Below are 72,089 nucleotides of genomic sequence, written 5' to 3' on the forward strand. Positions count from 1 at the left end.
ATTGCAAATAAAAAGAAAACAAAATCAACTTTATCAATCAATCGACAGATAAATGACACATTCGAAACTGATGAACCAATAGAAAAAATCAATAAGAAATAACATGTTTGTTAATAGCGGTGTAATTAATTTGTACTTGTTTGCAGTGTTTACATCATTGTTTTTTATTACACATGCAGTTTAGGAATCAACCGTTTGGAATCAATTATAAATCATTTCATCGCAAACCCTCAAATACTGTCTTGATTGATCTCACTATACTATAGGATAGTGAGCAAAAGGAAACATTTTGTTATTCAAAAAGATTAAGCTATATTCCTCACCTGTGTAACTTCTGCTAAATTAATATGAACATATAAAATGCATTTGTTGTTAAAACAATTTTCCCTTTATGCACAATCTAAATTAGAAAGGGTCTAAACATATGCATTTATCCATGTATCATGAAATTACCATCTGGGCGAATTCACTTATCACAGATAATGTGCGTTAACTGTTTAAAAAACAGACTTGTAAAATTAAGAAAAAAAAATGGGGAACAAATTTTTTTAATTTTTTTTATTTGTCAATTTATAGGCGTAATGATTTTATGTATTTTAATAAATTTATTGATTTTTTCTGGAAATATAGGCCTGCTTTTTTTTTCATGTCCTCAAAATATTTGGGGGATGATTGTACATGCAGGCCATTCCCCCACCTTAAATTGTTTTTATCCCCCCCATCCCCAAGCATGCAGGGATCGACATCCATGCTCAAGGGAAGTCCCGTTAAACCTTCCCTTAATTTCTCCAAGTTTTTTTTCTTTTAAACATTTTCATCCCAGTCTCCATTGGCTTTTAGTGCTGGCCTCGCCTCCCCTCTCTCTTCATTCATTTATTTCGCCTCTCCCTTTCTTTTGTTTTTTTCAAATTCTGTTTTTACAAAAATAAATCAAAGTCAATTACGAAAATTTACAAATGATTATAAAGTGATTTCAAATCACCTAAACGCAAAATGGTTACATATATAAAATAAACAAAAACAATAATAAACTTATCTTGATCCAACCCCCCCCCCCCAACAACAACTAAAGGGAGATGCGGCAAAGTGATGACCTACTAATATCAGTTATATCTAAACCGAGTTAGGCGATTTGGTAAGTACAATACACATAAGACAAGTCTATACAAGCTAGAATTTTGAAATAATTATCAAACAAATCTCCCATTCTATTCTTTTCCTTCGATCTATAATCTTTCTTCCCTTCCTTTAATTCTCTCCCCCTCACTCACTCTCCCTCTTCTCATGCTCTCCTTTTTCTTTATAATTATGTCTCTCTTTTCCCTAGCTTTCTTTTTCTCTAACTTTTTCCTCTCCTCTCAAATGCATGATCTGCTGAACGGCACCCCATCAGTGATGCCCCCCCCCCCCAAAAAAAAAAAATACAAAATATCGGAGCCCTTATCGGAGCCCCAGCTGGCTGGATATCCCCGCCCTATCGCTAGATAGCTCACTGCGCTGCAGGCCAGGCGCAGGGCGCCGCGACAGCATGCACCGGCCGTACATGCACGCACCGGCGGCGCGGCCGTCAGATCGGAGGACTGACTCACTCTCAGTGTCGCCGCACGCCGTTGACTAAAAAGTAAATGTGCGGGGTATTCTGCAGTTTTAAAGCCCATGTAAGTTATGAAATTTTTGCTTATTATTTTACAAACATGTAAAACATGGTGATAATATGCAATTGAGAGAGTTGAAGATGTCAGTAGACACGTTTTAATCATGTTAGAAGAAGGTCGAGTTTTAAAAAGAGAATTAAAGAGTGTGAACTCACACAAAAAGGCATATGTGGGACTGTATAAATAAATACAACAGTATGATGGTGGGCCCTAAGTCTGCGCACCTAACAATTTGAGTTAAGATTTAACATGCATTTCTTCTTATTTCACAAAATCTTTTGGATAATAATGTTCCTTATATTATTGAGAGTAAGTATACCAAATTTCTCATTAAAAAATGAAAGAGAATATAGGATTTTCTTGAAAAAACCTTGGGCAGTCATTTTCAGATTGAAAAAAAAAATGGTACACCATGTCTGCGCACCCATTCACTTTGCACACGATTCGGAGATTTTGATGAGAAAGGCTGCATTTTGAGGCAGTCACATGAAATGCCCAAATTTCGTTATTTTCCCACCATTTTGAGTCGGATTTTTTAATGAATACCTGTCTATGTATTGCATGTGTAAAGTTCGTGCTCGTTGCGTATCTTCTTTTACTAGAATCGCGCAGATACGCGGGTGCGCAGACTTGGGAGACCGCGCAGACATGGGGGAACTGACCATATGATGGTGGGCCCCACTCACACAACACAACCTAACAATTTGAGTTAAGATTCAACATGAATTTCTTCTTATTTCGCAGAATCTTTCAGTTAATAATGTTCCTTATATTATTAAGAGTAAGTGTACCAAATTTCTCATTAAAAAATGAAAGAAAATATAAGATTTTCTTGAAAAAACCTTGGCCTTGGGCGGTCATTTTCGGATTGAAAAAAAATGATACCCAATGTCTGCGCACTCATTCACTTCGCGTTCGCACACGATTTGGGGATTTTGATGAGAAAGGCTGCATTTTGAGGCCGTCGATTTTGATGAGAAAGGCTGCATTTTGAGGCCGTCACATGAAATGCCCTAAAAGGCCTAAATTCATTATTTTTCCACTATTTTGAGTCAGATTTTTTTATGGATACCTGTCTATGTATTGTATGTGAAAAGTTCGTGCTCATTGCGTATCTTTTAGTTTTACTACAAAGTACAGCAGATACGCATGTGCGCAGACAAGGGGGACTGCGCAGACTTGGGGGAACTCGCCATACATAGCATAGTCTGTCTCCCCTTTCAATAACCCAGTGAATGCTCCCTAGGGATTTTATCCGACATGTCCTGTTTTATCCGACAATTACCATAGTAACAGTACCTCTCAGCCAATCAGGATCAAGGAAAGATGTCAGATCTGACAACTTGTTGGACAAAAATGTTGATGAAACGGTCCCCAGACATTGCTGAATGAGGTATGACGGGCAGCCAAGAACCTGTCTAAAATGTAAAAAGGCTGGCCACGAGGCAAAGGACTGCACCGTCACCAGGTGTTACAGGTGCGATAGAGAAGGGCACATTGCTCAAAACTGCAAGGAGGAAATGAAGTGTACCATATGTGGCGAGGAGGGGCACAACTTGTCGGACAAAAATGTTGATGAAACGCTCCCCAGGACTCGTCCGTGTAATACGAGGCCACTCACACATGCATGTGAGGTTAGACATGGGTATTCTCCAAAATGGGGTAGCAATAGCACTCCAAATAAATAAGGTAAAAATAAATTATGCACTTACCTCGATTATATGGATGAAGGTCTATTGTGACACAGTCACAGAATCCTGACATCAAGGCACAAACTGAACCCTCAAAAAAGGAAAAGTTAGACCCCCATGTCGTGTTCGTTCTCGGTATTGATCGGCCATTTTTTTTTTAATTTTGGAAGAAGGAGAATGAACGTGACTGAAATTTTCCTTTTTTTGAGGGTTCAGTTTGTGCCTCGATGTCAGGATTCTGTGTCACGATAGACATTCATCCATATAATCGAGGTAAGTGCATTATTCATTTTTCCCCAATTTATTTGGAGTGCTATTGCGACCCCATTTTACCCCATTTTGGAGAGTACCCACTGCCTAATATAACACGGACGAGTCCTGGGCTCTGGCCGGCAAAGCGGGCTGGAGCTCCCTGGGTTACCCTTTCCATTGATGTGAGGGTCATCCAAAGAGTTCCTCTTGGGACAGCCACCTAAAATAACAAAAGATTGTCGTGACTCAAGGTTCATTCACTTCCTGTTTCTCTATTGTTTTGTCATATCACTGATGTGCTTAATCTCCACTGAGCCAAGGACGGATGCCAATTCTCTACGCGCACCAAGTGTTTTGGCAACAATGATGTTGCTCCAAAATACTCGTTTTCATTAGGGTTTCAAGCCCAAACTTATGTAATAGGGCTACAATATGATTTGGACCCTTTTAAAACTAGAGGGGTATTAAATAGTTTTGAATAATAATTATAAAATTGGAAATAGAGGAGAGTTTACTCACAGTCTGTTATTGTCGCCATCTAGCCGTCTTTGTTATTGTAGCCTAGCTACAAGACGCGTATAGAGGGCGACAATATCATGAGCAGTGCTAACTTAGATTTAAAAAATTCTTGCATTGGCCGATAAATATCATGAATCATACCTTAAAATTTCGGAGTATATTTCATTTCATGTCATTTCGATCAATAAAATACCGATTTTTTTTTTTTCTGATTGTTGGAATCTATACATATGTTACTATAGTATAGAATCTATGGCTTAAAATACAAAGTTGGGTAGAAATTTATGTAAATTGTTTGACTGGGTGATCTCTTTTTTTCATTTCATGTTATTTCATATTCATGATTTTGTTAATTTTGGTAATCTCTCTACATAAATTGTATTTTTAGATTCTTTATCTTTCTTTATTTTACAGGTAAGACTTGTAGATATGTTGCAGTATGGCTGAAGTAAAACAAGGTTTGTACATTTCTCAGATATTTCTGTGAATAGCACATGGCTCATGAGCAGTTTATGTCTAAAACCTGGCATATTGACAACAAGACCTGTTAAATATTTACTATTTGATAGTTTCTTCACAACTTCTTTTTTGATGCCTGTCTCCTTTTTTATTATGCATGGTATGTGAAATGCTTTAAGTATTTTTTTCCAAATTTATCCTGCATTTACGAGATTGTCCAATAAACTGTTCTTAGCAAAGTTTGATCAGGCCCCGTCTTCCAAAGAGTTGCGAATGATCCGATCAATCAAAACTATGGACTGCCAGCAACATCCATATCTATTATGCATGTTTGTTCAAAATATTTTCTACCTGTGATTTAAATTCATGCATTAATTGTTTTCTTGAAAATTCACTGTGCTTCTCTTTGTTTACAAAGGACATTGTGCAAATATCCTGTAGAAAAAGTTATGACACTGATGGATTTCCAAAGAGTCAACTTGATTGGATCAATCGTAACTCTTTTATTTTATAAGATGGGGCCCAGCTCTTTTATACAAGAGAAAGACAAAATATAAAAACATCAAACATGTCAAAATTGGAACAAATTCTTCGCAGTACAATTTAGGTCATAAGATAAGATGACACACAGTAACCAAAATGATAAAACTGATGATAATAAACAGCATTTATTTAGTGCTATCTATCTAGTAAACTTTTCTGAGATGCAGCTAGGGATTTAAATAAAAAGTTTAAAAGAGTGTAAGGATTTACAGATAATTTAAAGGTGTGCTAATGCATGGGTTCATGTGTAGCATTCAATGCTAAAAATACTGTTGTATTAATACTTGCCGTGAGCGCAATTTGTTTTAAAATTGTATTGGAATTGACATGTTTTGCAATTGTTTTGTAGTCTGATGCAAAACAGTGCAAGTACACAATATTTCAGAATCATATACTAATATACATGTACATCCCTTAATTTGGTCATAAAAGATACAAAAGAAATATTCATAGAATGTCAAATCAAATCATTTATTTCCACAATAGTATAAAAAAAAACATTACAAGTATGTACAAGATAGGAAACACACACCATTGAAAAGGGAAATGAACCAAGTAAGGAATTCAAACATATTATAAAGAAATGAACAAAAATTAAGTCTTAAAAATCAGACACCCAACATAATATGGACAGTTAGTGCAATCAAAATAGACATTTCTTAATAATATAAAGCATATAAAGTCATAGATTCACCTTCGTGTATTGCATATATACATGTATTTCATAAAACACCTTGGGTATTTTTATTGTAGAGCTTAGAGAATTCCGATAAATAATATACTTTTTTCTATAGCACCCAACACTTAATCAAGTAAGTGTTAAGTAAGCAGGTGCTAAAGATATTAAGGTGTTACTATATAAGCAAGTATTATATCATTATGGCAAGTTTTATATGAATCTTAGTAGACCAAATATTTGTCATTTCAGTCTTGAAATTTGATTTTTACCAGATATGTTACCCGACTCTACACAAGGGGAAACCCCTGAGCAGAAGAAAGGAACAAAACGGAAAGGGACCAAGGATGGAAAAAAGAGAAAGAAAGTCGCCAAGAAAAAGGTAAAATTCTAGGTCCTGGATATGATTCGTATTTACCTGCTCTTGCCTCTTTACACCTGCAATCTTTGGAAGATAGAAGAAATCAATTATGTCGTGTTTTGCACTATCCTTAGTAAAAAAATATTAATACCAATGATTGGTTCAAGAAAAGAAAACAAAGTAGATACATGCGGAGGAAAGAACTGAAATATGAACAAGTTAGGTGCAAAACAAAGAGATTTCAAAATTGTGCAATACCTTTTATGATTAATCTTTTAAATTCACAATAATGTATTTATTTCATTCTCAATATGTCTGTGCAATATCTTTTACCAGTCTTTCACCTTTACTCTTACTTTGCCTCATTATTTTAATGTTATCTATGCTTTTTCCTTAGGATGTTTTTTTAATGTGTTAAATTTTAGGATTGGTAATTTTTTTTTTTTTTTAATTAAATGCAATTTTGATTAGTGAATTAATTTGATGTTTAGAATTTATAATGAAATTTATTTTCCCCATAATGTTTGTATGTATATAATGGTATCATGCTATAATTATTATCTGTATACTGTCTTTTAACTTGAAATGTAATATGTTGGACAATTATTGTATTTGTAAGCATGCTAAAATTTCAGCCATTTGGCTGCCATGTATGCAATTGAACTTGTCAAATAAATACCATTATTGAACTGAATTGAATTGAATGAAAAAGTTCTTTACTACTACATAGATTTATGAAAGGTGTACATAGATATTCCATTCCAGTTTATTGATTCAGGTCTGGGCCCCGTCTTACAAAGAGTTGCGATTGATTGATTTACTTGCGTCTGACTTTTATCATCCAGTCCAAGGCTTCAGGTAGAAGCAAGGCAAAGAGTAACCAGGGAAGTGATGCCGATTCTGACCTGGATCTGAGCAAGGAGAAACAACCTCTTGAGTTCTATCTTCACGATAGAGAACAGTTGATCAACGAAGCGTTCAAAGCAGTCAAAGGTCTTCAACTTACGAGCATGGTTCCTGATATACTCAAGGTAATGATAAAAGAAGAAGAAAAAGAAGAAGAAGAAGGAGGAGAAGAAGAATGATAATAATAATGATAATGATAATAATAATAATAATAATGATAATAATGAGAGTAATGATAATAATAATAATAATGATCATAATGATAATAATAATGATAATAATTTTAATAATAATGATAATAATAATGATAATAATAATGATAATAATGATAATAATTATAATGATCATAATGATAATAATTTTAATAATAATGATAATAATAATCATAATCATAATAATAATAATAATGATAATGATAATGATAATGATAACGATAATGATAATGATAATAATAATAATGATAATGATAATGATAATGATAATAATAATAATAATAATAATAATCATAATAATAATAAACAGGCAGTTCTTGTGTAGTGCATATCACATTAAGATATAACCACCCAATGTGTTTTCAAAGGACTTGGGTATTATTACCCTGGCTTTAGCCCCGCAACGTTTTACAGCGCAGAAGCATTTCAAGGAATAAATGAACTCCTTCCAGGTACCCATTTAGCTCACCTGAGTTGAGTGCAGCACAATACCGATGGAAATTACAGCATGGCTGGGATTTGAACCCACCACTGTCTGTTTCAAAGTCCGCAGACTTATCCACTGGACCACAACACTCCGTATTTACACGCTCAAATCTGCTTTATGCCCCATTTACATTTAGTATACAATCATTGTAGGGTGCCCTCAGGATGACCGTATCCTACTAATTGTACAGTCATACAATATTTCTACAGATTAAATCATGGAAGGGTCTACGATTTGTTGAGCGCAAAGTTATACAAACGTTACAAAATTTTAGGCCCTTTAATGTACACTGTACATAGGGTCATTGTACGATATACATGAAAGAAGCATATTGATATTACCGAATTGCAGTGAGCATAAATGACATTAAAGTCTTTATTTTCTTTATTTGTTTTTGCAGTATGTTCCACTTGATGAGCTGAAGCAACTATGTCTGAACCAATTAGAAGGAATGTCAAGAAAGAGGATTGAGCATGTCATCCAAGGTGAGTATAATAATACTTGGTTCCTTTATAGACCTTACATGTATGCATATGATGTCATAATCTCATAGCGCCCTCCCTCAGAGGATATAGGAATATGTGTAAATGGAGTTGTCAGAGATCTTGCCAGCTGCAGATCACCAATGCATGCAAGGCAATGGCTTCAGCCTTTAACATGGCGACAGGAAGACTTCAATGCTTAAGGTCTATTGCTAATTACACATAGGGGTGTTGCAAGAAAATATTTGCAATCAATTGCAAATATTCTGTTGCAATTTTACAATTGATTGATCACTTTTACCTATAACAAATCAGATTACACTCCTTTTTCATGGAGTAGATTAGCGATCAATCGCAAATTTGCAATCAATTGCCCGGCTTATGCTTGATTTCGGGAACGAAAATAGACTTGCAGTTGATCGCAAGTTTCTTGCAACACCCCAATAGTAAGCTTGCAAAATACTGCTCCAATATATTCGAAGGCATTTCAGTCCTGTGAATTCAGACAAAACGTTGACAAGATTTGACAGTTTTAGCTTCGTAAAATTCTAACACAGAGTTAGACCATGTGGTAATTTAAACTGGACTTCAGAATATGGGCCAATGAGTCAAAGATTTTTTTCCAAGGGTATGAAAATTAATAGAAAAATAATGACTAGCAACTTTGAGAATCAATAACAGACTAAACTTAACATTTGAAAGCTGTTTACCTCAGTCTGTCTGTGGGAATCGTCTGTTTGATCCCCTTCTATAGGAACAGAGATGCTATCGTCATCAGATTCCGATGAATCGGCTCCAGAAGATGAAAAAGAAGAAGAAACTGTTACCGTGGCGACATCATCAGTGCAAGCCGAGATGAATGCCGAGGAGGAGAAGAAAGAAGAAGCCGAGATGGAGACATCCATTGATAGTACCGTCAAACCTGTCACAGAGCCTCAGGTAGGAAACGATGATTTGCCATTTAAAGTCAAAGGCCCATATTCTGAAGTCGGGTTTAATCTAAACTCTGGTCGACAGTTGTGGTTTAACTATGGATAGCCAGTTGTGACATAAATCTCTAACAGTAGAGGTTCATAGTATAAGCTCATTTGACTCACAAATCATTGATTTGATAGCATTTATTCCATTTCCATTAACATACATTACATGGGAAAATTGTAAATAATGCAATGATAAAATCTGGGAAACAGTTGAATAAAAAAGAATGTACATGATTTATAAATGAATGAGGAGGCAACTAGAAACTGTTTGGAAAAGATGAAAAAGATAATTGTCGTCACCATTAAAGAATTAGGAAAGAGCAGCGAAGTAAACATAAGAAACATAGCATTTGAACAAATTTTGACACGTTTGGCTTCCCATCATTTTAGCACAGAGCTTGAGCATGGTCTATGTTAAACCAGAGTTCAGAATTCGGGCCATTAGGTCCTCAATAAGTCCTGGGGAAGTTCTCCCTGATCTTAAGCTGGTTTAACAAAAGCAAAAAAATATATATATATATTGATAAAAGTTTAAGAAAATCTGTCAAAGGATAATATAGTTATAGCTTTCTAAAGTTGTGATTTTGTGACATCACAGATGAGCAGTTCCTCTATTTGTTGTGTGATAAAAAAAAGTTCCCTAAAATGCGATTTTCTCAAAAATTTGAAAGTAATTATATGTGTGTGGGGGATATATCACCAGACATCATTCCATACACTTTTCTATAAGGAAAAGATTTGTATTCATCATATTCCATTAAAAACTGAAATTTATGGATTCATATAATCACCCAAGCTCTGATTAAAGGTAAAAGACAGTAGTTGCAGCAAACAATTATTTCATGAGCAAGCCTTTGAAACCAAGGTTAATTTTCAAATATTATCATACATCTAGATCTGGGGCCCGTTGCAGAAAGGGTTGCAATCAATTGCAACTCTAAAAATCATGCGCAACTTGATTTTCAACCAATCAACAGCGCGCATTTGGGACTTGCGTTTGATTTTTTGACTTGCGTTTAAACGCAACTCTTTCTGCAACGGACCCCTGGTACATTAATGTAAACTTATCTTTGTAAAATCATGAAATCTTAGCTCAAAATCAATAATTCTGATGATCACCAACACAGGAAAGCATATGTGGGACTTTGTATTAATATGGGTCCGAAAAATACCTGACATTTGATGGAATTCCGTGCTTATTTTGCTCATTTCTCAGTAATTACGCATTTCTTTCAGAGCTTTTTGGCACATATTTTTTATGTTTACATTCAAACACTTTGATGGTAATTTCATTGGATTCTGTTTGAACTCATTTTGAGATCGTTACCACAACTGGTATTTATCTCTAAACATAAAGAATGTTTAAACAAAAGCTTAGTTCATTTCAAGGAATAATTTTCCTGGTATCACATCACAGTTTGCTCCACATTTTTCAAAGACTGCTGCACAAGGGATTCATAACTACGGGTGAAGTATAGACATAACTCATCATCCTTTTGATCAAATATTAATCCTAGAAAGCTGATGAGGAGAGCAAAGCAGAGGATATCGATGGCGTTCCCGTGGAGATTGATGTAAACATCGAGGAACTAGCCTTTGGTAAACCTAAAACTCAACCAGGATCCAGCGCAGCCCCTGGAGGTGGTGTATCAAAGTCTGGAACTAAGACTACAGTTGATAAGAGTAAAACAAAGAATAAAGGTGAGCAAAGTCTACAAGTCATGCGTGCTCATGAATTTATTATATGAACTTTCTACACTGGAATTGAGGTATGTATCTTTGGTATTAATTAAACAATGAGGTTAGATACTGAAGAAGGAAATCACTAAGCAAATTGCTATATATAAAAAATAGTGAATAGGCATGAGTGTGATGCTAATAAGGTGAAAGAGATGCTCTACTCAACGAGACGTTGCTCTTTGCTCATTGTTTCAGCTTGTTGTTGCATGTTGTTGCACGTCCTTGCTCACATTTGCTCATTGCCCCTCGTCTTTGCTGAAATGTATTTTGGTTACATTATAGTTGCAGATTTTAGAAAAAATTCACATTAACGAGCTAGAACGAAAGGCCTCTGTTTAGTCAGCGTATTGACCGTGTATTAGCTTGTTTCATTGTGTTAGGCTTTGCAGCTGATCGCAAGCTTAAAATGCATAGATGTGAGCCAGGCCTTAGCAAGAATGTATTGTTTCTTGTGTTTCAATAGATTTGATATGTAAGGAAGAAAAATAGGTTTAATCACCAAGAACACATCTTTTTATTATCCTAGATTCTACAGAGAAGAATTCAGAAGTATCATCTAGCCGTCAAAGGTCAAGATCGCCAAGGAGAAGAAGAAGAAGGTAGCTTGTTTTATGTTATCTTGACAAATTTATGACATTGACATTTATTTTGAACTCAGGTTTGATTTAAACTTGTGTCTTAAGTTGTGGTTTAACTATGGAAAGCCAATTCGGACAGGTATCTCTAACTGAACAAATTCAATTTGTCGGCTCATTTGGAACTCAAATAATTCATAACTGACTTGGAATAATTCCCTTCATCATTAACCCTAACTAGGCCGGGCTTTTTTTGCTGTTCTGTGGCCGGGGGGGGGGGGGGGGGGTTGATTCAACCCCCCCCTGAGATCTCGGCCGCCGATCGCGCGATCGCTGCAAAAATTTGCACGCTGGTAGTGTGCGATGTAATCTACAAGGCTGTATGGTAGAATTTTCCAAAATAATGAGATTTTATTTTATATGAATTAGTTATGCTAATTTATGCATAAATCATACTTTTTGCTCTAATTCACTAAATAAAGCTCCTAGAATGCTAATTTTTGGTAAAAATATTCTTTGTAGCATTCTTAACAATACCAATTGAAAAAAACTTCGGTTTGGAAATCAATTTCTTATGTATTTTATTGTTTTATGAATTTCTTATGTATTTCTTTGTTTTTCAACCTTTTGTTTTTCTTTGTTTTTTTCACCAGATTTATTGCACAACCTTTTTGAAGCATAATTATGCTAAAATCAATTGATTTCAGCTGTTTAAAGCAAAAATAATCATATCTTTATGAATAAGATGAGAAAACTCAATTTGCATTGACTTTGTACACAAAATCACGTTTTGGAACAATTTTTGGTCTGACATGCACTTACGAAATGTTGCGTAATTTCGGAACAGCGTACCCGGACGTCGCATATTTGGTCTCAAAAGATGCGCGAGACTTGAAAGTATAAACTCTGAGAGTGGCGCGGTAAAAAAATACTGCACGGCGAAATGATCGCAGAAAATGTTGAGGGGGGGTTGATTCAACCCCCCCCCCCGGTCAGTTTAGGGTTAAAACACAAAGAAAGAACCAAGTGAAATAGGAAATATATTAATGTAAGCACAATTTTAAAATCTTTGGCTTACCATAGTCTATCTCAAGATTAGCGGGACTTAAGAATGTGGCTAATTTGTCCAACTTGCAATCTCACACATTATACTAGTTGCAGTAAAGAGCACTTGATATCATTTTAAACCAATATTGTTTCAATATTGATAGACTGTATGGATGAAGTGGTTTGTGGATACACCTTGTAATAGCATTTGAAAGGATTGTCTGTTCTCTTACAGTATAGTTTTGAAAATAAATGTCTTAACTGAACAAGTCTTGGGGGTTGTTGAAAGAAAATATTTGCAGTCAATTGCAAATCTCTGTTACTAATTTGCAATTGATGTACCAATTGTAACTGAAGAAAATTGATTTTGCTTCTTGTTGGAAGAGTAGACCAGCTGTGAAATATGAATTTGCAATTAATTGTCAGAGTTGTGATTGATATTTGGGACCTGTTATTGACTTGCAATCGATCGCAATATTGTAAGGCCCTATTAAATTCAGGTTTATTCTGTTTATTTTATTTATGGGGGATAAAAAAGAATAAACAGACTTTTGAAGGATATGATTATAGAACCAAAGATTATTCATGTCATGTTTGGAATGCATGTTGTGATAGCTATCAACACGTTTTCCTTTACAAATAGTGGCGGCTGGTCTTCAAGGAGTCGCTCAAGAGATCGTCGCTCGAGGAGTCGATCTAGAGGGCGCTATTCGAGGAGTCGCTCCCGATCCAGGAGAAGATCATGGAGCCGATCGTGGAGCCGGAGCTGGTCTCGAAGCTGGTCCAGAAGTAGATCCAGGTCCAGGTCAAGGAGCAGGTCTCCGAGGAAGAAGGATCCTGTGGATCTTCCAAAGTCTCCATCTCCCCCTCCACCACCACCTCATGTTGGTAAGTAGGATTCCTTCCATTAAAGAACTAGGGCCCATAACACAAAACTTAGTGGTGGATCATTCCGGGAAAAAAAATTGATGGTTTAAAAATCTGAGATTTTTAAAACCGATTGGTCATTTAATTGCTGTGATAATGATAACTACAATCATCATTAAAAGTTAATTTGAATCAATAGAGAGAGGTAAAAGAAATATAATGCTGAAAATGTCATCAAAATCGGCAAAGGTTATATATTGCAGTTCTACGGAAGCAACATAAGAGTCCATAGGAAAACCTATGTTAACACTAGGCTATGGAGGGTAAATAATCACCTTTTTTCTTATGTAATGATCTAATTATGCTTATGAAATAAAATTTTCAGGGTTTCCTCTTGAAACATTATTTCATGTACCAAAGGCATGGAGGGCCCACAGATCAGATGTTTGCAAACCTCCATAAAGTTGCTCAATCCTGTTACACTACAGTACATAGCATGTTGATCTTCCTTTTCATTCCTACCAACAGATGCGATCCAGATGAGATACCCCACACCACCCACCCCCTCTGGGAGCCTGTCATCCGGAGAGATTAGAGAGATCCTGGAGCTCGAGAGTGAAGAGGATGAGGAGGAAGAAGGAGAAAAAGAAACCGAGGAGGACAGGAGATTAAGGGAAGAAGAGATTAGGAGAAAATTAGAGGGATTAGTAGGTGGTAGAAAGGGTTTAGAAGGCAAAGTGTCAGGTAAGGTGTTGGGTGATCCTAAGGTGTTTGGTGTTTCAAAGTTGTCGGGTGTTCCCAGTGTGGATGAAGATGAGACGGTGGTCCGACATCAGAGTGGTCTTGCGGATAGCATCACTTCCGTTTCTCAGAGCTGCGATGATGGAGCAGTAGGGAATACAATTGTCATGGATACCGATGATACAAAAGAGATAATTTGTGAAGAAGATGATGATGGTGATGATGCTGAAGACAGTGATGATAGTGAGGATGAAAGTGATGATGACAGCGATGATGATAGTGATGAGGATGATGATGACGATGATATCAATTTAGATTCCCTAGATTTAGGTGTTGATGTAGATAAGGCTGCTGGCCAGCCTTCTCAGCTAACCCTCGCCCGTGCCTCGATGAAATCACCCTCAACCTCAACAGCGCCGGAGAAGAAGAAAGAATCCGGCGATTCAGAGCTGGAAGTGTTGGAGCTTGAACTTAGAGCTAGAGCTATCCGTTCACTCATGCATAAATGCCTTGCGGAAGATGAAAAAACGTAGTGTTCCAGTCAAGTATAGTTTTATTTATTTTATTTCATTTTAGTTGTTAATGCCTATATCCAGCTATGAATTGCAATCGAGATTTGATCTTAATTGCACACTGCAAGATAAAGCAATTGAATCCTTTTTACCATGAGATTAAATTTTAATCCATCACAACTTTGATTAGTAAAGTCGATGCATCCAGGTGGGTGTTTCATAAAGCTGTTCGTATCTTACGAATGACTTTACGCACGATTGATGACTCTTTCGTGATATATCCCTACCTTTCCTATGGAACTGACTTAGTAACTAAGAATATGTTCCATCCATGCATAAAGTTGTGCGCAACTTAACGAACAGCTTTATGAAACTCCCACCAGTAGCCCGTAACACAAAGATTAGCAATGATCGTAGAACATATTTCCACGATTGATTCCATTGACTACAATGTACAATCAATCATAAAAATTAAGCGTACAATTAATCGCTAACCTTTGTGTTACGGGACCCTGGTGTACTGATGTATTCCGCTGATAGAAAGAATATAATATCAGTTTACATCAATAGTGTCCAGAATATATCTTGATTTAAGAAAATATGGCAGTTCTCTTCATAACAGCAGTCCTCTACAGGTTTTTTTTTTCTGCAAAACTCCTTTTCCTCGTTCATGAACAAACAGATATATTACTGCACTCTGCAGCATATAAACTCTTTTTCAATGGTACTTTCTATGTTAAACCTCTCCTCATAGAATTCTATTTGACCTTTTGAATATTTCTTAAGTATGGAGGGAAACAAGTGGTTGTGAAAAAAGTGGAATAATTGTTAAAGAAAAATGAAAGTAGTTGCAGTAAACAATTATTTCATGAGAAAGTCTGTAAAATCAAGGTTAATTGTCACTCTATCATTGTTGATCTAGATCTGGGCCCCATTTCATAAAGAGTTACAACTGTTGTAACTTTGCCATTATGGTAACTACCATGGCAACCTTGATTTTGATTGGCTGCTGAGCCCTGTTGCCATGGTAGTTGCCATAATGGCAAAGTTAAAACAGTTATAACTCTTTATGAAACAGGCCCCTGGTTCAGTTACATGTAAATAAACTGAACATTGTGTCTAAGCTGAAAAACAATCACACTGAAGATCACCAACACAGATAAGTACATATGGGACAGTGTTTTATTATTCTTGCTTTGAAAAAGACTTGACATTCGGCTGGAATGCTGTGCTTATTTTGCTGATTTTCTCAGCAATTGTACAATTTCTACCAGAATGCTTTGGCATCTATTTATATTTTATTTCTACATACAGACACTTGGGTGGTTATTCTATTGAATTCTGTATGAACTCATTTTAAAACTGGCATTTATCTTTAAACAACTTTGTGGGTGATTTCAAGTTCAGTGTTGACCTTTTGGTGTTGGCGTTTGGTCAATTTTTACACAATTGTATCACCAATCATAAAATGAAGATGGTCCTGAAAGGTCACTCACTCGTTGTTGAGATGTCAATAATGTGATCTGGATCAGTTTTACAAACTCTGAATAGGTTTTGGAGCTAGGAGATGCAATCCTAATTTCAACACCAACACCAAGGCCAACACTGGACTTGAAATCACCCATTGTTTATTCAATGATTCAATGTTAGATAAATAAAAGAAATAGATGGATTCAGGACAAGACTTTCATCTAGAGTGCCTTCTGTACATACTTTCTTCATACTTATTTACCGTGTTGGATTATATCTGTGGTTTTCTACATCTATTTAGAACACAAGTCGGCAGTGCTTTATTCCAACTTTTTGTTTAATATCTCTCTTCTCGAATGTTTCATTTTGAAAAGAAATCAATATATTTTTTGCCTTGTGTGCTGAAACCTGTGAAAAATGTATTCACAAACAATCACTTTCTCACATTGAGATTTTTTTCAACCAGATTGAATGGATGTATTTTTACTTTAAACAAGCTATAAGTCACATAAAGCAGCAATTTCACTAACATTTTAATTAATAAAAGCTTTAAACAAACAATTACTTGAATATATTTCTTTGTGTGATATGATTGCAACTCACAGTAGACTATTTTTTTTCCTCTTCGTACAAACTGCTCTCTTGCTATTGCTCTGTAAAATATTCACATAGTTTGTGTTGGTTTTTGCAGAAGCTGATTGATTTTCATGGGTGTTTAACAAACATGAGGTCAGAATAATCAAGGCCTTGTTTACAGTGAAATGTTATGAGTGATAAAGTATCATTAAACTAATATACATTGACAATTTATTAATTTGTAATGGCATATTAACCCATTTTAAACCGAGTCTGGGATGGGGTGAATGGAAGATGCATGTTATAGCAAGCCACTGTTTATTCGGGGAGGATGGGCATTTCATGAAGCAAATAGTCAATGATTGTCACTGACAATTGTTATAAGCTACTGAAATCCTTGCATCTGATTGGCTGAAAGCAAACTAGTCGGTGAAGATCACTGATTAAATTCTTCAGGAAATGCCCCCATGTCTCGTTAGTCCTGTGACTACAGAAAATAAAGCAATCTTTTTTCCCATTGTTCCATATATAACAAATACTGTATGGTTGTTCCACGTGGAACAAACATGGTTCTAGCTCCATTCAAGCTATTCTTTTCTAAATACATGTATAAAGAGTATCAGTTTAATTCGAGGATAATTGATGATTAAAACGATTTTTTTTTTTTTTTCATAACTTAAACACTCTCTGCATGCTAAACATTTCTCATTTAACTGTTTTTGTTGTTCATGTTATTGTGATGAAACGAACAGGTCCTGCTTCAAATACTAGTAGCAAGGTTAAGAGCTGTCGAATGACTGCCATGAAAATGAATAAAAATAATTCAATTCTATTGACATTTCAAGAAAAAGTTGGTTGTAAATTTGTCTTTATTGATAAAAATTGTATGAAACAAGACCTGTGTTGCTATTTGACAGTGTTGGAATTATTCACTTTGCCGTTACGTGTTTTAAAACTGGGCCTGATTATCATCATTCAAGAACACATGAATCATCTCATACAATCAGAATCCCTGTTTCCATGAAGCAGATTAATGCAGCACGGTTAAAATCATCCATCAATGAGTGAGATATTTGGTGTCGTTTTTATTGTAGCTTTCGCACAATATAGAAATTGGAATTACAATCTCACAACAATAATATTAACTAGTCTGTGGAGGTGAGATTAGCTAATTGTATTTCCTTGTTTTCGTGTCCAAATTCATCAATGCCATATGTCTCTGATGGCCGTAGAGGGACAAGTGATCTTCTTGTAGTTGGTCACGATGTAACTTTCAAACTCGAGATTGCAAAGTGCCCTCTATGGCAACAAGATCATAAATACCAGTGACTTTGGACAAGAAAATGAATAAATATGACCAGCTAATCCTTCCATTTTAAAATTTCAGTGTTTAAGATTCTGATTTCAATGTTGATGAAGGATTTAAATCTTGATGAAGATGTGTAGTTCTTTGAAACCCGACAATTATTGACTTTTTAATGTTTTTATCATGGTTTAAATTTTCCAAACTTAATACCAGATTCCAACTGGTAAGATGCCATTAGAATCTGGAAAGAAAAATTTCCAACATGACTCAGCCCTAGTTTAAACACATCAAACCAGTTCAGTTTAATACCATTTTCACCCTGACAGCCACTGAAATCATTCTAAACCATATTCATATTGACCATTTTGGTGTTCATTTTATTGGTTTCTGTTCCAACTCATTTTTAGATCTTTACCACAACTGTCATTCATGTTAAAAAGTTCTTAACACAGAAAATACATCTCTTCAATTTTTGGACCCCCCCTTAAAAAAGACAAAGATGAAGCTAGAAATTATTAGCTACTTCTGGAAAATGAATTCCTTATTCCTATTTTGAAGGCCTTGAAGGAGGGGGGGGGGGGCTAGATAAAACATTTTCATTTTATTCTACATCTTCATTTATCTCATTGTTTTTTTGTCTCACCTGCATAGCAGAGTGAGACTATAGGCGCCGCTTTTCCGACGGCGGCGGCGGCGGCGGCGACGGCGGCGGCGACGGCGACGGCGGCGGCGGCGTCAACACCAAATCTTAACCTGAGGTTAAGTTTTTGAAATGACAGCATAACTTAGAAAGTATATGGACCTAGTTCATGAAACTTGGCCATAAGGTTAATCAAGTATTACTGAACATCCTGCCTGAGTTTCATGTCACATGACCAAGGTCAAAGGTCATTTAGGGTCAATGAACTTAGACCATGTTGGGTAATCAACATCAAAATCTTAACCTAAGGTTAAGTTTTTGAAATGTCATCATAACTTAGAAAATATATGGACCTAGTTCATGAAACTTATACATAAGGTTAATCAAGTATCACTGAACATCCTGCATGAGTTTCACGTCACATGACCAAGGTCAAAGGTCATTTAGGGTCAATGAACTTTGGCCGAATTGGGGGTATCTGTTGAATTACCATCATAACTTTGAAAGTTTATGGATCTGATTCATGAAACTTGGACATAATAGTTATCAAGTATTACTGAACATCCTGTGCAAGTTTCAGGTCACATGATCAAGGTCAAAGGTCATTTAGGGTCAATGAACTTTGGCCAAATTGGGGTATTTGTTGAATTACAGCCATAAATTTGAAAGTGTGTTGGTCTAGTTCATAAAACTTGGACATAATAGTAATCAAGTATCACTGAACATCCTGTGCGAGTTTCAGGTCACATGATCAAGGTCAAAGGTCATGTAAGGTCAAAGAACTTTGGCCACGTTGGGGGTATTTGTTGAATTGCCATCATATCTCTATAAGTGTATTGGTCTAGTTCATAAAACGTGGAAATAAGAGTAACCAAGTATCACTGAACATCTTGTGCGAGTTATAGTAGTTTTCAAAATCAGCACTGCTGCTATATTGAATCGCGTGATGCAGGTGAGACGGCCAGAGGCATTCCACTTGTTAACTTCTTGTTGACCCTGCAACTCAAAGCTTAGCGATTGATCGTAGGGCTGTTTTCTGTGATTGATTGCATTGGTTATTGTGTATGATTAATTGTAAAAATTAGCTCCATGATCAATCGTTAAAGGGTAAGTCCACCCTGACAAAAATTTTATTGTAAAAATAGCAGAAAAAATAATAACAAATATTGCATAAGGGTTGAGAAAAATCCATCGAAGAATAAAAAAGTTTTTAGAAATTTTAATTATTTCATTTGTGACGTCATATGCGAGCTGCTTTCCTACATATTGTATGATAAAAAAATCAATGAGATGTAATTTTATTAGAAAATTGAAAATGTTTTCTACTGTACCTTCAGTGTATCAATAGACAAATAATTTCACACCCGTTTCTAAAAAGAAAAAAATAAGTCATTTCGAACCATTAAAAGACTGAAATTTATGCATGTTATATTACATAACATATGGGACAGCTGCTCGTTTATGACATCACAAATCCAAAACTTTAATGGATTTTCCTCAAACCTTCATCAATAATTTTAATTATTTTTTCTGCTATTTTTGTAACAAACTTTTCTTCAGGGTAAACTTCCCCTTTAAGCTTTATGTTACAGGTCTATATTTGTATCATCACATATGTTCAGCTGTAATGTTTTCATTCCATGTCTTCATAAACATTTGTCCATCATCATGTTCATTATTTTTGTTAATAAAAACAACCATGTTCAAACTTATCTTTGTGTTTTTGAATTTTGTGAATTATTTTTGTACAAATCTGTCATGTCAACCGTAAATAGGTACAAGAGTACAGTATAAGAACTTCAATCAGTCAGTGAAGTGGGCTGAAAATTTCAGGATATAATCTTTGTCAGCTCCATTACTAAATCTGTATCGCAAGTGCTTGAAAAGCTATCTTAGAAGAACTCATAAACCCATAATGAGAAATAAGTTTAGAACTCACAAGAAACCGATAATTGGAAATATTTGCTTTTCAAGTTGTGCAAATGAAGGGGCATAATATATTAAGATCAACAATTAAATAGGAATGGTAGAAGGAAAAAAAAGAGAGATAGATATCTGAATTGAGCAAGATAAATAGATGAAAAGGGGGTTATGAAAGCAAATGAGGCAGGGAGGGGGGGTCTTATTTTTATCTGGCATCCAGTCATTGACTATTTTCACTATCATAATGTTCTTTTGATTTTTTTTCTGTGATGTATGTATATAATGCCCCAAAAAATCAAAATATGAATTTTTCTTTTTAAATACTACGATTTAAAATCAAGTATGTGCGTCTCTGAAAATGCAGGGCATTCACTGAAAACATGCGTGCAAACTTTTGAAGGGAGATGCAAGAGAAAGGGGAAAAAAGAAAATGCATTACTCCAGTCCTACACCCGTACCAAAAGAAGAAAGTGTGAGTTGTAGAAAAAAGAGAGATTGGAAATGTGAGATTTGTAAGAAAATTGAGAAAGTGAAAAAAGCCCAAAGTAGTAATGAGTTTTGAATAAGAAAGAAAGGAAGAGTGTAGTAGAAAGAGACTGAGGAATGTAGAGCAAAAGTGTGAGAAAATGACAGAATAACATAGCTGCTTCGTGCAGTCTGACATTCAATTGTTATTAGTACCCACCCAATTAATTATTCATTCTATAAATGAGAAATAGTGGCATGAATTCCATAACCTCTGGTTATTGTGATTCCATTCAAACCTAATCAGGGGTGCATTTCATGATACAAATCCCAGTGATTTTCACTGACAATTTGTTATAAGCTACTGAAATCCTTGCATCGGATTGGCTCAAAGCAAATTTAGTAGTGAAAATCAGTGACAAGATGTTTCATGAAACACCCCCTGATATGGCTCACAGTAAGAAATTAATGAAGCAGGGATATAGAAACATTTATTTCTCGCTTTTCAGAATTCATTAGTCATTTAGTCACCGTACAAACCACTACGGGGATGTCATGAAATGGATATGTAATGCTAAAGGGCATTTTTAGGGTCTCACATTTCAGCATAGTTGTAGCAGAGTCTGAGCACTTTATTTGCAATAAGTAGATATAGTGCAGATGTTACAAGATTTCATTAATATTCTTTAGTCTTGAATAAAAATATGATTTCTCAGTGGCAACATATTGCAGGGGCCGCGGAACGGTTTTCAAAGTGGGGGGGGGGGGGGGGGGGCTGAGCCCAAAGTGGGGGGGGGGCTGACCATGCAAAAAATCACAATCATATGGTAATTTTTACGTTTTTGTACACGGTTTTGGAGAAAAAAAACCCAGGCCCCCCCCTGCTTCCACGGCCCCTGTATTGGTGGTGATAGTGGGTTTCTTTCTAAAAGATTACATTTCAGTGACGCTTACTTTTGATAGTTAAATTACCAAATTAATAAATAATTTAATTCCTTTTCTTCTATGCTTCTGCTTCGTCACACCTTGGGCGGTTGCCCAAGTTTTGTTTTGGGGTCATCCGTCTGTCCCATTTTCATGTTAAACAAAGAATCGCTTGATGGATCCACATCAAATTTGGTCCAAGTATTCATGTGGTGGAGGGATGATGATTATATTAGATTATATTCCCCTAGGTATATGGTTCTTAAGATAGCTGAATAACTATTTGTGAGATCTTTTTCTATCTTGTTTCATGCGTGTATGCATCGGGGGGGGGGGGGGGCAATGATCGCAATAGATTTGGGTCAAAAGTCACAGAGACCATTATTTGAACAATTTAGAAGTTAGGTGTGAAGTATTTTTTTTTTTTTTTTGTCTGGCAATGGCAGAGTAATGCATTTCCACAATGTGCAGTCTAGAATCCAACTAGTTTTATCAGATCTTTCCCATTCTTCCTCTTCTTAAAAGCATTTTCCCCTCTCTCCTTTATCCTTTTCAGTCACATCTTCTTCATCCCTTCTCTTCATCCTCTCCTGTTTCTCCCCTTCTCCCTCAATCCTCCCTTTTCCCCTTCCTCCCTCCTCCCCTTTTCCATCTCATTTTTCCTTTCTGTCCTCTCTCTCCTTTTCCTCCTGTTACATCTCTCCTCTGTTATCCTCACCATCAATACTTATATTGGTCAGCCATTTTTTTTTAGAAATTAATTTATGTCTAGATGTTTCCATTAGATTTTGAATACACTATCATTATTTATGTTTAAAGCTCATATCATGAATGCTTAGTAAAATATTCCTCTTTTTTAACAGAAGATTATTCACATTCAATCCCTTTTAAAAGTGCATGCATATCAAATGAAGTGTTTCGATATTTCCATTTTCTTACAATTCTCTTTCTCGTAAACCTCTTTTTTAGTAAACCAATCAAGATGCATGGAAGTCGTATGTGAAAAGAAAAGAAATGAAGCCTCAAATACATGTTTAGTTAAATCAGAAAGTGACTTTACTAGAGCAGGGAAGTGGGAGTAGAAATTGTTTTGGAGAATATTGTATGATGTTACCGTTACTTGAATGTGAATAGCGCCAGCTGTGGCAGTAACTGAATAGAATGAACGAGGTGAATGCTGAGCTCTAAGTTATTCCCTGTCTGAATATGATTTCAACAGGATTAGCAGAAAATGAGGGAAGGGATGGGAGGGGGGGGGGGGGTAGGTATGTGCCGCAGGCGAGACAAAAAACGGGGGCTCTGGAGCGGGCTTATTGTAAAAAGGAGGGTCCTCGGAACGGGCTTCGGAGCTACAAATGTTTGTGAAAACAGGGGTCCTTGGAACGGGTCGCCTGCGTGTGAGTGCGTATGCTTCCCAATGGAACGGGCATGTGTGCATGCAGCTAGCCTGGCGGCCGTGCCGTCAGGTGCGCTCGCGCAGAGGCGATGGTCGGAAAGCGCTCTGCGGCAGCTTTTCACCGAAATTTCAGATCATTGTTGCGGATCAATGCGGCCGGAACGGCGTAATGAAAAATATGCGAACCTTTGGAACAGATTTTTTCTCGATGAGAAGAAAATGCTATGCTTTGGAGCGGCTTTCTTTGTTCTTTTTCTCAATAAGATAAAAATACTATGCCTTGGAACGGAAATTTGAGTGCAAAAATGGGGGTCCCCTCTGCGACACATACCCAAAACGCATTATATACTGAGTGCCGGGATGGGATTCACTATATACAATAGGGTCTGGCAATTCACATCCTCTTAGGAATTTCTGCAAATGATTGATACATGCTTTTATTGTTTTATCAGACTTTGGAAATCGTTTTAGAAAAACAGGGCTCCAAATTAGTTAATGATTTTAAGACTTGAATTTTTGCGGTTTTATAACTCTTTTCCCTTTCTGAGATAGAATTTGTATAAAAGGATATTGGAAAAAGTGTATTTGCATTTTAGCAAGTTAGGAATCAGCCAATTTTGAGCATGACATTTTCAATTATACTCACTATAGCAGAAGCAGAAAGAGCAGCAATTAGTTTCAAAATGACAATTAATTGCAAGACTCGATTGTGGGACCTATGATAATCTTGATTTTCAAATGATTAGGATTATATTTTATTATTTCCCCTCAAATCTATTTCATTGTATATCAACTGTCACCTACCCCCCCCCCCTCTTTCTTTCCATCCCCCTTCACCTCCCCTTCCCCACCCCTTTCTTCCCATCTCTGCATGTTCTTCATAGTTCATAGTACATTAATATGTCCAGTTGTGGGATATTACATTTAAATGAATATTTACAAATGATTAATACCGTTTGTGCAGAAATTGCTATGTTCTTACAGTTCTGCTTGATTGTTCTTTCTTTGTACCCAGAGTATTGTTTGTTTTGTATTGTTTTTTTTAGTATGTTTTTTTTTTACATGTTACTGCCATGAATCAACGGACCAAAAAGTTTGAGAAAGACAAGGAGAGAGAGAGAGAGATGGCGATCAGTAGCAGGAGTGCTAGTAGTATATAAATAATACACACGTCATTGAGGGCTTTAGTGAGAACTATAAGCACAAAGTATCTTTGGAACAGACATAGCATTACATATTGATTGTTGAAAAGGCAACAAGCGTGGATAATTATTCTAATGCAAAGCGAAATGATGTGTATTTATTATATGCTTTATTGGTGACACAACATTTGCTCCAGCGACAATTGCTCCCGGCTTTACTTCATCTAAGATATAGGGTTAGGGTTGCAAATAGGGTTTTATGGTAGGTTTAGGATTAGGTTTAGGGTAGGGTATAGTATTAAATCCAGGGTTGAAGTTGGTCATCCCATTAGTGTGTCAAATTTACAGCGGAGCAACTGTTGCCGGAGCAAACGTCATATAACTGTTGTATAACATAGTGATATGGATATTTTTTGCTGTTGTTGATAAACCATCCACATCAAAACACCCTGACCAGTCAATGGAACTAGTAATTAGTTAAAGTCATTAGCCAATTTCCCTGTTAGCTAAAGTAAATGACTGTCACATCACATGGTAGACTTAAGCCAGTCATTTGATTATGGTTCGTATAATATTTTTATAATAGAAGTAATAGCATAACTAGTATGCTATAGTCTTAGTAGGAGAAGTAGGTAGGTGATCTGGAAAGCACTGGAAAAGCCCCTTTCACAATCTGTGATGCCAGTGTCGGCCAGCACTGAATAATCGTATGCATGCATTCACTTTAGTGCTAGCACGCGCATATAAGATGTAGACTTTTTTTCCATGATGCATTGCACATTTCGGCCTGTCCGCTGCAAACAATAGATGGCGCACCATATTGTGAATCTTCCGAATTGGAAGAAATTGCTGAATGGGTAGAATTATAATATGGCATATATTCTTAGAAGGAACAATACTCTTTGAGCTACCTTTGTCTATGAAAGATTGAAATATGATAAACAGAAAGGATTCATTATAAATTACAGTGAGAGAGGAATGTTGAGGAAATGAGATAGAGAGGGGGGGGGGAGAGATAGAGAAAGAGTACTAGCATTAATATCATTTTCGTCATTATCAATCGTTATCATTTATTTAAAGACAGACAGAACAATAGAATGAATATTTATTGAAAAGTGAAAAAAGATTGGTGGGTGATATACATGTAGATACTGATTAATGATGAGTTGACATAGTGCAAAATAGAATCACAAATGAAGGGATAAAGCTGGTTAAGATAGAAAGGGAGAGAGAGAGGGGGGGAGGGGGAGAGAAAAACATACATGTTTAAAAAATCTTTATATTCAAATCATCTAAACAAGCGATTGAAGGGGAAAGATGATAGAGAAGGATGAACATTGACAGATTGAAACAGACCTGCCAACCAGTACGTTTTTGGCGTATTTAGTACGTTTTTGCAACCAAAACACAGCAGTACGTTTTTTCTTTAAAAAATACGTTTTTTGTAAAAAAAAAATAATAATAAAATAAAAAATCGTAATTTATTGAGAAAAATCATCTCTGTATGTCCCTATTTCATAAAACTTACACAATTATGGTTATATGATCAATGTTATTTCAGGGAACTTGTTATTTTTTCAATCATTTTGTTAAAACCAGGGTGAGATATACACATGTTTAAATGTTTTTTTTTTTTCATCTGCAAGAGCAGTGCGCATTTTAGCTTCAATGCAGCTTGAGCGCCGTGATGAGCGAGTGCGCCACGCATTTCATTATGAAATACACTTTTTTGGGGGAAAATACACTTTTTTTTAAATCACAGAATACACTTTTTCATTCCCAGAGGTTGGCAAGTCTGTAGAAAGATATGTGGAAAAGAAAGAGAGGAAGAGAGAGAGATGAAAAGAGAGAGGGATGGAGAGAGAGAGAGGACAGTGTTATGCAGGTTAGATGGGACTATATGAGCATCAACATGAATATAACATTACAGATATGTTTGGATTCAGTTTCTGAAACGATCCCTCGAGAGTCATTTATCATGTGATTAATTTACCCGTAATGCCCACCAAATTCCTGCATTGGTCATGCGTGCCCTTGCCCATGGCTGAACAACCCTAAATTATTCATTCCCCATCCCGCAACTCCTCATTGCAGTAATTAAGAAGAAACATAATTGTGTCTGCATTGTCCGGTGTAAGCCTTAGGGGAAGAAGGATAGACCTTTACCCCAAAAATATTAAACAGTTCCGCAAATATCAACAATCCGGAGTGAAAGAAGTAGTAAAATTACAAAGTGAAAGTGAGCAAGATTAAAAAATTCAAGTTTACATGCTTTGGTAAGGGTTGAGGATTTTATTTTTCCATCTGAATTCTGAAAGTCAAATCATTTCCAAATTTACAAAATATATGAAATCAGCAATGACATAAAGGTAACAGGGAGTATTTGCAGCAAACAATTATTCCTTGAGAAAGTCTTTCGGATTAAGGTTAATTGTCACCATGTGATAGAACTAGTTCTGGTACATGTATATCAGTGTAACTTATCTTTTGTGAAATCATGAAATCTTAGCTGAAAACCTATAATTCTGATGATCAATAGACACAGAAAAGCATATGTGGGACAGTGTATTAATATTGCTTGGAAAAATACCTGACATTAAATTGGTGGAATTCTGTGCTTATTTTGCTAATTTCTCAGTAATTACACATTTTCTTCCAGAGCCATGCACTTGGCACATATTTTTTATTTATACAAACAAACACTTGAGTGGTCATTTTATTGGATTCTGTTTGAACTAATTTTGAGATAGTTACCAGAACTGGCATTTATCTTTAAAGCCTATCTTAATTTTTGTAATTTCCCAATAGTGCATTTCACTATTCATTCATTACTAGATTATGTGAATATGTGTGCCCTAAAACATTTAATATAGAAATGTGTTTTATTTGATAAATTTGCAGACATTACATCAAAATAAAATATCTTTCTATTTTTTGTTGTTTATATAAACCCCTTTTTAAGCACGGAATGGGCTGAATATTTCAGGATACAATCTCTCTCATATCCAAGTACTAAATTTGTAAAGTAAGTGGTCAAATGGCTATTTTAGTATAAAAATACAAAAATAAACTACTGAGAGAGGGGGCTAGATGCTAAATCTGAATTCCAATGGCTGAAAAAAAAATTCAATTACCAATACACTAAAATTCCATAAAGTGAACATAAGGTAATGTGAATGTAATGATGGACAAGCTGGGTAGATCTAGGGTTAGGCAAGTACCATTGAGGCAGTAGAGTTAGGCAGCTTCATTATTTGCCGAAATAAATGTGATTTCTACAGTTAGGTAATTCCATCTCCAGTAAGTATTTCTAGGTTTCTGTTAGATTTATTTTGTTCATGCATTTTGTTCTTTGTATTCCCTCTGAAGTTGAGATAGATAGGACATGTAACCATTCACTAGTTAACTTTTAAACTCATGTTTGTTTTATCTATGCATCAGAGTCAAATATTCCATTCTAAATTGCCTTTTTTCACATTGTATTTAATGGGATTGTAAAGCAAATGCTTTTAGGAGTGAATGTGTTATGTATGTAATACTATTTCGATAAATTCATTGTGGGCCAAGAAGATTGTGAAGTGCATATTCCACATGAAATACTTCAAGTTCAGTCTGTGAATATAACAATTATGTTGCCATGACAATCATCATCATTACCACCATTACAATCATCATCATCATCATTACTACCATAAACATCATCAGCATCATCATCATCACTATCATCCTCCTCCTCGTCATCCCTATCATCATCCTTGTCCCCCATCACCGCCACCACCACCACCACCACCACCATCATCATCATCAGAAAATGAAATTCCCAAGGAAAGAGGTCCACCCACTCTGCAATCCCAATGCAAGCAGAGGAAATGTCAAGAAAATGACAAACGCGGAACGCCGTCCAAATCAAAGTATGATCAATCGCCGGCCGTAGCCGATCAATAGGGACATTTTCATAGGAGAGGCGACCGACAAGTAAGCGATACGCTCTATGCCACTGTATCATTCGTAAGGGGAAACGTTATTAGTGACATGATACGGGAGCCTGTTTCTTCCCTTCATGCAGGACTGGAGAAGATCGCATCAAAAAGTGACAGGAATTCTCTGATTTGGGGCTAAATTACACCGAGAGAATGTTCCAGAAGTAACAAAAATGCAGTTCTATTCAGCATATTATAATGCCATAGAAAAGGCTCATATCGAAAGATGTGTAAGGTATCGAGTTTCTTAATATGTGCAAAGTCTGTAGAGAAGGGTAAAATCTTCATCAAAATATCAATATGAATTTTTAGAAATGAGTACGAATTTAGGGATTCATCTTCGTGATGTACAGTTGATGAACAATGAAAATGAAATTCTAAGGAGTAAAACAGAAAGTGTATATTGAGTCATTCAAAATGATGGAAAAAATTTAAAAGATATGCATCAAAATCCTACTCTTGAAATCTTATTCATGTGCATAGAAATGTATATAATCTTCCATGTTGTTACTAAATAGAGTTTGGTACCCGTCTTTTTGTGGGGGGTGGCTATTGATATAAGATTGAGTTATATCCTGTGACGTGATGATGTAACTTATAGTCATAGCTATGTGTGTTCAATGTTCTAAACTAATGATTTGATGCTTGGTTTCATTCTAATGGTTTATTCTCAATCATCAAAATGACTCATATGCTAACATTGACATCTCCCCTTTTTTTTCTCTCTGTTCATCTTCCCCATTTTATTCATTTGTTTTTGAATAATTTGATCATGGAGATTCGTTAAACATGGTAATATTGCAAGTACGTTCCCCCTCCATTTCTTACTTTGCTTTATCTCTCTATTTGTGATTTTATTTTACTCTGTGTCAACTCATCTTTAATCTCACTCTCCAATCTGTTTCTGTGTCCAGTAAATTGGAAAACATTCTTTTGTGCATCAATTTGTTGTATTGTCTTTCTTTAAACGGGTGATAGTGATATTAATGATAATCATGATATTGATGATAATAATAACATGTGCAATGCATGAGTTAGGTGCTCATAATGAAGATGAAATAAAAGAAAAGAACTTCATCTATGTCTGTTAGCAATTATTCCTTTTTTAAAAATGATTTTATATTTTATATTAAATTCTTCTTCTTTTAATTTTTTTTAAGTGCAGCTTCTCTCCATGATGTATCTTTCCTTACTCTCTATCTCTCTCTCTTTCCCTCTGTTTTCCCTTTCTCCCTTCTCTTTCTTTACTTGCCACTTTATGTCTCTTTTTTTTAAAATATCCAATTGACTTCTTTCTTTTTGTTTTTTTATTCTGTCGTATGAGTAATTATTTTGCTGATTCCTTTTTATTGTATTGCTATACATTTTCATTTATATTCCTTCAATGTTAATATTTGTTAATTTATACGTCATTAGTGTTTATTTATGTATTTCATATTACAATGTACTGCCAGTGGAGGACAAATTTCTATGTTTTTAATATGGACCAATCAATGAATCTGAATTAGTATGAATTTCAAACGTTTTCAACCCTCCCATATTTCCCTATTTCAAAGTCTGTTATACATGCATTTTCTCTACCCATGTTTTACGCCATAAATCTTTCTTCTCACATACTCCGTTCAAGATGCAGCTGATTATCGCATCATCTCCTCCATCTCTTCTATTCTCCGCCTACTCTCTGAATCCCTTCACCCGGCCCGGCTAGCCAACCAGCCAGCTAGCCAGCCAGCCAGTCAGGGACGGAACCCATCAACAATTCATGCTACTTCTCCCCACTAAATATGTGACCAGAATAATGATTTAAGACATTTTGCGTCATCGGGCGACCCAACCGGCCTATCTCTTCTCCCCCTTCTTCATGTTTTATCTACTTTTCATTTTCTCCATGACCCTTTTCCCTCTATCATCATACACCACTCTTATGAGCTTTTTTTGCTGAAGCCTATTTTTAAATGCTGTGTTTTCCGTTTAGATATTTTATTTTAGCCATGCATTTAGGGGTAAGGTCTGTATTTGCAATCTAGTAATAAGTATATGAATGGACTGAAATATTATCATGATTTATACTGTCTCTTTTGGTGAAATGCTACTTTTTAACTAATATATTATTTGGATTTATATATTGTCTATTACACATGTTGCAACAGTTCCAAATTATGATAATTATTGGTGTATTAGAATTTTGATTTTCTGCCTGTCTTTCTTCTTTCATATTTAGAATAAGAATAAGTTATAAAACACATAAACAACTTGAAACATTATATTTTGCAGCTCATATTTATTATTTTTTAAATTACAATACATAACATATGATTTACAATTAATAAATGCTTATGTGTATACAATGTCAACATAATCTATCACATACATACACATGGATTTTATTTTTATCAAAGGGTTTTTCAATAAGCATTTGCATTTAAAGTTTTCTCTTTTTAATTGCATGTTTTATCACATGGAACACATATATATTTTTATCTTCAAATTAATACTTTGTCACACTGATATTTAAATAAAACACATATATTTCAGTCGCATTAATGAACAGTTTTCATTTTACCAGATTTGTTCCAAAATGAATTTCATTAAACCTGCAAAAAATTCTAGTGTAACTTTAAAAATGAAATATGTTCTGGCATTTTTTTTATATTAATATCTTGCACTAGAAACATATATTTTTTTTTTTTAACAAAGTGAACTATGTTTTGTTACAGTTTGTGTATTGGTAGATTTTATCAATTTTTACTCAGTGGTGTTAATCTTTGCATTTTTGCAAGTGTAGATATCATTGTGTCTAATAAGATTTGTGTATATTGCATTTGTTTTGAACTCATTCCACTCAAAATATGGTCTCTACCTAAAATTGTGTACAGTACATGTACATGAGGATTTTAAGAAGAATGTTTGGAATAACTTTTTTTATGAAGAGCGGATGACTATCTTCATAAAAGAAAAAAAAAACACAAAATGGAATAATATTCTGAGATTCTGACTAACTACTTTATTACATTTTGAGCAGAACAGTGAGTGAATTCAGATGTTTGATAATCAAAGAAATTTACTGATATAAATGATTGGTGTCTGCTTTTACCCATACATGATTGACAATATATAATTACTTATTTCTACCTTTCCACATTTAATAAGTATTAACATATGTTCTTAATACAGTTGATTCCATGTTATAAGACCTAATGAGGAGATTACTCCGATTAGCGAAGGAAAAGAAACTACCTGCCATGTTTTAAGTAAGCCAGCATTTGATTAGTTATATCAATAATTAACAAACAATTACAACGGAATGTGAGGTTATTGAGTTGAGCCGAGACACAGAACAAACATAACCCCACGATTGAGCGCTCCTCTCTACCGCTCACCCGCCCGCTCTGTGTCCGTTCCCTCCATCCACCATCTCCCAAGCTTGAAATTAACCCGCTCCCATACGCATCTCTCCCAAAATCAATATCAGCCGCCGCGGCTTGCGTATCCCCGGCCTGCCTCGCTCGCGGATGAGTGCTCGGGCTGGAGGCGAATTTAAACACATTCTTGCAAGCAAAAACAAGGGATGCAGTGGCCGAGACCAGCATGGCCGCTCTCTCTCTCTCCCTCTCTCCTTTGTCTGCGTTGAGGTAGCCCCTCTATTGGCTTGGCTTGTGATAAAGATGACTATTATTGATTTTCATCCAACAATAAAAAAGAGAAGGGAGAGAGAAATTTCATTTTCATAAAACACTTCACCAAGATGGAGTGAAAGGATGAGATTGTTTTTTCGCACTGAGGTTGTGGAAATTTATTGCTTAGCCTGCCCTGCATGCAAAATGAAAGTTCAGTGAAAATTGATTTATTCAAATTAATTACTGTGTTTATTGAGTCTGCACAAAAGTAATTGTCTTCACTTGGTATTCAGGCTCTGACTCAGCTCTCCCGATTTATTTCTTAATAAGAATGATTTTCTCCACATCTTCTAGAATTTATATTTTCATTTTGAAGACAATTTAATATGAATGCTTTTTTGTAATATATTAATATTATTTTGAGTGGTATTTGAAAATGGTCTAGATAATGATGGTTGACTGTAATGATTGTGATAGTGATGATGGTGGTGATAATAATGCTAATGATAATGGTGGTGATGATGGTGGTGATAATGGTGGTGATGATGATGAAGGTGATGATGATGATGATGATGATGATGATGGTGGTGATGATGGTGGTGATGATGATGATGATGATAGATCAATGATGATGATTGTAATGAAAGGGATGATTGTAACAATGATAATGAGGTGACCAACATTTGTTCCAGTCTTTAATTTCTCAGTGGGCATAGGATTAGAGTTAGGATTGTAATAGAGTTTTTGGTTTATAATAATGTAACGATAGTAATTAGGGTTTATTTAGTTTTGGAGGTTAGTTATTATGTTTGGCTGAATGTTCAGATTTTCCATTGGAGCAATTGTCGCCGGAGCAAATGTCATGGAACCGGTAATGATTGTGGTGATGATAATGATGCTAATTATGATGACATGATGATAGTGGTTGTGATTGTGCATCTTGATGATGATGATGATAACAATTTAATGATGGTGATGATGCTGATTATTATTATGATGATGATGGTGATGATGATAGTGTTGGTGATGATGATGATAATGTTGGTGGCGATTGTAATGATGGTGGTTATGATGATAGTGTTGAATGTGATGATGATGATGATGATGAAGATGATAGTGTTGAATGTGATGATGATGATGATGATGAAGATGATAGTGTTGAATGTGATGATGATGATGATGATGAAGATGATAGTGTTGAATGTGATGATGATGATGGTGTGGTGATGGACTGTGATGGTGATGATAACAGTACCGATGGTATTTGTTCTTGTATTGCCGCCATTGATACTGAATAACAGTTCATTTGCTATTGTTGGTGTCTGGAAAAGTAGGTGCTTAGTTTTCCCCTTTCCATTATTTCTCACAAAATATAGTTCTCAACAGGAAATTCTTTCATGTACTTTCTTTTTGTTTTTATTGGAATGATTTTCAAGCCCGAAGGGCATTGGAAAGATTATCAATTATCAATTAATATTTAAGTTTGGCTGTCGACAGATATTCCTGCACACAAAAAAAAATGATATGAAAAAAGGAGCATACACTACAGTAATAGGCCTGTAAATGTTGAAAAGCTATAAACACCTCTTTGCCAGTTGTATGACCATTATGTTTGAAGATTAAGATATGTACCAGTGGTGATGAAGACTGATAAAAACTAAATGGAGCACTTCTAATTTCATGCCAAATCTCTACGGACACGTAGATCAAACAATGGTAGAAAAACAGCCTTAGATGGTCGGGTTGTGGAGATCAGTTCTAGCTTGCATGCAGGGGGGGCAAACTCAATTATGTATTAATGCATGGCTGGCCTCCCATAGAACAATCAATAGAGAGAAGATGGAGAGAGCTTCTTCTCTTCTTCGTGATGAGAAGCAGAAGGGTGTTAACTCGTGGATGGTGATACCAAGCTAATGCCCTTTGTGCTCTCAAACTGATTCCAACCCAATGCATGGATGGGTTAAGGGGATGGAGGTAGCTGATGGCGGTGATGGGATGAGGAAAAGAACAATGTAAAATGGGCTGGTGGTGCTTTTATCATATGTTTAGAGCTCTAAGGTCATTAATTATGTGTGCATGAACAATTACTTAACTCCCTTCTGCCTCCAAAGTTATGTATCATAGATCATCATTTCCATCTTATACACTAGGAGAAAGATTAAAGGAGGTGGGATAGAGGAGGAGGAGAAGGAGGGGATGATTGGAGTAAATTGATGTATAGTTGGTAAATTATTGATTCAGTTTGGACGAGGGTTGAAAGTACTTAGAGATTACATCGTCTTAAAATCCATCATTAGAACCATTCACTGTTTTGTATTTATGTGTTACTTGGGGCTATGCTTGTTTATATGTTGTTGTTTGCAATTGCATGTTCATTTCTCCATTCCTTGCAAGTATTGTGCATGTTATTCTGCCTGGCTGCACATATCTTGTTTGCTTTGTTTCTGTGTACCAGTAAACTTTTCACCCCTTTCACCCAACCATTCCACATTCTCCTCTTGTTTATATATTTTTATTTGATTTTTCCAGGCTACCATTTACTTTTTATACATTATCTAAGTATCATGACCTTTTTGACACTTCAGTACTGTAAAAATGAATTCTTCATTACCTTAATGTAATATTCAGGTCCATTCTAATCAATATTACTACAGAAAAGTATTGGTTATTATTATTATTGTTGTTGTTGTTATTATTATCATTATTACAAATATTTTGGGACACAGTTTGAGAGAATAACTGAATCTGAAATTAGTTTCTTATACTCTCCAAAACACCCTCTAGATAATACTTTTCAGCCATCTATAAAAAAAAATTACAAACCAATTCTTTTTATCTTTGAATATGTACCAATACTTGAAGAATAAATACGGCTCATATTGGCAACTCTCCTGTGCTATCTTGTCAAAATTTCAAACTCGTTGAAACGTCTTATCTCCCTCTTTAAATTGCTTAGACATTATTTACTCTGAAAGAATGGGTACAATTGCCATTACATGTTGTGTAAATGATAGTCTAAGAAGATCAGCTTGCTATGTACAGAGCATGCACTAACCATTATCACTGGCACCTGTGGACAAACATAAGATCAGACAAATAAATTTGAACGGCACAGAAGTAAAAACCCATTTCAAGAGATGATTAAAGGGGTGAGAGAGAGCTTCTGAGCATCAGGAGGAGCTTGGTCGGTAGAGTGGTGGTTTCACAATCCACTGACCCAGGTTTGATTCCCACTTAGTGTGCTAGTGTCCTTTGGTAAGGCATTTATCTGCATAACCAGGTCCCTCGGACAGGACCTTAAGCCTTTCATCCTCTGGTTTCTTTCTTACAAAGATTCATGCTTTCTTAGCAATCAGGTTTTAAAAAATTGCCACTATCCAAATATTTTACAGATATGAGACTCAAGAATAATAAAATATCTATTAATCATGAGAAACAATTATGCAGAAAATTGTATTCAAACTAAATCCTCATGAAGATGGATTTGCTGCATTTGTTATACAGAAATGGATACCTATGAAGTATGAAATTCAACTCACCCATGAGAACGTATGTTGATACCTGTAAGTTCCTTCTTTATCTGACTAATGGGGCGTTGCAAGAAACTTATGATCAATTGCAAGTATGCTTTGGATTCCAAGATCAGGGCCCCGTCTTACAAAGAGTTGCGATTGATCCAATCAATTGCAACTATGGAAAGCCAGCAAATTCAACATGTAAAATGCATGTTTGTTCAAAATATTTTCTAGATATGATGTATATTCATACATTCTCTGTTCTCTTGACAATTCTGTAAGCTTTTGTTTTCAAAGGAGATTGTGCAAATTTTTCTGAAAGAAAAAATTATGTCAGTGATGGATTTTCATAAACTTGAGGTTGATCGGATCAATCGTAATTCTTTGTAAGATGGGACCCAGTAATATATCTTGCAATCGATTGCAAAGTCACACTTGATCTCTAGCTGCTCTGCTTCTTGAAACAAGGAGTACGAATTCATGTGCTATAATAAAAATTGATCATCCGTTGTTAAATTGCAACATAAATTTTGCAATTGATTGATTGCAATTAAGTTCTTGCAATGCCCAGTAACACTTATAGTCCTAGTTATTTTTGCTTGCTAAATGCTTTTCACTTGTATTTTTAACGATTGTTGGGTTTCTTCATCTTATTTTAATATACACATATATATATATATATATATAGACCGTTCTCTTCATTCATTTCTTTCACTACATACTTTAAAATACAAGAGTTGCCAAAGCTGTTGTGTATATGTATATATATTTATATAGATCCATGTATATATATATTTCTTACATAGCTTTAACTTCATGCCTTTAAGCCACACACACACACCTTGGTACACCCCACTGTGGGACATAAGAGACATACATTTTGGCTAGCCTTGGTAAATATTGATCTGGATGTCCTAGTCGGTTTAATCTGAGGAGTAAATCTGTGGACCCAAGATCTGGTCGGTAATGGACTGGCACGCATCTTTCCCAGTCTCCCCTGACTTGTTTGTATAGTACGTTGGATGCGTTCCGTCCTCCTGGAATCTGTTTGAAGACCTCTTTTCTTTCATGCCCTTTTCGTTCGTTGCCTGTGATGAATCCACCATGCTTATCACGTTTTGGCTTCGAGACAAGACGCAGAAAGAAAGGAAATATTTTATGAATGAAATATGATTTGGCGCAAACGACATTTTAAATATTGGCTCCTCAGAATCCCATTTAAAATGTGTGATGAAACATCCATCTTGTTATTAGTGTGCTGCGCATGGATTGTGCTAAATGAATTTGATATCAAGGATACTGCACTCATCATTCTCTTTGACTTGGGTTGTATTATTATGCCCAAAATATTGCTTTTTATCACTGTACTGTCTGTGTGTACTGTCTCTCTTAAGTTAATTCAACTCATTCATTTATTTATTTCCATTATAAAGATAAACATGTAGAGATAAAAAATGAAAATACAAAGTTGATTAAAATGATACAAATATGAGGTCAAAGTATACATAACATTACATTATTTAGATAAGGATAAGTAATCATACAACAATTGAAAAAAGGGTGCTTGTTATTCAAAAACCAATGAGGCTTGATTGTTTGCACAAAAGATTCTAAATGCACTTATACATACTATTATCATGAAATATATTAATAATTTTCAATATATTATAATGAAGTCTTCTTTGAATTTGTTAATTCTTGCAGAATTCTGTTTGAAATCATCAGAGTTGTAGGTTTATGTTTTTATGATGAGCTTTCTATTATTGAAGCGTGGAAGCATTGTGGTGTAGTGGTTTGACTCTCGCCTTGTATTCAGAGGGTCGTGTGTTCAAATCCCACCATGGCCTAGCGTCCTTTTGACAAGGCGTCAATCCACACTTTGCCACTCTCCACCCAGGTGTTAAATGGGTACCTGGGAGGATGCGAAAGCCTATGTAGTATGCCTAGCAATTGAGTCTTGGAACTCTTTTTTTTAGAATGCTCCCCAGGAAGTGGGGAATGTGCATACATTGTATGCAGGCATGCAAGGATCCGATGACTGGGGTAATAATATATCTGTAAAGGGCTTAGAGACGTTCTTTCGATGTATTAAGCGCTATATAAAAGTGGATTATTATGGTTGTTTTGCTGAGCATTCATGTGAAGGTGAGCACTGCTTTATTTCTTTCTTTCCGATTCACAAGTCACAGTGACACCATGACAATTAAATGATGGAGAAATCTGTAATCCCTTTGCACTCTAACCAGATCAGGGGTAGAGTCGGCGCATCAAGCGACAAATATTATCACTCAGCGCAGGGTAATACTATAGTGTGTGCATTCATGTACCACTGCCCCGACAACACAACCCCTCGTTCTTATCCTACATGTGGGACCACAGTCTCCAGAGATGTAATATTTTGTGAATTATTGACCCGGCGTGTCATGTTTCGGGGTTGAGGTGAACTGAACGGAGGAGAAGAGTTTGAATGGAGGATGGGGCAGTGTTAAGTGAAAAGGCGAGATTAAGGCTGTAATAGGCATACAGCCTTCAGTGTTAAAACAGAGAGGAATGTGGAGAGAGATAGAGAAAGAAAGAAGTAATAGTGAGAGAGAGAGCATGGGGAGGGTGGGAGAAAGTGTGTGAGAGAGGGAGAAAAAAGAAAGGGAAAAAAGAGAGAAAAGGAAGATGGATAGGGAGACAGAGAAAGAGAGTGTGTGTGTGTTTGTGTGTGAGAGAGAGAGAGAGAGAGAGAGCAAGGCAGTATTTTTTTCTTTAAAGGACAAGTCCACCCAAACAAAATGCTGATTTGAATAAAAAGAAAAAAATCCAGCAAGCATAACACTGAAAATTTCATCAAAATCAGCTGTAAAATAAGAAAGTTATGACATTTTAAAGTTTCACTTAATTTCACAAAACAATTATATGCACATCCTGGTCGGTATGCAAATGAGAAACTGATGACGTCATCCACTCACTATTTCTTTTGTATTTAATTATTGGAAATATGAAATATTCTAAATTTCTCCTCATTTTCAATCGAAACAACAATTAATTCCTCCCTGAACATGTGGAATTAGCATTGTTTAATACTATATGGTTTAGTCAAGTTGGTCCTTATTGTCAAATCTGCAAAAAAATCAGATTGTATAATTCAAACAATAAACAACAAAAGAAATAGTGAGTGAGGGACATCATCGACTGTATTTGCATGTCACTGAGTTGTGCATAATCATGTTTTTGTGAAAATAAGCGAAACTTTAAAATGTCATAACTTTCTTATTTTACATCAGATTTTGATCAAATTTTCAGCATTATGCTAGTTTGACTTGCCTCTTTTTATTCAAATCAACATATTTCTGGGGTGGACTTGTCCTTTAAGTTAGATCCATTTTGATTTGGAATTAGTGATAGTCAGCATTCCAAGGGCAGCTGCTCTGGCTATTGGTAAAGAAAAACAATATTTACCTGTTATTTCTGCACCACCCCACACTCACACACTTTAGTTGAAAACAAAATGAAATTCACATGAATAGACATTTCAGAAATGTTGACATTAAAAAATATAGTTCTATGCTTTTATTTTTTTTACTTAATAATAATAATAATAATAATAAAGGTATATTTACCCAGGAAGTCCACTTCGGTTCTGAAAACTGTTCTCCTAGCGGGCCCTGCTATTGTTATATGATATAAATAGATAATAAATGACAGTGTTGTCATAATTTGGTGATTGTTACATAATGAAATGGCATTAAAAAAAAACCATAACATCTTTGGAGTGATACATACATCCATCCTATAACTTTTTTGGGTTTTATTTATTTCAATACAGGATATGAAAAACCTGCTATCAGCTGTTTGGCTGTTTTTCAGCAAGTCCGTATACAACTAGGAAAGATACAGAGAGAGAGAGAGAAAGGAAGGAAGGAAGGAAGAAAGAATCAATGAGACAAATGTAGGGAGAGAGAACCAAGCAGATAGAGGGAGGAAAGCGGTGTTGGCTCAGTCGGTAACGCGTCTGCCCGTCGAACCAAAGATCGTGGGTTCGAGTCCACCCCGGGCGGATGACTGAAGCCAGTGCGTTGTGTGTAAACGTCTCTCCCATGTTTCATAGACGCAGGCTATGTTACAATGGAAAACACTCCGTCCCTCGGATAGGACGTTAAATGGAGGCCCCGTGTAGAGGAGAGTCACCACCTTTGCACGTTAAGAACCCACTGCACTATTCGTATAAGAGTAGGGGGAAACCCCGGTGTAGTGGTCCACCTGCATTCCCCCAATCAGTTATATCGGGAGGAGAGACCTGCGGGTCATAGTGATTCAGTTCGCTTTTCGCCTCCCAGGCACAGGTGACGCCAAAATAATAATAATAAAACAGAATGCAAACTTTGTCTTCTCAATCTAGATTAGATGTGAAAACACTCCAAAATCATTTGATACATGTTAGTGGTTTAACAATGGCATTATTTATTTTCAGATATTGCATACCTGTAACTATGTGCTTCAAAATAATTGGTGTTGAAACTGCACCACCAGTGTTTACACATCACGGCACCAATCAATTTACACCATTGTTAATATCATGGTGTTAGTTCAAGACCCATTGGTGTTTTTGTAATACACCCTGTTATCTTAAGACCAATTTGGTGTTAGTTCAACACACATTGGTGTTATTGTAATAGAACCGGTTTGTTATCCTAACACTAATTGGTGTTAGTTCAACACTCATTGGTGTTAGTGTAATACACCCTGTTTGTTATCCTAACACTATTTGGTGTTCAACAACCATTGGTGTCAGTGTAATACAACCTGTTTATTATCCCAACGCTATTTGGTGTTAGTTCAACAACCATTGGTTTTAGTGTAATACACCCTGTTTGTTATCCTAACACTAATTGGTGTTAGTGTAATACACCCTGTTAGTTCAACAACCATTGGTATTAATGTAATACACCTTGTTTGATATTTTAACACTTTGGTGTTCAACACCATTTGGTGTTAATGTAATACACCCTATTTGATATTTTAACACTATCTGGTGTCATGTTCAAATTCCATTGTGTAGTTTTAACTCCTAAGAGCATGACCTCATAGTACCAATCCGTGTTGATCTTAACGGCATAATATTTTTGACATTGTAAAGATTAGAATGATAATATTTGTGGTATATGGAACTGAATTTTTGTTCCTAAATCAGATTGTCATGAATTCTGAATACAATTAACTTTCAACATACAGAAAATAGTAATTTATTGTGTAATGATTGATTTATTGATGATAAAGAGTGCATTGAACTAGATTGAGGGCAGCAATCAATGCTTCTGATTGTGATAGAACTCATGAATGTTAAGCCAGGGCATTTGTATGTAAAGCTGGTCATGATTTTAGCCTCGGGTGAAGATCTTTCCCTAGAATTGTTTGGGATGCGCCCCCTTGTCTTTCTCCGTCTTGGCTCCCTCCTTTCCTCAGATTTGTTTTCATCTTCTCTCTGTTTGCATCTCCTGGCTCTGTCTGTCATTCTCTCTCCCTTGCCCCTTCTCTCACTCTTTCTTACTTTAATTCTCTTCAATAATAATAATAATAGTAATAATAGGCATTTATATAGCGCCATCTATCGAGAAATAATCTATTCCGAGGTGCAGTGTTTATTATTATTATTATCACCCTGGCTTAAGCTTGAGCTGCCTTTCAGCGCTCAGTTCATTCCAGGATTTAATCCTGCCGGGTACCCATTCACCTCACCTGGGTTGAATGCAGCATAATGCGGATAAATTTCTTGCTGAAGGAAATTACGCCATGGCTGGGATTCGAACCCACGACCGTCTGTTTCAAACTCAGAAGACTAATCCACTGGGCCACAACGCTCCACATTCCCCCCTGGTATATGTATAACACCTTATTTTCTGTCTCTATTACATCTCTTTGAACTCAACTATTGCCACTGTTCACATTTAAAACACTTAGATTTTTTACAACGTTGTTTACTATATCAACCTTACTCTAGCTGTAGTAACAGTTTATTTAAGTTTTTAAAATCTTAAACAACAAAATTTTATTTTTGTCCAGCCTGCATAGCAGAGCGATTATAAGTGCTGCTTTTCCATCGGCAACGGAGGCGTCTTCAGCATTGACTATCAGTGGTCACGTCGCTCTTCCTCGCTGAGACTCTACAAAAAAAATAATCAGTATTTTTTTTCTAGAAAATTCACTTTCCATGCCTGCTATTGAAATCTTAACCAAGGCTAAGTTTTTTAAATGTCATCATTACTTAGAAAGTATAGAGTTGAAACTTGGTCATAAGGGTAATCAAGTATTACTTAACATTCCTGCCAGAGTTTCAGGTCACATGACCAAGGTAAAAGGTCATTTAGGGTCAATGAACTTATACAATGTAATAAATGACCTTTTACCATGTTAGGGAAATCGGCATTGAAATCTTAACTAAGGTTAAGTTTTTTTTAATGCCATCGTAAAGTTGAAAGTTTATGTATTAAACTAATGAAACCTGATTATAAGGTTAAACAAGTTTACCGATAGTCTTGCCAGAGTCTTAGGTCACATGATCGATGTCAAAGGTCCTTTAGGGTCGATGAATCTAGTATTTTTTAATGTTATTCATCCTAGTTGATTTCAAAATCAGCACTACTGCTGTATTGAATTATGAAATGCAGATGAGACTGCGGTGACACAACATTTGCTCCTGCGACATTTGCTCCTGCGACATTTGCTAGGCCTTAATATCTCAGAAGGCATAGGGTTTATTTAGTTTCCTAGGTTAGGTTTTATTTTAGACTTAACGAGACTGCCAGAGGCATTCCACAGGAAAATAGTGGCCTGTGAAATTATGAGCCTCCCAGGCCTTGCCCCCTCAACTGCGGATGAAGAGCTTGGCCCAGTCAGTTTTTTTTTAATATTTAGTTTACATTACAAGTAGATTCTGGCTTGGAGAAGGTGGCCTGTGAATTATGTACCTACCGGGCTTTGCTCCTTAAACTGTAGGTGAACGGCCATGCCCATTTAGATTATGTGTCCTAAGTTTGTAGTTTACATAGTTTTAGTAGATTCTGGCTGGGAGATGGTGGCCTGTGAATTATGTGCCTACCGGGCTTTGCCCTTTAAACTGTAGGTGAACGGCCATGCCCATTTAGATTATGTGTCCTAAGTTTGTAGTTTACATAGTTTTAGTAGATTCTGGCTGGGAGATGGTGGCCTGTGAATTATGTGCCTACCGGGCTTTGCCCCTTAAACTGTAGGTGAACGGCCATGCCCATTTAGATTATGTGTCCTAAGTATGTAGTTTATATAGTTTTAGTAGATTCTGGCTGGGAGATGGTGGCCTGTGAATTATGTGCCTACCTGGCTTGCCCCTTAAACTGTAGGCGAACGGCCATGCCCATTTAGATTATGTTCTGTATTAAGTTTGTAGTTAACATAGATTTAGTAAATTCTGGTAGGGAGATGGTGGCCTGTGTATTATGTGCCTACCAGGCTTTGCCCTTTAAACTGTAGGTGAACGACCAGGCCCAGTCAGATTTTTATTTTTATTTCATTAAATAGTTGACACAACACACAGTTTTAGTAGATTCTGGCTGGCAGATGGTGGCCTGTGAATTATGTGCCTATCGGGCTTTGCCCCTTAAACTGTAGGTGAACGGTCAGGCCCAGTCAGATTTTTATTTTTATTTCATTAAATAGTTGACACAACACACAGTTTTAGTAGATTCTGGCTGGCAGATGGTGGCCTGTGAATTATGTGCCTATCGGGCTTTGCCCCTTAAACTGTAGGTGAACGGTCAGGCCTGGTCAGATTTTTGATGTTTTAAGGTCAAGTCCACTCCAGAAAATGTTGATTTGAGTAAGTAGAGAAAAATCAAACTAGCATAACGCTGACAATTTCATCAAAATTGGATGTAAATAATGACATTTTCGCTACCTTAGGGTAATCTGGGGGGCGTTTCATGAAAGGACTTGTCGGACGTTTTATCCGACAAGTCCCATTTTATCCGACAGTTACGATAGTAACAGTACCTCTCAGCCAATCAACATCAGAGAAAGATGTCAGATCTGACAACTTGTCGGATGAAAATGTTGATGAAACACTCCTCAGGTATCACTTTGGCCTGTGAATTATGTGCCTACCAGGCTTTGCCCCTTAAACTGTAGGTGAACGACCAGGCCCAGTAAGGTTTATTAGTATATTTTTGTTGTTTACAAGGTTTTAGTGGATTCTGGCTGGGAGATGGTGGCCTGTGAATTATGTGCCTATCGGGCTTTGCCCCTTAAACTGAAGGTGAACGGCCATGCCCAGTTAGATTATATGTTCTAAGTTTGTAGTTTACATATTTTTAGTAGATTCCTGCTGGGAGATTGTGGCCTCTGAATTATGTGCCTACAGGGCTTTGCCCCTTAAACTGTAGGTGAACGGCCATGCCCAGTTAGATTATGTTTCTTAAGTTTGTAGTTTACATATATGCTTTTCACACTGCATTTCCTTAACCCCATACTATCCTTAACCCCGGACTATCCTTAACCCCATACTATCTTTTTTCGATTCACACTGTCTTTCTTAACCCTATACTATTTGCTTAGCCGGGGTTAACGCCTTAACCCCGGGCAATCACACAGCTCATAAATATTGATGATTTTACCATACAGAGCGCGATTATCGTGCAATTTCGACTTCTGTGATTGGCTAATGCTTAGCCCCACTTATGCTTAGCCCTGTTTCGTTTCACACTGCATCTCTTGGCACCGCAATTGTGCTAGCACCACAATAAGCCGGCTAACCTTGCTTTTTTGCAGGGCCAGATAGTACCGTACTATTTACCGTGCTAGCCCACTTTGCTAAAACGTAGTGTGAAAACGAAGTGGGCTAAGCTTAACCCCGGGAAATTGGTGGGGCTAAGACCCCCCCCCCCCTTAGCCCCACCAATTTCCTGGGGTTAAGGAAAAAAAGTGCAGTGTGAAAAGCATAATAGTTTTAGTAGATTCTGGCTGGGAGATGGTGGCCTGTGAATTATGTGCCTACCGGGCTTTGCCCCTTAAACTGTAGGTGAACGGCCAGGCCCAGTCAGATTTGTATTTGTTTGCTTTGCCCCTTAAACTGTAGGTGAACGGCCAGGCCCAGTCAGATTTGTATTTGTTTATTAAATAGTTGACATAATACATAGTACTTTAAGTAGATTCTGGCTGGGAGATGGTGGCCTATCTATTATGTGCTTTTGCCTTTAAACTGTAGGTGAATGGCCAGTCCCAGTCAGTTTATATTTTTGTAGTTTACATAGTTTTAGTGGATGCTGGCTGGGAGATGGTGGCCTGTGAATTATGTGCCTACCGGGTCGCTTTTATTGTATTTCTCGCCATTGTCTTTTTTTACCATGTTATTTCTTTTTTTCACCAAATTAGGTATTATTTGGTTGCCATGGCAATGGAATGAGAGTGTATTTATACATTAAGCAAAAACCACTCCTATGTTTAACACCCTACAGGCAGGGAAAATGAAACAAAAAACAGATTCTACAACTTTTAATCAAAATTTTTACTTTTCTGGAGGAAAAAATAAGCCGTTACCATGGCAACGGGCTAATTGGAACCAATTTGATGATCTTAAGTAATTTTTAATTTCATTTGTATTTAATTGGAACCCTGAAATCAATCTATTGGCTAATTTATATCATGTTTATCTACCATTTACAGGGCAATACATACCATTTTTGATAAATTAATCCGTTGCCATGGCAACGGTCGAAGACGGCATTTATAAATTTGGCAACAAGCAGATTCGTAATCAGCACCCTAAAAATAGGGGGATAAGCACAAAAAATCAGATTCTACAGAAAATTTTTGGAATTTTTACTACTTGCCGCCTACTATTTGCCCCTTAAACTGTAGGTGAACGGCCATGCCCATTTAGATTATATGTTCTGTTTTAAGTTTGTAGTATACATAGTTTGAGTGTTTTGGTAGATTTTTGGCCTGTGAATTATGTGCCTATGGGGCTTTGCCCCTAAACTGTAGGTGAAAGGCTATGCCCAGTCAGATTACTTTATGTTCTGTTTTAAGTTTGTAGTATACATAGTTTTAGTAGATTCTTGCTGGGAGATGATGGCCTGTTAATTCTGTACCTACTGGACTTTGCCCCTTGGCAACGGCAGTATCTTCAACATTGAAATCTTAACCAGGGTTAAGTTTTTTGAAATGTCATAAAAAGTGAGAAAGTAAGACCCTATTTCTCATTACATTTTTAAAAACTAGTTTACTGGAAACCAGTTTGGAAGATCGCTTTGCTAGCATTCCCATTTGATCACCCGAAAGTGGTTTTCAAAATCACTTCACGTAAAGCGATCTTGTTGCTATGGGAACGCTCTCAGTTGGGTGACACGTTTCGCGCAAGATTTAAAAACACAGCTTAGGCATTCTACACACAGCGTGTGGAGTAGCATGCTCACAATGTATGAAGATCGCTTCCGGAGACCGGTTGTGTCCTCACTCTAGAACCAGTTTAACGAGGCAAAGCGATCTTAAAAACTACATCGCAAGCTGGTTTTATGAACTTGTTTAGAAGATCACTTCCAGGATTGCTTCGATCGTTCTCATTAGATGTTAAACTAATTTCCACTATACTGGTTCCCAGTAAACTAGTTTTAGGAAGGTAGTGAGAACAATGTCCAAATGAATCTAGTTCACAAAGCTTAGACCTGAGGGTAATCAGGTATCACTGATCATTTTCCACAAGTTTCAGGTTGCATGATCGAGGTCAAAGGTCAATTAAGGTCAATTAACTTAGTATTTTACTATCATATCGACAATGTTTTTTTGTGAATGATTATTTACCTTAATTGTTTTCAAAGTCTGAACTGCTGCTATATTGAATCGCATAATGCAGGGAAGACTGCGGGAGGCATTCCACTTGTTCATATTTTATTCTCAATAAAATAATCGTTGTTTAAACTGTTAAAACAACTACTGCAAGGTTCATATAGTAAACAGCATTGCATTAGATTTTAAACAGTGTTTATACTGTGTAATATCAGCACTACACTTTAAATGTTAAACAGTGTTTATACTGTGTAATATCAGCACTACACCTTAAATTTTAAATAAACCTTGATTGGCTGTGGTTAACACTCATTTAACAATTCGATTTAGCTTTAATTTCTTGCTGACTCTTGATTTATTTTTTTCTGTGAACAATAAATCATAAGAGGCTTGAACCAAGGCTAGACGCAAACAGGTGTCCCAACACTCCGATATCATTCAATTATTGTATTCATCTCTCGCTTCCCTTTATATAATCATATCTCTGACAAGTTGATAATATTCTATACTTTCCCTTGCCATGTGGTATATTCCAGTCTTGTGCTGTAGCAGCCAGGGGCTGGCAATTGCCCTGATCTAAGTGGATCAAATATTCTTGTGAATTTGATCAAGTCGGTGCCTTCTATTGATAGGGTCTGTGTTTTCTTTGGTGCGTGTTGACATCGTCGAAGTGACTTGACCTTCTTTGTATGGATAACAGTCGATGATTAGCAGCCGTTGTAATGCACTTACGGTCCTTAAATGATACTGCATTAATTTCCAAAATGCTGACTCTTCAAAATGATCTTGTATCTTGGTCAAATCAAGACAAGTCACAGAAACCTTAAATGTTTTGTCCGATACATTACATTTTGTGAGATGGTCCTTGAGATTATCGATGCATTTATTTCTTTAAAAAAAATGTAATTGATTATATTTCATTATTATGGTACTATTACATCAGAGTACCCCTCTCCCATGTGTTCAGTGCTTTTTGTAGTAATGTATTAGAATGATTAATCCTTTAATTCTCCAATATAGGAAACAATAAAAATACAAAGCATAATAGATTTCCTGCATAAATATCGTTTTGATGAAAAAAATGGTCTATAGTTTATCAGTATATTTCTTTCATTTTAGGTTTCTATCACAGGTTTCATTGTTAATGCAAAGTCACGGCTTATCAAATTGAATATTTGAACCAATAGCCTAAGTGCTAGGTTAATTGTAATTTGAAGAAAAATAATCAAGTGTTCAGTTCTCTGTCTTCACCTTTACCTAGAGCTGTCATATCTAACAAAATTTTCATCTTCATCAAAATGGCACATTGAGTATGATATTTATAATTCAAAACAGTAACTGTTACCTGCCAAAATTACGAAATGACCAGCCATGTCATTGAATTTAAAGATGTGCAGGCTCTCTAAATGATGGTGTCGCCTAATTTTATTATTAATGTAGAGAGGAATGACAAGGAACAGGGGTATCTGGTTTTCCTGATGTGATTGTATTTTCACTATATCATTGTATTTTCAAAAGGATGAATCGTACATGCACCTGCTTTATAAATGTCGGATTAACCCCAAAAAGGTGTTAAGATATATAAAATTAAATGATAGCTATTGCTACAATCCAGATACTCCATCACGACATGTCTTCTTCCAATATCTTTGAATTATTCGAGTGAAATTCAGTTACATAAAATGGTCAATACCAGTTGACCCTCCTTTTTTCCTAACCATTCCCAGAGTATGACCCTGTTGGCTGGCTCCTTTGCGAAATCTACGGCTGCACAGGTATTATATCACCTGCTACCATCCTGTCAAATTGCCCTCCAAAAATTTGGAAACTGTTTCGCCCCTCCAAAACCTGGAGCGCTTTGAGGGACGTTACCTGTCACGGCATGTATGTTATTGGTCATTAGTTCTTGGTAGAAAGTGGGATAGTGGACACCCCTCGCGGATACAAGGTGTTCTATGAGTCATCCAAGGTGATGGTGAAAACTGGTTCTGCTGTAACCTGATGAAAACAACTTGGTTCCTCCGAGGGAATACCACAGTGTGAGTAAAGTTTACGCCACTTGACAAAGGCAATCAGGGTCGCATTTCATGATACAAATAGTTTGTGATTCTCTCTGACTGTTAATGTTTTGAGCTACTAAAATTCTTGCATCTAATTGGCTTAGAGTAAATTTTGTCAGTGAAAATCAGCCACAAATTATTTTGTGAAATGCTCCCTCGGGCTGTTCTAGTGAATTCTTTCTCCTCTTGTCAACTGTTTAGAGAAGCCTAGATAAAGCTTTGAAAATATTAACTACTGGAATTGGGTTATCTCTGTTCATAGCTTATTGAAATTTCAAAATTCAGTAGCAACAGGTTGAAATGAACGTTGTGTTACCTGCTTATATCCATAATTGCTTATATTTGGTAGCTAATGGATGTTAATGCATTGTTTTTCAGTAGGTTCAATTTGTGTTCTTGAAGAGGAGGGGACTGTGATTTTGAACAGGAACATAATTGCATTATCTAGTTACTATAAGGAAATGATTTTATTTAAAATGTGTATCACTAGGTTCTGTCAACCCAGTGCTCTTTTTTTATTTGATAGAAATTTCAGTCTCTTTGAAATAGACAAGGTTTGTAAATAATAACATTAACAGGAGGAATCTCTGGATCTTTAAAGTCTAGTCATCACTTAAATTTGGTACCACAGAAGTTCACTTAAGTTTGGCACCACAGCAGTTTGCCTAAGTTTGGTAGCACAACAGTGCTCCTTAGTTTGGTAGCTTTGTTCACCTAAGGTGTGCACCACTGCAGTTTACTTAAGGTTGGAACCGCAGCCGTTCACCTAACTTTGGTAGCACAGCAGTTCACTTAACGGTTAGCAAGCAGCAGTTCACTTAAAGTTGGTGCCACATGAGTTCACTTAAGTTAGGTACCACACCAGTTCACCTAACTTTGGTACCACAGCAGTTCACTTAAGGTTGGAACCGCAGCAGTTCACCTAACTTTGGTAGCACAGCAGTTCACTTAAGGTGTGCACCACAGCAGTTCACTTAAGTTTAGTACCACACCAGTTCACTTAAGGCTGGCAATGCAGCAGTTTACTTAACATTAGCAATGCAGCAGTTCAACTAAAATTGGTACCACCGCAGTTCACTCAAGGTTGGTACCACAGCAGTTCAATTTAGGTTAGCACCACAGCAGTTCACGTAAAGTTTTTGCACTTCACTTAAGTTTGATACCTGAACAGTTGATAATAATATGTTCCATTTGTATAGTGTAGCTACTAATAATTGCATGTACTCTACTGCGCTTGATACTTGGTACAATATTATTATTGAAATCAGTTCAGTTAATGTTGTTACCACAGCAGTTCACTTAGGTTTAGTACCACAGTGGTTCACTTAAGTTTGGTACCTAATTACTTCTCTTAAGGTTGGCACCACAGAAATTTGCTTTGAGTAGGCTCTAGTCAGCTAATGCCATTTGCTTCTTAATCTTTAGATCGCAGTGTTTTAGTGGATACTGATTAGTAAATGCTCATTTGCAGTCTCTGAGTGGGCCATGACAAGTTAAAGGGGAATCCAACCCAAATAAAAACTTGTTTTTATAAGAAAAAGAAAAATCAGTCAAGTTGATACGTGAAAGTTTGAACAATATTGGACAAACAACAAGAAAGTTATGAATTTTTAAAAGTTGTAAATATTGGTAATCACTATACCCATGGAGACTTCAAATTGGCCGCATATGGGATGTCATAGTGATGTAAGGCAAGGACTACTCTTCCATGTACTCCAATACATATTATGCCTAAAATGTCATTTTTCCCAAAAGTTTTATTTCAAATTATATTTTTCATTCATGAGGACATAAAACAATATACTACCTGGATTATATTTAGATTGCTGCCCCAGGGGAATGGGTACTTAGGAGAAAACCACAAATCCCTGATAATAAAGTACATGGCCTATAGGAAAGTTGTCCTTGCCCCTTGTCATAATTTACTTACCCAGTTGCCAATTTGAAATCGACATACTATTAGTGATCTCAATTTTAAAGCAGCTATAACTTTCTTATTGCTTGTCCGATTTCTTTCAAACTTTCGCCATTCTGTTTAATTTATTTTTCTCCTTCCCAACACAACATTTTATGGCCAAGGCTGGATTCCCCTTTAATGCCGTCTGCTTCTCAGTCGTAAGATAGCAGTCTTTGAGCGGATTCTGATCAAATAATGCCCTTTGCTTCTAAATCTTTAGGTAGCAGTCTTACAGGGGGCTCTAATCAGTTAATGCCTTTTTGCTTCTAAATTATTAGCAGTCTTTGTGTGGGATCTGATCAGCTAATGCCCTTTGCTTCTAAATTTTTAGATAGCAGTCTTTGAGTGGGCTCTGATCAGTAAATGCCCTTTTGCTTCTTTTTTATTGCAGTGTTTGATTTGGCCCTGATAAGTTATTTCCCTTCTATTTCTACACCTTTGATACATGTAGCAGTGTTTGAGTTGGCTGTTATCAGCTAATACCCTTTGCTTCTAAATTTTAACCTAACAGAGTCTAAGTGGGCTCTGATTGGTTAATGTCCTTTTGCATCCAAATTTTTAGATTTTAGCAGTCTTTAAGTGGGGTTAGTTAACTCTTTCCTTCTAAATCTTGATATAGCAGTCATTGAGTGGGCTCTGACCAATTAATGCCCTTCTGCTTCTAAATCTTTAGATAGCAGTCTTTGAGGGGGCTCTGATCACTACTTCCAGGTGAATGTCCTGTATAATTTGAAAAGCTTACCACAATGAAATCGGAAAGTAGCTATTTGGAGATATTGAGAATAACTTGAAGATTCATTGCATATCTCCTGTGGGTATTGTGAGTAGCACTGTCCTAGTTCAGCTTAAAATGAAAAAAAAAACAAGACGTTACAATTTATAGGAATTAATAAAAATAAATAAATAAATAAACCTTACATTAGATGTTTAAACCATTTGAAAAAGTTTATTTTGTAGTGTTTGATTAAACTTCGTTGTTCAAACTAACAAGTACTGTCTTCATTGTTCAAACTAACAAGTACTGTAAGTTTCTTATAAAAACAGTTCTGTATAACATTTTAAACATCGTTTGTAGTTTTTATCTAAAAACAAGAGACATAGTAGTCATATATATGTATTAATATATAGTTTATTCAAAATCATTATCATTATCATCATTATTATTATTTTAGAAATTGTATAACTGCATTTTCTGTGGCATTGATTACTAGTAATGGTTCTCTGTAGAATGGTACATTTTGGTGTCGATTCCATTGATAGCAGTTTTGTGAGTTGTAAATTTCTGTTTTCTTTGCATTAATCTTGCTGTGTGATTTCTGTTTCGGTGTCATATCTATAGAGAAAAAAGTATTCCCCATTTAAATATTTATGATAAGATTGTTTCCAGCATATTTCTTTTTGATTTCAGTGTCCTCATTCTTCTTTAAGAAATGTTTGATAATTTTCTTGGGCTTTCAACTCTCAACGCATACATAGATTTCTATTCATGGAAATCATGAATGGAAACAATGAGTCACTACTTTGTAACCTTCCTCAAATATTCATGAATAGAACCTTTAGTATAGTTTCAACGTGCCAAGAACTTTTCTCTCTTGGGTAATCGCATGGAAGAAAAACTTTTCTCCATACGATACTGCTAGGTAGGTTTTAGGGGGAAAAAAGAAAGGAATAGGTAGTTTATCACAAGAGAGCCCCTATTTGTAAGTATGTGACCTGTCAATGTGTCTCTCTTATTGGTCATTAGTTATGTCCTGAGGGATACTGGACATCAAACCTTGTTTCCTATCTCAGGTGTTTGGTGAGTCATAGCCAGAGAATCTCATGAATACATTCCGATACACCTAAGGATAGAAAGATGGACCCATCGCTAATCTTTATTAGTGAGCCAAGTTTACTGATTGATAGAGAGAAAAAGATTTGCTCATCTTAACCGATACATGAACCTGAATCGCCTTTCCGATTAAAAGAAAGAAAATAGATGGATTTGATGAACGGAGACAGTTTTTTCTTGATACTTGAGGGATTTGGAAGTGCGTTTCCATTGGTCAGTACAGGTGCTTTCATTGATAGTATGGAATTTAGATCTATACGTGGATGTTTGGTTGAATTAGTCATCAGTAACTTCCTAAAGCTGTGCTTGTTTTTCTGATAGTTCATGTCCTTTAGAACTTGTTGGATATTCATTTCCAAAGATTACATTGGAAGTTCTGATGTAGAAAGAACGCAAAAGGTTGGTCTGAAAGAGGTGAAGACAGATAGAAGTAGGAGGGAGGGTCATTCAGGGGCCCGTCTTATAAAGAGTTCCAATTGATCCAATCAATCGTAACTCTATGGAAATCCATCAGTGTCATAATTTTTTCTACAGGAAATTTGCAAAATGTGCTTTGTAAACAAAGGAGATCACACCAAATTGTCAAGAAATCAATGAATTTATAGATACACATTCATATCTAGAATCTTTTTTTAACAAACATGCATTTTATATGTTGACTTTGCTGGCTTTCCATAGTTGCGATTGATCCGATCAATCGCAACTCTTTGTAACACAGGCCCCTGGAGTCAGCCACCCTTGGTAAGAGGGAAATGACGAGTAAAATACATAATGATGAAAGCCACACTCTAAAAATGCACCTACATGTACTAACAGCTCATGTCCTTAGGACTTGTTGGAAATACATATCCACATCAGACTCTAAAAAGGTTTCTAGTGTACTTCAAAGGTCGACCCAGCTTTCAGAAAACGAATAGAAGATACCAACTTTTATGTCTTGCATTTGACTAAATTTTGATTTATAATTTCTCTTCTTTCCTTATTGTTATTTTGACTTTGTTTTATCTACTGATTTATAAAAGGAGCTGAAACATTTGACGTTCAGCTTCCTGGCTTTATCATATAAAATATTTCGATTTGTTCAAATCAGTCTTGGCTATGTAAACTAAGATTCAGCATCATTTTAAAATTAGTAGGAGAATGCAAGTACTGTCTCGATGCTGATTGGTCAAGTCAGGTCATGTGAACAGGCATTTATCCTCCCTCGAGATTAACTCTGGTGATGAATGTAAAGTTCTTTTGAAATGATTTGGTTAGTTGATGGATACTTTACAATGATATCAACCAATCATAAAAAAGTAAATATTGTTGAAATATTGCAGAAGTAAGATGTTTTCTTTTTGCTCCTCTATTTATTTCTTCTATTTCTAGTTATGGGAGATTATTTTCTTTTAAAGTTTTGACCTTTTGTCATCAGTTTTCTCAGGTGTGACTTAGCAAGTATTCCCCTTTTCAGAAACCAGCTTGTTTCTTTAGATTTAGTGGTAATAATGATTGAATATGATAATCACATTCTTTATCTTATATTTTATATCCACTCTTTATCTCAACTTGTATTCCATTCTTTATCTGACCTTTTATTCAATTTTTTCACTGTTTTACAATCTATCTCTGAAGGAAAGTTCCCTAAACTGAGTTGACACCTGGTGGGTGTTTCATAAAGCTGTTCGTAAGTTAAGAGCAACTTTAAGAACGACTGGTGATCCTTTCTTGTGGTAATTGGCGATGGCTTAGCGCGTAAGAAAGGATCACCAGTCGTTCTTTAAGTCGCTCTTAACTTGCGAACAGCTTTATGAAACGGCCTCCAGGAAAAGAGATCTCAGCAACCTAATGTCCATTATAAAAAAAAAGTTATTGGTAATCTTCAAACATGTGCCCTGTCCATGATTAAATCAACACATACCATATAGCATCGACAGGTGAGAAAGCCACATGGAAAAAGAAGCAGAAAAATGAAGGATAATGTTCCATTTTGATAAATAATTCATTGTCTTTCACGCAGGTGACAGAGTCGATATCTAATTGTGATCATTTATCCCCTCTGCAGAAAGTGAACTTAAGCAAACCTATCCATACTGTATTAACAGGTGATGGTTTTTACATCAAAGTGAATATTAAGAGTGAACCTTGATGAACTTGTTAGTAGTCAATAACAGGTGAATAAAACTCTCTTTTTAGTTTGAAGAGGGATGGATGTTCTTAGTTTCTTTGACAAATGTGGGCATGAGTCATTCGGTTGGAATTAATTCTACTTGTGTCACCTGTAAGGTAGCCTGAGAATGTATAGCAGGAATCGATGACTTTGTACAGCAACCTACTTTACAAGTCTGACTCATCAAGTTCAAAAACTTTTCTTTTCTCTGTATGTTTCTCACATGCCCCCCTCTCTCTCTCTGTGTGTCTTTCCATCTAGCTACCTATCTATATATATATATACTTTCATGATTGTGGTTGCGTCATTAGCTAGTGTTTATGACATAACAATGATGTCCTCACTTACGCAATGATATCTACAACCTGCGCGCGCCTCAAGTATGCTTTCATTAAGATAGTGATGCTTTTTTAACCTGCATGTTTCTATGACTACCATAATCATGAATGCATCTATTATTTCCATATCTTGTCACTGTGAGCTTTATTGTATCCCTGAAGAAGACGTGGGATTTACGTCAAAAATTTGGACTTGGAAATAAACTCTGTTGGAACTAGTATAATGCATTACCTCTTTGCCTCTTTTATATATATAATATGTAATATATATATTTTAAAAGAAAACAGAGCATAGCTCTAAAAAATCAGAGGCAAAGTATCACTGACAAAAATGTCAACTTTGTCTTTCATTTGAGCTGAGCTCAGTTTTCTTTAAAAATCTATGACTTTGATTTGTTTACGGCACTCTTCTACCACTCGTGTGTATAATATTAACTTGATTTTATATAGCTTATCTAGATTCTTGTATTCTTTAGTTGCCAAGCAACTTGAATTGTATTTTTATAATATAAAGCTGTCTCCCATGCCCCAGTGTGTCCTGCTCCTTATACTTTACTGTAAAGTTGACTTCTTCCTTTATATGTGACCTGCCACCTCAAAACCAACAATTAGTCGACCAAAAGGAATATTGAGATTTTTATTGAGCTTGAAAATTCATGTCCTAAGCTTTAAAATGATATATAATATGTTAAAATTGACCAACAGTAACCATTACAAGTACTTGATTGAATACAGAGGAAATTCAGCAAGACCTTAAAAAATAAGGAAGAAACAAAGTTTGAAGTTTAGGGTTCACTCAAGCATGAGATGTGCATAAATCTCAGTGAAACTTCCAATCAGTCTGAAAAAAAATAGTGTCCAAGAAACTCTTGTATCTTTTCTTTTATTCAACTTCATGACTTCAAATTTTCACAGTATGAAGAAGAATAATTGCTCTTTCAGATAAGCTATTTTTTCAATTTTTGGTGTTTGGAGACTAAATTACTGCTATTCACAGAGAACCTTATCTGGCGACTTATTGGTGGTTTTGGGATGGTAGGTCACATATTTTCAAGTAGCTTTTGTATTAGATGATACAAAAACTTTTAGTACTAATTTTAGTTACTAAATTTAGTTGTGCATTGTGTTTGACAAAGTTCACTAAAGGTGAACAAGGAAGACCAATTATGTGCAGAAAATATGAGTTTTGGGCTTCGAAAGGCAAAGGAACACTCCATTTTCTTATCATGGATTAAAGTGATTGGTTAACATTGGTTTGACTTTTAAAAAATATGAGCTAGAAGGTCACACTTGTCACCTGTGTCTGTGATATGTTATAAAAATGAAGCCCAGAAAAAATTGCGTTCGAAAATAATTATTTAGTGCTTCAAAAATTGAAATATAAAGTGACCAAAAACACCATCTTAATTTCATCCCATACACTTACGTGTACTATTTAGGCGTCTATAAGACGCCTATTTACAAAATCTGGGTTTGCCTTGTAGTTTTAGCTTTTCATTCTCAATAATGGTTGTTTTCAGGGTTTATTAGTTCTAATACATGCACTTGTACACATGTTTCATCTTGGTTTGAGAATTTTTTAATTCGGATGCTCACAAAGTTAAAACAATACCTTTAATGTCACTGCCAACCTTTTCATGCTAGGCCCCCTCCCCATTCACCTGTATAGGTTCACAAGTTTTTCAACAAATGCATTGTGTTTCATTCTTTTGACCAGACCATCTTTGGCCAAAATTTATTGTCATCGACCCTTTCAATGAAGGTGTAGTTCTTCTCATGAAGTCCCACATATTGGTTTTACTGGTAATGCTGTGTTACGCCAAGATGCACACGATAAATCAAAATGACATAGAAATGTACCCTTTAGGTAGAACTAACACACCTACTCTACCTCTGTGACTTGAGAAAGTTTTCTTTACATGTTTGCTTTCACCCTTTTCACATAGAAAAGAAAACCTGCTCTGCAGTTCAAATCCATTTATTCCACTTCTCAAGACATGTACTGTATGTAGTAAAAAAAACAAAAAAAACATTGCAAAACCAATTGTTGAAATTACACAGGATGGTGTTGAACAGGCACCAATGTGTTGAACTAACATGACTTGAAAAAGTTTTTTCTACATGTTGGCGCTCTTTCTTTTCACATAAAAAACAAAGAAAACCTGCTCTGCAGTCTAAACTCATTTATTTCACTTCTCAAGACATGTACTGCATATTAAAAACATTGCACAACTGTTGAAATAACTACACATGATGGTGTTGAACGAGCACTGATGTGTGTTGAATTAGCACCATGTGTTTAACTCTGGTGTAATTGATGTGTCTGGTGTGGTCTTCTCTTAACACAGACCAGCGTGGTTTTAACACCAAACTTTATCAATACTTGAAAAAAATAATTTAAGCAATGTACATGCAATTTACTAATCATGAATTATAATCAAAATAAAATCACAAATATTCTTCGGCAACTTTGACAACCACCCTTTTTGCCATGTATTGTCTTCATGATAGGTAGTTAAGTAAAGGATGCTGTCTTTTATCAAAGGTTCAAAAGTTGATTGTGAAATGGTGGATTCTCATCGAGATCCAGAAAGAATAGCCAGGTGAGATGATAGCAACACCTTCCCCGCTTCATTATATCACCTGTTCAAAGCCAGAAGGTAGTATGTTCTTTATTATTAAAGGTTAGGTTAAATGTCTTTCTGATTTTTAAAGATAAGATAACACCTGCATCGTCTCACCCTCGGGTGGAGCGAGGAATATCATTGTCACTTCCTTCGGCTCTTTGGTTGTATGCCCTTCGACAGCGGGACAGCATCTCAGGTAGGCTGGGCTTATTTCATCTTCCTTACTACCAGTCTTACCTCACCTGTTACCGTCGAGGGGACAAGGCCTGTCAGGACGGGAAGCTACCCGATGGTTCATGGCCTTCCAGTCTTTCCTTAACTATAATTGATGTTTTATTGAGTGAAACGCCACCTTCCCATCATGCCCCGTCTCCTACGCTCCCACCGAACACCCTTCTCCCGCTCGCGATTTGCATCCCCCCTTGGTAACGGAGGTTTGTTGAATAATGGAGTGAGCGTGTTACCTGGATGCCAGGACCAGAAGCGACACACCTGCGGATGAGGTGTTTGCGTTTGGACTAATTCGTCTGCCCATTGGGTTTAGCCGATCATCAATCATCATTGCCTATTCCTTGTGTCATTGTGACGAAACCGGGCTCTCAGGTGTGAAAATAGGCCGTGGTTAATTGATGACTTTGGGCTGATGGGGGCCTCAAGACACCCCCTATGCTTGGCTTCCACTTCCTGGAGGTACACCAAGCATGTTCACACAGCCGTCATAAGACGTTGATGTTGGGTGATGTCTGTGTAAACATGTCTCTTTGCTTAGTAATACGCTACAAAATTGGTGTATTGCATGCCATGTTATGAACAATCTTGTTCTGTTTTTTTGGCAGTTGGATGAAAGCAACATCTAGCTTTCATCAAAAACAGAATTGATTTCATACATTCATATCATAACATGTAATGATAAATAAAAATAAATGAATTCATTGAATAATGTCAAACATGAGTGAATAAAATATAATTCTTGATGACAGATATGAAGTATGAATGCAAGGTTTACTGACAGAGAGTGATCAGAGGTAATTAACCCATTGCCTACTGGATACGGGTGGCACCTGTATAAAGTGAATGGGTTATTACAGAATTCAGTAGTCAACGGGTAAAATGACATCAAAGAGAAGATCATGAAACTATCCAATGGAAGCATGCTGTAATTATCTGGAAATGATGGAAAGAAAAGAGTTAAGAAAATGATTTCATGTCACTTAATGTTTATTAATTATCTGTTCAGAGCCTAAGAGCGGAACATTATTTTGTTATCCTACCCTAGAAATCTTAGGAAAAATATAATTTAAGATGTATGATGAAGGAATCAAACTGTGCGAAGAATGGCAATGATTGACACGTCAAATGAGTTCATTGAATCAATGGCGAAATGTCATGAGTCATGGACCTGTTTCTAAGAAATAATGACATGCAGTGATCATCTTCATCTTTCATGTCAGTCATCAACCATCGGAGATACTGCATGGGGGAGATTCCGATTCCCGGCTCCTGTGGCCCTTACATCTTTGATTAAATCCAGTGCGGTAATGCAATCAGACATCACTGGTTCTTTTCCACAGGTGTTTATCGCTCCAGATCATGCTATCCCCTCGCTGTTTATTAAGACGGGTCTTTGTTTTATTCATGGGGTAAACCGGCACCTACACAACTTCTCCTTTATCTCCCGTGCCTTCTCTCCTCAAGATTTCATTTCAACTCTGCTCTCTGTCTCTCTTTTCTCTCTCTTTCTTCCCCTCCTCCTCTGTCTCATTCCTATTCTCTCTTTCTGGCCCTTACTTCCCCCTGTATCTCTGTCTCTCTCCATTTGTATTCCTGACTGGTCCTGCCCCTTGTTTCTTTTACTTCACCTCTCCCAAGTTCTTCCTCCCATACACACTTTGTTAAACACAGCTTTTACATTTTTCTCTGTGTGTTTTTTCTCTTTCTCTGTCTCTCACTCTATCTATCTCTCTTTGTTTTCTCTCTGTGTCTTTGATTAATTTTTCTGCCTTTTCTACAATTTTTCTCCCCCTCCCTCTCTAAATTCACATTAAAAATACGCATTTTTAGTTTTGCTGATCACGATTGTCTTTTCATTTGTATCATCTACTATACCTTTGTATGTATGATCCATCCTTGGCACAACTTGATTAACCTCAATTTATTCCACTGTAATTACTCTAAACATCTTGTTTACCTCTCTTTCTCTATCTGTCTATCATTGCCTCTCTCGAAATCGTTTAGCCCGTTTCTATGCTCACATTACCCTATACATCAAGATAAACTCCCACGGGATGCCTATAGCCCGGATGATCTCCTACGGGGGAAACATGCTATGAAATTACTTTAGGAAACACAATAGATCCACTTATGTCTCTTGTTTGCTTCAATATCCTCGCCCGCTTTGTGTGTGATGGGACAAGACTTTATGAAACAGTGGGGGTGTTTGTCACATTTTATAAAAATAAAAGGACAATTACAAGAATTGGTAAGGTTTGAAACCTGGGGGCCGGTATCTCAAATGTGCTGATACAAAAATAGTTATTTCTGAGAATTCCCACGGATTATACTTAACATTTGCAGACTTGTTGATAGATAAAACAACAGGCATTGAATGATAAACGAGACACAAGCTACCTGTCATTGATTAGAGGGCTAAGGCTTGGTTTGGGTCATTTAACTATTTTAGATTTTATCCAGCTTTACATAGAGGCTAAAACTAGTTTACTGGAAACTAGTTTAACACGTAGTGAGAACGGTCGAAGCGGTCTTGGAAGCGATCTTCCAAACCAGTTTGGAAAACCACCGCGCGATGTAGTTTTCAAGATCGCTTTGCCTCGTTAAACTGGTTTTAGCGTAAGTGAGGACACAACCGTTCTTCGGAAGCGATCTTCGCACATTTTGAGCGCGCTACTCCACATGACAGGTGTAGAATGCCTATGCTGCGGTTTCGAATTTCGCGCGAAACCTATCACCTACTGAGAGCGTTTCCATAGCAACAAGAGCGCTTTACGTGAAGTGATTTTGAAAACCACTTTCGTGTGATCAAGTGGGAACGCTAGCAAAGCGATCTTTCAAAGTGGTTTCCTGAATCGGTTTCCAGTAAACTAGTTTTAGAAAGCATAATGAGAACGGCCTCATAGTTGAAAGCATTTGTCTGCAGGCACATGAGCAACCTAAAGATTCTGAGCCTATATCTTTTATTACTTATTGTTTTGTAGGGGACTGATGAATGCCTTGATAATACAGATTAGTCTGCTCCTTCTATTAGGCGAATAATTACAACCAATCTTTTTAAAACAGATTCTACAAAGCATGTGTTATTGACCTCTTTTATGTCATATTTGCATAAATCCAAGAGATTTGACTTTAGTAGAATCACTCATTTACCAATACTTGAGTTAGTTTTGAACCAGGAACCTTACTTGGTAGAAGCATGACTGCGCCACTGAGAAGGATTTTGTTGGTTCTTGTCAAGCTTGACAGGTAAGATCATGTATGGGTCTCATAGTAATGAGGAAAATGGAAAAGCTGAGAGGCATACAGGTATTTTAGATAAAGATGGTTGGAGTTAAAGATTTCTTTACAATACAAGAGATGAGAAAGGAAATGAAAGGGATGAAAGAGATAGGAAAGGAGGAGGAGAGAGTGAGAGTGGAATTATAGACAGATATACAGAAATAAAGAGGAAATTCAGAAGTTTTGCAAAATAGTGAAAGGAGAAAGTGACAGAAAGAGACAGTGGTTTGAGTAGTTCGGGCAACAGAGGGGGGGGGGGTTGGGAGGTAGACCAATCAATGCCAAGTCTGTACTTTAACGCGGAGATGTTTGTAATCTTTATTTACCTTATAGCTTTGTAAGGCAATCTTTAAAGGTTCCTGAGAGCGTCGTTGAGAGGGAACCTTTGTTAGGTTACAACCTCCTGAGGGCAGGAACATGCAGGAACATTTATGACGGTCCAAGTAGCCCCCAGGTGGTGGAAAGAGAGTATGGATGACCCTTGTGTTACCCAGAATGCCTTGCAGGAGTCAACGGCTCCCTGATCGATGATGGACTACCTGACATTTGGTGAAGTAAATCATTGGAATCCCTTAAGAATCTCACCTCTACGTGGTTGTAATCAGTGAAGGCAGAGGTTGAGGACCTCATTGTTTAAATCATCGTCTGCTGGAACCGGGGGCTTATCCTCCGACTGTTAACTATTAAGATGTGCATTTCCAAAGATTTCCTACCAGTGAAAATCCGAACTGTAGATTAAAGAATGGTAACGCATTATGTACTACTAGGACAAATATGCTCTTCGGCTAGTTGCTCTGAAGATATAAGGGGAGATTTAGAGTTTGGTTTTTGGTTAAGAAACATGAGAAGATTAGGATTTAGGACATTAGGTTGAGGTATGGTTGAAAAACAATTGTATGTTTGGCTTAATGCATTTTCACTAGAAGCAATAATTTTTGCAGGAGCAAATGTCATGGAACCCATGCAAAGAACAAAACTAATGATGAAATTGATTGGTGGAAAACCAATGCCAGACATAAAATTCCAAAATTTAAGGCAAGACCACTTTTCTGTAGGGCACATATCTATATTACAGCACAAATAGACAAAATATAATAAAAGGCACTAATAAATCTAAACCCAGTCAATAGGAAATCCGAAGCTATGGCCTTGGTGGCTTTGGGTAAATTTATGCATCAAAATGAAATTTTATTATTCATGAGGCATTATGATTTTAATTTTTTTTATTTTGATAAAATGAGAGTCAAGATTCTTCTTTACATCAACTGTGGGAGGGGGAGGACGGTAAATATATCATTCACCTGTACATGTACAGCAATTTCTTTAGATTTTGGGTCTCTCTTGAAGGTAAGGGATGACCTTCTCCCATGGGCAACTGAACAGAATTTGAAATTTGAGGCAGGGGGGGGGGCATGTACCCCTTCCCCCAGGATCGCCATCCATGCCTGTTCTATAGGCTGCTGTACAGAATTTGAAATTTGAGGCGGGGGTGGGGGGGGGGGGCATGCATCCCATTTCCCCTGGATCGTTGCCCATGCCTCTTTTTATTCCAGGTTAAGCATGTGTCAATGGGTTAACATTATATAGCTTGAGCTGCAGATTTAAGATCTAAGAAGTGTGTGTTGAATGAACAATTAGCACGAATGCTGTCTGTACGTGTCAAGAGCTCATCTCTCTTTGTTTCACAATGATTTGCTTATGGTCTGAATTTTTGTTGCTTATAACACCTCCACTTGCCAGCCAATATTGGGCTATGGTATTTCTATTCTTCAAAATCTGATCTGATTGTTGACCCCATTAGGAACACCCTTTGCATTTTTGATGAGTGTTGACCTGAATAGCATGAGGTTTAGGCACCCGTTCCATTTCATTTTTCAGTTCTACTTAGTGCCGTAGATGAATAATTGAGGTTGGAGTTTCCCCTTCATTGTCGTGCAATTCAAATTTCTTTTTTAGGCTCTTTACATTTTGACAGACGCATTGCATTTCATTTCATATCTATTTCCGCCAAATAACTACAGAGTTTTCACATTTGAAAATCGTTATGAGAAACATGATTAAAAAATAGAAATATACCAAGTTAATACACATATTAAAGTAGTTGAATGATATGAATAATCATGTGAAGGTATTAACTGTATTATGCATGAATGTGTGTGAAGGCTAGCTCGGTAGGGAAGTGACCTCATAATCGGATGACCCAGGTTGAATATCAAGAATTTTTTTTTTTTACATCAAATCCCTTATTTCCACAATATAAAATATAAATATAATTATAATAGAGGGTATTCAATACAATTATGAATAAACAGAATATAAATATCACATCAATTTAGCTAATGTAGGCCCTTTGGCAAGAAAGTTATTACATAAAAAGGGATTAAAGTGATTGTTTACAAATATTCTAGTCATGTTACTTATATCTGCCTTATCAGTCAAGGTAAAGCAATGTTAAATCATAAACTGCATTATTAAGGAGTTCATATCTACCCCTGATAAGAGACCACTGCGATGCACACTGCTCATTTGCAATCTTAATATTTTACCTCATCTGATGATAAATTGTTGTATACAAATAAACACACATATTTCTGAAATCCTTTATGGAAAGCAAAAGCAATATTTGGAGTTTTGTTGATGTGCTATATTGTATTTGTTCAAAAGAAATCTTGAATATTAAGCTGAAGCAACTGCATTGAAAAACGATTAGAACACTTGACTATTTACTGTGAGGAACACACATCATTAGTGTTAAAAACTAAAGCATAGTGTGAAATAACACCATATAGTATTAAGATAAGAAGAGAATCTGTTTTAACAACACCAATGGGTGTTGAACAAACACCAATGGATCTTGGACAAGCACCCTTTATTTAACACTGGTGTAAAATTGTTGGTGTTGTCCTTTCTAAACACAAGTGATAAAGTTTATGTATCGCTCTGTGTGTTCATATCTTAATGGTATGATTTTCATTACTTTTCTTGTTGTTTTTTCACCATAATCTTTCTTTCTTATTGTAATAGATATTCTTTCCCAAAATTGAACAAATAAACTTGTTTATTCATACATTTCTTGTTATCATGGCATTTCACCTCTTGAAATTATTTCCTGTCATAAGTGTGTTTGTATTTATCAGGGTTTTGGTGACATAAGAAGGGAAAAAAGGAGAACATTGAAGATTCAAATCACAACATCAGACTGTTATTTAAGGGTATGCCTATCTTTAATGTCTAATCCCAGACAAACATGAACATTCATGTCACGTTGTGTAATTGTTATCAGTACAAGGCTTGTATTTAATGATGGCTTGAAGACGAGACATGGAAGGGGATCTCCTTCACTCAACACCCCTCCTCCCTAGAGACAGCCATAAGGATTAAGGCCCGTCTTACTCACCCTCCCACACACACACACACCCACACCCTCTCCAGTGCACACTCCCACACACACACTTCCTATACTAATGTGAAAACGGTCCCTAACACAAGCACTCACATACACACACACACACACTCGGCATTCTCATTAATCCTTGCAAGACCTGTCTTGCCCCCATACACACCCACATAAACTCGCCTGTACGTACTCACCCACACCGCCTACAAACACCATCACACACTTCCCCACACGCACCCACACACACATGGTATCATCAATGTATGCACGACATGCATATACGTCTTACCCTCACACACCCCCACCCACAAAAGTCTGCCCTACACACACCCACACACCTTTCCATACATACATACACCCACACACACACAACCCACATTCACAAAGCATCCTCCCTAAGTGTACGCAAGACCTGCCTTACCTTCATACACCACATACACACTCCTCTAGCACACACACCCACACACACAGGGCATCCTCACTACTCTGTGTATGCAGGAAGTGCATAGAAAAGGTCAAGAGTAAAGGAGTGCGTGGGGACCAGTGGTAAGAGATTGCCTAGGGGGTGCATCTCCTAGACATGGGGGATAGACAGACATAGGTAATAAATGGAGATAACCTTAATTTGGTGTGTCATATTTTAAAGGGTGAGGTCAGCTTTTAACAATCACCTTATCCCACCTGTTGATATATTTGGACATGTTCGGAGATGTGTTTTATGTAACTCAAGTGAAAATTAAATCAGATATAGAAATGAGTTTATTGTCATTCTCAGTTGTTGCTTCATGTGTCTACAGCACGGCGTATTCTCCACCATTGTCGGTTATTTTAACCTGATTGAAAAATACCTAAAATTCAGATGAATAATTTCGATACTGCATTAGCTATGATAAACACTGCGGTATACGTAAATTCAGTTTATTGTTATGGCATATTGACTTATTCTGACAATGACTCAACAACTAAATGACTCAACAAATGCTAGGAATGAAATATCAATATGCCGTATTGAATCACAGCTAGAGAGAGGTCAATGACCAGCTGATTGTTTACAGCACAATGCTGATACTAATCCCCCCAGATTAGTAATCCCACCTACTCTTAATTCCTCCTACATCCACGTTTATTCATACTCTTGTATTCATTTCACCTGTTCCGGCTTCTTTCCTTCTTTCAAAATGATAATAGGAACCTTCTAATATGGCCAATATATCACTAATTGAGTAGGATGATGCGGTTTTAAGGAGGAACTAGACAGCATTTTTAATATCTTTATTTTCATCCTCTGGCATTACCAATGCATATAATTCCTGCAGTAAGTTAGATTAGTGTTGTCATAGATCATAAATACTGTATAATCAGTGTATTTGTGTGTTTTTCCCCCATATTATTATCTTTGTTACTTTACGTTTCTTGTGTTGTGTAATCATATTCACAAACTAAAAATATGTAAGTAATTTCCAACATGTATGTAAAAGATGGGATACTACACAAGATATGTGACAACATGCTAAACAGTGTATTTGAAGTTCATTACAGTGATGTTGTTGAAAGAAAAAAAAATCATTCGGAAAGTCTTCTAAAAACTGCATGAATACAGGCCAACATAAATGAATAAGGATCATAACATTATAAGGTACAATTAATATTGAATTGCAAAGTGAGAGGAAAGAAAACTAAATATCTGATGATTATACAAATATACAAGCAATATTAAGTTATTTGTGAAAATATATAAATATTGGATCCTGCAAATCAGTCAATGATGTAAAAGTGAATGCTGCATGTTATCTCTCTTTTGTCTGAGGTAACCTGTGAAATTTATTTTGTCTTGTTTTTATTTGTAGGCATATAGTAATCTTAACCTCAAATTCGGCACAGGTATGAGTGGAGTGAATGTCAAATTCAAAATTTGTTTTGTCCTTGTGAAGACCTATTGATGATGTTCAAATTGTGATCAATCATTTGTGTACATATGAAAGGGCATGCGTAATTCCTCCAAGTCTTCTCTCGCAGTTCTTTTATTCAACAATTCAGTGAATTACTCATCCCAACATGATCAGTATTATGTGTGCTTGATTTGGTCCTGTGCTTTCTTAACAGAATGAATTAGTCTCTTGAGTTGACTTGAGCATTTATTTCGGGCGCGGTGATGGCGGTATGTGGATGGAAATAGCTCTTAGTCCGATTTGATTTTGCCCCCGGGCCGAGATTTGTTTAGGGTACAGTGAACAGTGACATGGGTTCTACTTGACCTTGAAAAGACAGGAAAAAAAAGAAAGGTTAGAAGAAATCTATAAATGAAAGGTTGAAACAAAGAAATGATATGTGTAGAGTTGACGTTTGTTCATTTGTTTGTTGAGTTTTGGAATATTAATATTAGCAACAAGTCTGATACCAATAAGATAAAAATAAATACAAAGATTTATTAAAGCTGTAGTTCTAAATTACAAAAAGAAAACATTTAAAATTGATGAAACAACATAAATTGTTGCATTATTTGAAGCAAACAAAGAGAACATAAATTGATAATAATGATAATAATAATAATATACAGTTCTTGTATAGCGCATATCACATTATGAATAATGTCTCTATGCGCTTCCAAAGGACTTGGATATTATTACCCCAGCTGTAGCTTGGCAGCCGTAATTACTAAGACTACAGCGCACACGCATTTCAAGGAATAAATTCCTGCCAGGTACCCATTCACCTCACCTTGGTTGAGTGCAGCACAATGTGGATGAATTTCTTGCTGAAGGAAATTACGCCATGGCTGGGATTCGAACTCACGACCCTCTGTTTCAAAGTCAGAAGACTAATCCACTGGGCCACAACGCTCCACAAGATAGAAGGGGGAAATAAGTTAAACCAATGGTGGATCCCGGGGGGGGGGGGGGGCACAGATGGCCCGTGCCCCCCTTTGAGAAGCAAAATTAAAATTTGTACTGTAAGAATGCCTTTGAAAGAGAAGTGTGCCCCTCCTCTTTTAAAATGAAGACCTTTTTTTTTCTGTGGAAATATGTGCCCCCTTTTTGGAAAATCATGGATCCACCCCTGAGTCAAATGTATAAATTTTGAAATGAAGAGATAACATTGGGAAATGAGATGAAGGGGGTTGGAAAGAGGGTGGAGCAGCAAAAAAATATGTTAAATGCTTTTTTATTGTTATGCCTCTACTCAACTTTATTAACAATAGCAAAAGCTGACTATGATGGGCAATATACATATCATTAAAGTGTTAGTAAAAAGTAGTTTCAAGGAAGTCCTACAAGCAAATCAACGGTCAAATATGAAAGAAATGTATGAAAATTAAACATGAGAACATGTTTACAAGATTTAATATTGATGAAATAATTCATTGCCTATGAGGACTAACAGAATATTGATATGAATGCATATATTTCAAATTGTTATCCCAAGCACTGATGTCACAGTTTCAGTGCTTTATGTAAGGTATTGTCCTAATGAAATGGCATGAATTACTCCTCACCTCGCTTGAGTTCATGGTTCTTTTCCCCCAAGTTGTCTATAATCTGTGGGAGCAAAGAAGATTTTTCTGTTAGATGGTGATGGTGATGATGATAGCATTGGAAAGTGCTCACTGAGTCAGATGTAAAGCCCGAGGGGAGAAGATTTGCTGCTAGTTATAAATGTGAAGTGAAAGTGGAATGTCCTTGGCCATGAGATTGGGAAGATGATGATGATGGGATGGGAGGAGGAGGAGGAGGATGGATGAAGTTTGATGGGATCGGGATAAGATGGTTTGAAGGTTATGAGAGTAGACGTGCTGGTTCAGTTTTCAATGTCATGTCAAGATGTCGAAGGCATGCAGTGCTTACCTATGTGGATGACAGTAAATCTTTGTAATGTGAGGATCTTGATAAATGAATTCTTACGATGATGATCATGATAATGGCCATTGTGTCATGTTGATGATGATGGTGATGATTGTGTCATTATGATATTGATGGTGGTGATGTTGATGATGATGATGATGATGATGATGATGATGATGAGATTAGTGATGATGTTGCTGGTCATGATGATGATGGTAATAGTGATGGTGCTGAAAAAATATCTCAATGGGTTTGATGAGAAAATAGCAGGGGCTGCGGAACGGCTTTGAAAGTGCGGGGGCTGAGCCGAAAGTGGGGGGGACTGACCATGCAAAAAATCATAATCAGATGGTCATTTTTACGTATTTGTACACGATTTTGGAAAAAAAAGTGACCGCCGTTTCCACTGCCCGTGCATAGAGGGTAGTGATGATGAAAGTTATATGAATAAGATGGCTCATTTATTTTTCAGTAGCATGATACTGTCTCTGATTGCTATTCTGGTTGTACTTGATAAGATGATAATAAGTTTTTTTGCATGATTATAGTATAATTGTGCTGAAGTGTAGATATTACCCAAGCATATATAGTTTCAGGAGGAAAAACATGAACAGTCTTATGCAGTTTGAGTTGTTGAAAAGTTGGTATCATATAAGGAGAAATTATCACTATAGAGCCACACTTAAAGTGTTATTGAAGACATGCTAAGTGAGTATTACTGATTGAGCAATGATATGGATTTCATCGTTTAAACTTAGTGACATTCAGATGAAAGTAGACTATACCGAGGCCGAACATGTCGATCATGTTAACCTAACAGAACACTCGGTAAAGAGAAGGGGTTCTAGAATTTGAATAAGATGAATATCAAAGAAGGTTTTCCAGGCTTCTGTTACAGGCATAAAACAAATTTCTTGAAGATGGCTTCCTGCGATGAGTGTGGTGGAGGATGCCCGCTTTAGTTTGAGGAGGAAATATGAGCGCCCTCTCTGATTCAAAAATTCAGATGATATGTACATCTATCAGAAAGAGTCAATAGAAGCTAAACTGGACTTTTAATGAGGGTAGAAAGGAAAGTCAATTACAGTTGACCGCTTTTGTTCCAGATCGCAGTGTGCACTTGCACGGGCAGTGGACACTTGATATGTAATGTATTCGGGAGGCAAGCCGAGAAAAGAGAAAACTGATTAGACTGAAACCGATTGGATTACGTTCCGTTCCATTTGCATTTAGCTGGATCAGAGTTTGAAGAGCTTCTTACAATCAGAAGCGAGAAAGAATTGATAGAAAAGGGCCATTGATACAAGGTGTTTCATTCCTTCTTACAAATCATATTTAGAAATTGGTTCAACGGTGCACGCCACCGTTTTCTCACGCGATTCTTTTCATAATGCCATGTTTGAGATGAGACTGCGAAGAGTTTGCAAATTCCTCTGGTAATGTCCAGATGAAAGTCGAGCTTTGCTGCCAATGAATTCATCTTCTCCTCGATATTTGGTCTCGCTTGGTTTCACTCCGTGTTGTCATAAACTCTTGACAGCGCGCGTTCCATCCATTAACGCCATTTCTGCTCACTTTCCACTTGCATATGCATGGCTTCTGCATGAGGGGGGAAAAGCGCTGGAAATAGATGAGCAAACATTATCTCCAATACTCTTAACAATAGTTCTGGTCTTTGAGTAAGGACAGTAACCGCTATTTCCTTGACACGTAAGTTTACCAGTGGGGCTGTGTAGACAGAGAAAAATAGGTTGTTGAGGATGCAAAGTGCAGTATTTGCATTGAATGCGGGACGCTGTGATGCAAGCTACCGCATCAAAGGAGGTGCTTTCAGACCTACTAAAAAACAGAAAGTACTTGTTATTCTGTGATCTTGAAATCTACCCCAAGCTCCCAATCTATCCCGATCAGAGAATAACAAGTGTTTTTACAAGTGTGGGAGCAAATTACCCTATAATATGCCCAAGGAAATACCTAGTACATACTTTTCAACAGTACTTGTCAAAGAACTTACCCTGGGATTTTTAGAAGGTCCCAGGTATTCTTGCAGTTTGAAACCAAACAACAAGCACTTTCGTATTCCGGTGATTACATCTATCCCAGTTGCCGTAGTCACTCGGGTTGCTATCTTCCTGAGCTTGCCATTTTGAATTGTGCACCTGATTTGCTTCTCCAACCATACTGCACTGGGAACCGTTTCTCGAAAGGGTCTTGTTTTGGTGGGCATGAATGGAGAAATAATTCACTGGTATTTGAGGCCTGGACGTGTTCTCATAAGATGACTGGTATTTTGTAGCTGAAGTTGGTCTGAATGCACCCAGGGACTTGTACAGTGCAATTATCCTCAGATTCTTGAAATGAGCTACCAAGTGACCTACATTTTTTTTCTCTTGGTCAATATGACTGAATTTATTTTTCCCACCTAACCGTGTCAGAGAAATAAAGAGCTGATTTTTTTTCTTTCTCTTTTTTTTCTTGATTCTGTCAGCAACGCAGTACACTTGGATAGTTCATCTATTTTTTTTTGTCTTTAAATATTTTTTGATGAAGAATGCACTGCTGTTAGATTGATTTTTGGTTCAAAAGAGAAGGAATATCTCTCTTCTCCTGTAATTCACTCTTTTTGGCACTTATGCATGAATTTTAGGGCCTTTTCACCCGAGAATCTTGAATCATCAATGTGATGATGATTGCAATTAGAATCATTGTACCATTCACACGTTCACTCAAACTGTGATTTGAATTCAAATTCCTGAGCGAAGGTCGTATTGTGTCCTTGGTGACTTGTCAATCAAACCCAAACAAACCACTGCATCGCAAAAAAGAAACTACAATGAGTGCATGACAATTGTAGTATCTACGGAAGTGCTTGAAAGGTTATGTGAGCTCCGCCCCTCAAAAAATGTTTGGAGGTCAACCCTTTCAGACGTAAAATTCGTACCGTGATTTGAGTGAAGCTTAACTGGAATTCACCTCCGGAGTAGAATTTGAATTCGTGATTGTGATTAGCGTTCTTGACTCTAGTTAGGTTTCACATGTGCTAAAAATTCGTCACTAGAATCATTTTTCACTAGAATCATCATTCAAATTACGATTTTGGTACCGTGTGAAAGGGCAGTTAGTCAGACTCAAATCTTTTCAAAACATCCCTGATGTAAAATTTCCAAATGTTTTCTACTATTATTTATTTAGCCAGTTGAATTGTATTCAATGTATGAATAATTTATGATGTTCTATAAAAAATACCCTCAATTTCCTAGTATGCTACAAGTTAAATCTTGGCTATATAGTGAGGGAAAAGGACTAGTATACAGTGAGAAGTATTTCAATATTACTTATTTGGTGTGGAAGTCGAGTTTATTTAATTTCTATTTCTGCTTACTTTAGAGCCAGAAGATCTTCAAAACTTGCTATGCAATAGATGACCTTTTTTTTCTCACAAGATGAGATACTCATACGTATCGACTTCAAGTAAAAATATGTCTTGTGTAAGTTTAAATTTCCTTTCACCTGGTGTGGCTTGTTTGAGGCTAGAAGGGCCTTATTGTAAACAAATACAAGGACATAACGTCTTTCTTTTTCTCGAAGCCTCTTAAGTTGTGCTGATTAGCGATTGGCTGTAATTCAATATACACACGTAGACTGGATGTTGCTAAGTCCCATAGTTGGGCTTCCCTCTTGTCTTTATCTCCTTGAAGCATGTGAATTCTTTGAAATGTTACCTGGGCTTGGTGGATTTAAGTTTGGCAGTGAGATTGGCAGGCTGAGGCTTTAATGAGCAAGGTTTCTTGAAAGGAAAGACAGAAAACCTAGCCACATGTCATAGTCTCAGGTGTAGCACATCTGTAGAAATCGAGAGGATGCTGAATTCGGAGGAATCTAACCATTCGTTTTGATTTGTTGCTCGGTCCGATCGATA

General features: G+C 36.5%; 1 protein-coding gene across 1 annotated transcript; it reads left to right on the forward strand.

Moving 5' to 3' along the window:
• Window positions 1-1,575: 1,575 nt before the first annotated feature.
• On the forward strand, window positions 1,576-17,289 carry LOC129271780 (clumping factor A-like). The gene is made up of 10 exons (XM_064106765.1): window positions 1,576-1,658; window positions 4,532-4,575; window positions 6,071-6,177; window positions 7,002-7,187; window positions 8,162-8,246; window positions 8,998-9,182; window positions 10,741-10,924; window positions 11,490-11,562; window positions 13,229-13,473; window positions 13,981-17,289. Exons 2-10 carry the CDS (start codon window positions 4,557-4,559, stop codon window positions 14,724-14,726), a joined length of 1,830 nt encoding a protein of 609 aa, XP_063962835.1. The 5' UTR covers window positions 1,576-1,658; window positions 4,532-4,556; the 3' UTR covers window positions 14,727-17,289.
• The last annotated feature ends 54,800 nt before the right edge of the window (window positions 17,290-72,089 follow it).

The sequence above is a fragment of the Lytechinus pictus genome, chromosome 11 (assembly GCF_037042905.1).
Source record: "Lytechinus pictus isolate F3 Inbred chromosome 11, Lp3.0, whole genome shotgun sequence".
Taxonomy (NCBI): Eukaryota; Metazoa; Echinodermata; class Echinoidea; order Temnopleuroida; family Toxopneustidae; genus Lytechinus; species Lytechinus pictus.

Coding starts and splice junctions, on each gene's coding strand:
- LOC129271780 (XM_064106765.1), top strand. Junction 8,247..8,997: donor GATTGAGCATGTCATCCAAG/GTGAGTATAATA, acceptor CCCCTTCTATAG/GAACAGAGATGCTATCGTCA. Junction 13,474..13,980: donor TCCACCACCACCTCATGTTG/GTAAGTAGGATT, acceptor TCCTACCAACAG/ATGCGATCCAGATGAGATAC.